This window comes from Poromitra crassiceps, assembly GCF_964638095.1.
Source record: "Poromitra crassiceps genome assembly, chromosome: 15".
Taxonomy (NCBI): Eukaryota; Metazoa; Chordata; class Actinopteri; order Beryciformes; family Melamphaidae; genus Poromitra; species Poromitra crassiceps.
Window position 1 is genome coordinate 23,229,718 of NC_139634.1, and position 72,089 is coordinate 23,301,806.

Consider the following 72,089-nt stretch of genomic DNA (forward strand, 5'->3'; position numbering starts at 1 on the left):
CACTATTCTGCACTGGCGGGAGGAGGGAGGACCAGATTGTGATTACAAACATGGAGGACAGCTGCGAGGGAGGTAATCAGTGGAGGAACAGTGAGGTTTTAGACCTCATAAGTATTAGCAAGAAGTAGCAGCTATTGCTCCACAGAAAGCCATTATTAAAAAAAAATCTAAAGGCTCTCTTTCTCCTCTTCCTCGCTATCATCTGCACCTATATGACGGCACGGTGGCTCAGTGGTTAACACTGTTGCCTCACAGCAAGAAGGTCCCGGGTTCGAACCCCGGTCCGTCCCAGGTCCTTTCTGTGTGGAGTTTGCATGTTCTCCCCGTGTCCGTGTGGGTTTTCTCCGGGTGCTCCGGTTTCCTCCCACCATCAAAGAAAGACATGTATGTTAGGGTTAATACTCCTGGCTGTCAGTGCCCCTGACCAAGGTACTGGCAAAATAACTGGAGTTGGTCCCCGGGCGCTGCACAGTGGCTGCCCACTGCTCCTAGTTCTAGGAAGGTTCCTAGTAGAGGATGGGTCAAATGCAGAGGATGGATTTCCCCAAGGGGATAAATAAAGGATAACTTAACTTAACTATATTCCCTGTCTTCCACTGCACAATAACTTGTAAATTGAACCGTAAACAACAGATGAAACAACATCGTCAGCTACCGCCATGTTTACTGCTGTCTTCTTCTGGGTTTATGTAGAACAGCAGTGTGCTGCACATGCGGGTCACTTCAGGTCCGCGACCTGTTCACACTGGAGTCTGATATGGGCCACTTTTAAAAAGTCTGTGTGAACAGCCACACAAAAAATCAGATGTGAGCAACAAGTCAGATTCAAGCACTAATGTTTGCTGTGTGAACATAGCCGAAATGAAGTCTGTACTAGCTCACGTTAGGAGCACGCTGATAGGCTTAGCTTGTAAACAACTACAGTGGCTCGTAGTGGACAAATATCATGACATTGCGTAACGTTATAGCCCCCAGATGTCCGTCAATTATTGTGCCTGTTGACGAGCGATTTAAACAGAGCGACAGAGTGATTCCATAGGGTTGAATCAAGCGACAGAGAGAAAAATAAATATCTCGGTGTGAACACAGCTTTAGGAGCAAGAAATAAATGAGCACAGAATGATTAAAAAATAAGGAGGCTCTAGTTAGTCTCAAGAGATCAGAATGAGCAACAGATTTTTTTGCTATGGTTAGATGGATAACAGTGAAACTATGATCAATATAGTATTTTTTCTATGTTCTCCAATTGTGTTAACTATTAACTACTACTAACTTAACTACTTTATTCAGAATTGACATCACAACATACGTTTACTTGCATTTCACTTATGGTTATCCGCTTGTGTAAAGTAAAGTAAAGGTAAAGTCCCACTGATTGTCACACACCTGAGTGTGCGAAATTTGTTCTCCGCATTTGACCCATCCCCTGGGGGAGCGGTGAGCGGCAGCAGCACCGCGCTCGGGAATCATATGGTGATCTAACCCCCCAATTCCAACGCTTTGATGCTGAGTGCCAAGCAGGCAGGCAAATGGGTCCCATTTTTATAGTCTTTGGTATGACTCGGCCGGGGATCGAACTCACAACCTCCCAGTCTCAGGGCGGACACTCAAACCACAAGGCCACTGAGCTGGTGTAAGCACACAAATTGAAATATATCATGAAACGACAATGGTTTAAGCAAGTGTACTCAAACTTTTGACTGAGTAATGGCTAACTTAAGTTCTGGCCAAGGGACAACAGTTGGAAATTAGCCATCTGGCTAACACTGTCACATTGACAGTGATGTTATGTGCACTGTAGTGCGAAAGCATGTGAACTAAGCACAAGGCCAAAACACATGCTGTGTGGCACTAAAAATCATTTTCCAAGGTTGGCAGGTCTGCTGTAGCAAGAGTGAGCAAAATCTCAGAACACTGGCAATTGTACAGGAAAGAGGAAATGTCACAATTAAAAAAAAAAAAGATAGTGGAATATCCTCAACTGTTATGTACACAAGGCTGAATTAATTCAGTGATAAGCTCAGTGTCTTCTTGCCCCTAACTGTAACTTCTGTTCCAGCTACTAATGTTGGAGAAGACTTGCTGCACTCACTCTCCCGGGATGAAATCAACAATCTTTTTCCCGGTCCTGAAAACTTCCTGAGGCTGTATGGCACCTTGTGATGTGAGACAAAAGGGTCAGTGCAGGGAGCACGTCAGTGCAACACCAGCCCCCTGCAGGAAGCACCAGCACCCCAGTGCAACACCAAGATCACAGTGATAACATGTATGTGGTATTGCATTTAATATACTGTATGCATCTGTGAGTCTTTGGATGAAAACGTTAGGCCACGCAACAGCTTTAGTGTCTGTCCAGGGATCTTAGTATTCCATTCATTTGTAAGTGTTTGGAAACCTAATATTTCCCAATACTTTTTTCTTCTGATGTAACCTGCAGCCAGCACCCAAGTGCCATGCCGATCTGAAACCAGCAATGCCAGTCACCTGCAATGAGCACCGCAGAGCAACGCCAGGATAGCAGTGATGAAACATGTATGTATTTTTTAATACTCTGTATGCAATATTGCAACAATACATTAGCCCACAGTCCACATACCTTTTGTTTTTGGGTCATGGTTTCACTACGCATTTTATGCATAAGGAGAAAAAAATGCTTCCATTTCTAAAATGGAAGCATGGAAAATGGAAATGCTTATTAGCAAAAAATCTATTTCTGGTCTATAATATGAAAGTATAAAAAAACACTTGCAAATGTAAAAGTGCTTCTTAGTAGGGCTGAACGATTTGGGTAAAAAATCTAATTGCGATTTTTCTGACCGATATTGCGATTTCGATTTAATTTCGATTTTTTTTTTAATCAAGTTTCAGTGCAATATTAACTGTAATAAATGTAAAACACAATGGAGCATTTGCCTACCACATTCAAACATCACAATCAACAAACTGCTCTATATTATAATGCAAGGATGAGAACTTGGATAAGAATTCCTTCCAGCAACATTTATTTGCTTTTAAACAACAGCTGCAATTCTCTCTGTGTCTCAGTCTTTAACAATACAAACAAAACAAAAAGCACCAGCATCGCTGCAGCTCTTGAAGTAACTGCCCAAGGATCGCTTGGCCTTTTTTGCAGCCGATGGCCTGGCTCCTTCCTGTGCTGCACTTTGAGGCACAGCAGCAGCATCTGGGGGTGATGGCAGCCCTCTTCTCCTGCAAAACACAGACACAACTGTTAAGTTTCACATTAATGCAATTCACAGCACACACATTCATTCACACATCAAATACGGGGCACAGGGCAGGCTATATACACACGCAGTGTTTCAGTGAAGCCCTATTTTGCAAGGAAAGCCAGGGGAGAGAGGGGGAGGATAAGGAGAGAGGAGTGGGAGAGGAGAGAATTAATGCAAGTTACCTTTAGTGCCACCTGCACTTGTTCCATCTCTCTCTTCACCCGGGCCTTGATTTGTGGGACATTCTCTGCACTTATGTAGCTTGTTCGCAACTTTTCTGAAAAACAAAATAATTAACCAAATTATTCTATAAGTACTACATGGCTGTATTGCATTTTTAAGATTGGAACTAATTATAGATGATGTAGGAGGGAGAGAAAGTAGGGAGGAGAGATGGGGAGGGAGAGAGCAGAACGCTGGGAGAGAGGACATTAGCTACTACAGAATCATTCCATTTCCCAGACTGACAATATATTGGCTATATAATATATTGGGGGAGGTGAAGAGGGGCATTTAGACATTACTGTAGGCTTACCCAGGGCCGATCCTGGCCATTTGGGTGCCCTAAGCGTAATTGTTCTGTGGTGCCCCCCCCCCCCCCCCCGTAAAACTTTCAATAACTGTCAAACGAAAGACTGCAAAATCATTAATTATGAACGATACTAGTGTATCTCACATTTCATTACATGTGGGAAACAAACAATTGTTAGAATTACTGTACATGTCAGCAAACAAGTGATTGTTAAACTGTACATGCAAGCAGGGGCGGACTGGGATCATAATTCAGGCCGGGCATTAGATACCAAGCAGGCCAGGCCGATACAGGCCGACGTGCGTGCCGGCGTCCGAAGGGCGGCGGCGAAAAATTTGGGCTGTTTGAAGCCCAATTTGGGCCGTTTGAAGCCAGATTTGGGCTGTTTGAAGCCAGATTTGGACCGTCTGAAGCCCGATTTGGGCCAGTTGAAGCCAGATTTGGGCCAGTTGAAGCCAGATTTGGGCCGGTTGAAGCCAGATTTGGGCCGCTTGAAGCCCAATTTGGGCCGTTTGAAGCCCAATTTGGGCCGAGTCCAATTTTACAATGAGATGCACCCTGAATAAAGTAATAAAACCACTAGTAAACCAGTAGGCGGCGCCTGGCCTGCTGTTCAGTGAGTGGCCTGACTGAGGGCACCAAAAAAAAAAAAAAAAAAAATTTTTTTTTGGTGCCCTCAGTCACGTGATGCCCTACGCAGTCTGCGTACTCTGCGTAATGGGTTGGAGCGGGCCTGGGCTTACCAAGCTAACGTTACAATACAAGTAGCCTACTGCATTCAGGCAGAGTCAGACTGATAATGTTAAGTGAGAGGGGAAGAGGACATGTAACGTGAGCTAGCCAGTTAGGGCTAGCAAGCTAACTTTACTAGCTAAATGAGCTATCTCCTTAGGGAGAGAGCTAGCGTTAGTAAAGTTAACTTGCTACGTTGCTAGCCCTAGCTGCTAGGCTAAATAACGTACCGATGGCGAGGTGTAGTCTGTGGTGAAGCACTGGAGTCTGGTCCATCTGTTGATTTCCATAGCTTTTATGACGTTTGAAGCGTTGTCGGCACCGCGCTTGCTTAACACTGTCTAACTAACCGATGCTCTAAATCCAAAGTAGTTCCAGCCTTTCTTCGGTGCTAAATCATCCGGCGGCCGCTTCTTGTTCTTGTTCGGCTGAAGCTATTACACTTCCGAGTCTTGTTAGATAGCTGCCCTTCCATTGTAGAGAATCCAGTCAGTGGCGCACTATTAAAAATCCAGTCAGAGTGAATAATGTGTCAACTTTTGTAAAGTTCGCTAATCGGCTCGCTAGCTATATTCTGCAGACTGCTGCAGCCATGGGGCTGCAGCTAGGTTTCTCCTCCTCCATCCAGGCACGTTTGATGCTGGTGCTGCTGCGTAAACATACGTCCGTCTACTACGGCGTGCTGCTGCTGCGTAACGACGTCACGTAACGTGTACCTACATGCAGTCATGTCACATGTTAAATCGAAGCCTTTGCGATTAATCTAATTGCGTTGTTTCAAATCTCGGTTTCGATTTAAATTCGATTAATCGTTCAGCCCTACTTCTTAGCCATGACTACTTGTAGGATAACCTAGGTAATAACATTACGAGACATTGTACATTTTATTTTCGAAGCAAATAGATAGCCGGAGCTACTTTCCTGATAAAACAGGAAATGTCCGGGAAAGTAGTCTCTTATGGGGTTGTGTTTCTGTGGCTTTCTCTTTAAAGCTGGAGTGAGTACATTTACAATTGCTGGAGTGAGTACATTTACAATTTGTTTATATAAACAAATGTCCATTACGTTCAAGGCATTGCCAAACAAGTTCCCACAATGCTGTATTTCTCAATATACCAGAGTTTTCAATCCGACACAGTCGTGCCCGACAGGTAGAAAACTCACGTATACTGAGAAATGCACAGAGAGAGTTATGTGGTGCAGATAGGCTTAATCAGCATTGTGTGAAGTCGTTTTGCAATAGCTGAATATGTGCATAACATAAACATTCGTTTATGTTATGCACTCCAGCTTTAAGCAGCGAGGCCCAGTTCCATGTCTTTACGGTGAGACTTGTGCAGTATATTGGATACTGCATGCCTACATTATGTTTTGTACTTTGTCATTTTCACAATGACATAAGGAGAAGTGTTCACACTGTGATTTTTGTTTTAAGAGTCGCTTTATTGAAACTTGGTTTCAGTATCTGGTCAGCAAAAAAATTATACAAAATCTTTTTCTCCGATTTGATGTATAATGATTGTTTTAACTGTGATGGTTTTTCTAATTGGTAGTTTTCTAATCTTTTACATTGACTTTTGTCATCTAGGTTTCAGAAGACCCAAACGGTTTCCTGCGCCAACAACCTCTATCATCTCCAGTTGTGGTCATCAGTGAGGAAAACTGCATGATCGCCATGGGAGCATGCCAGTGGCGACCTTCGAAAGAGATCGGTTGAAAGAGGGACTTGTCTACCCGATGGCATATTATTATGTCCTACACCTCACTTACTCCAAGTGTGACTCAACAGTGCTCTCAGTACTGCAAGCTGAGATCCACCATGATGCCATCCGTGATGGACATTCAACCCCTTCCTACAAAAAGCCTATGGGCGAATGGAAGGCCTTCATGAGTGAGGTGAGTGTGAGAGAGTGAGGGACAGGCAAATGGAAGGCCTTCATGAGTGTTCTTTTTTTGGAGGAAAAATATATATTGGTCTGCCATCACTGTAGAAATGTCTTAAAACCTTGTCAATTGTTGTCTGAGCTTCAGTTCTGTGTTGTAACAGTCATGTTCTGCCATTTCACATTCAAGACCTTTTAAATGTGTTATTTTTTCGATGTGAATATATATGTTCTCAATCATGATGTTCATTTACGCTGAGTTAAAAATAATTTGCGTGCTTTTAAAAGAAATAATTTTATGTTACAAGCATGTGACATTGTGTCCATGTGGGGGTGTGCGAAGAGTGCTCCAAGTGGTGCTCTGCTTTAACTCCCTGTCGTGGGCGTCCCCCCCCCCCTCCTCTCTTTCACTCATTCAGAGCTTCAACACAACAAACATGGCTGCTGTGAGCCCATACGGTCTTGTCTTGGACATGGACAGAGCGAAATATGGGATTATTTTGCTTACGTTACATTGCTGACAGTGACAGGGACTGACACTACATAGCCCGTCAGTAAACAATGTTTAAAAGTGCGGAGGCGAACTGGCGAAGGGAGCTGACCAAACGCCGACAAACATCCCGACTTAAAAGAGCAACAGGTTAGCGAATGTGATCGATAACCTAATTACATTCCCTCAAATAAGTTTTTTATTTTGTGACGAGCAAACATTTTTCACCGTCAGTTTGACGAGGAAATGTGCTCAGTACGAGCGACCCTCTGCCAAGTAACATTATTGAGTCATGACGCTGTTTATTTAATAGGGTGATCTGGTTGTAAAAATAAAACATTTACATCAGAAAGACATTGAAAGCAGTGATTGATAAATGAAATCCAATGTTTTTCTACAAATTGCATCATTGGGAGGTTGATTCTGGCACTCAATATTAAGGGTGGGCAATATATCGATTTTATATCAATATTGTGATATGAGACTATACATGGCAAGGCTGTCCAAACCCTTTTGAATGGGGGCCAGATTTGATAATGTGAAAATACCTGGGGGCCAGCTACTTTCTGTTGTATCTGAATTCTGTTGAATTGATACAGTACATAGAAGTTATGGCAAACTTAGTCTCGACGCCAGACCCATGAGAGTTCTTACGCTGATACACTAGGTTACTGCATGCTGCAGAGCTCTCTCTGGGTCTGGGACACTTTCCCTCAGAGGGCTGGTTATGGGAGGGAACCGTTCACTTGGCCAGTCATATGCCAGTGATGGCTTCAGTCCTCTCCAATCAGTAACGACTTTGCGATCAGACAACACGGGAGGCGCAGCCCATTTGCTCTCTCATCGGTGCTACGACCTGTCACTCATTCAATTTCAACCCGCCTTCAAAACCAGCAGTGGCTGTTAACTGGCACAGACTCACTTATGTAGTATACGGAGCGCAGCGATTCAACGTAATATTTGAGTCTGGGGAGAGACTATGGCAAACTAAGACAGATGGAATTGAATGCTTATGGGAGAGGAGAGTGACTGCTGTGAGGAAGATGTTGAAGATGATGATGGCTAAGACACATCCTTGTTTTACTCCTACTTTGACGTAGAAGGGTCAGACTGTTGTCCACTTATTTGAACGTGGGCTTGCATGCCGTCATGAAATAGCTTTAGAATGGAGAGGAATTTGGGTGGGACTCCAAATCGACTGAGTAGGTCCCAGAGTAGCTTTTGATTTACTGTGTCGAATGCCTTCGAGAGATCAATGAAAGCCATATACAGGTCCTGCTTATGTTCTCTGCACTTCTCCTGGATCCAGGCAGTGGTGGCCGATACAAATTGGCACTGACCTCAAACTATCCAATCAGACAAAAGTTGACATTTTCTCGGAAACGGAAGGTCAGATCAAGATGCCTATAAAGGACTATAATATATTTTCTCACCCCAAATCCATCCATGAGTCTCTACGAGTTACAGTTGCAGAGATACGTCCGCCCTGCATGCAGGACTACAGGAGAGACATAGAGGACAGCGAAGTTGGGGGTTTAAGTCACTGATCAAACACTCGATTTCAGTGATTGCTGTCAGAATATAGAGCCATTTAACACTTATTTTAACACAAAAACATTGCTGAATGTACCTTTAATGTGATAATCTAATTTCTTACGTTCTGAAAATAAATCCTGTTTTCTAAAATTCTGTATTCAATGTTGATTTTTTTCTTTTTGTGATACGAAAGTTTTGACATCAACCAGATTTAAATTTCTACCCATGTCTAGCCAACATTGGAGGCTGATGCCTAGCCAACGTTGGAGGCTGATGTCTAGCCAACGTTGGGTTTTGATGTCAACCCCAACCAAAATTCTGTGTCTATATAACGTTGGAGGCTGATGCCTGGCCAACGTTGGAGGTTGATGTCTACTCAACATGGGGTTTTGACGTCAACCCCAACCAAAATTCTATGTCTATCCAATGTTTGAGGCTGTCTATCCAACGTTGGAGGCTGATGTCTAGCCAACGTTGGAGGCTGATGTCAGCCCAAAGTTGGGTTTTGACATCAACCCAATTTTCATTCTCAACCAAACTTCTACATCTATCCAACGTTGGAGGCTGATGTTTATACAACGTTGGGGGCTGATGTCTGCCCAACGTTGGGATTTGATGTCAACCCGATTTTAATTTCCAACCAAAATTCAACATCTATCCAATGTTGGATGCTGATGTCTAACCAACGTCAGAGGCTGATGTCTATCCAACGTTGGAGGCTGATGTCTTGCAAACGTTAGGTTTTGACGTCAACCAGATTTTCATTCTCAACCAAAATTCTACATCTATCCAACGTTGGAGGCTGATGTCTATACAACGTTGGGGGCTGATGTCAGCCCAACGTTGGGATTTGATGTCAACCCGATTTTCATTTCCAACCAAAATTCTACATATATCCAACGTTGGATGCTGATGTCTAACCAACGTCAGAGGCTGATGTCTATCCAACGTTGGAGGCTGATGTCTTGCCAACGTTGGGTTTTGACGTCAACCAGATTTTCATTCTCAACCAAAATTCTACATCTATCCAACGTTGGAGGCTGACGTCTATACAACGTTGGGGGCTGATGTCTGCCCAACGTTGGGATTTGATGTCAACCCGATTTTCATTTCCAACCAAAATTCTACATATATCCAACGTTGGATGCTGATGTCTAACCAACGTCAGAGGCTGATGTCTATCCAACGTTGGAGGCTGATGTCTTGCCAACGTTGGGTTTTGACGTCAACCAGATTTTCATTCTAAACCAAAATCCTACATCTATCCAACGTTGGAGACTGACGTCTATACAACGTTGGGGGCTGATGTCTGCCCAACGTTGGGATTTGATGTCAACCCGATTTTCATTCCCAACCAAAATTCCACATCTATCCAATGTTGGATGCTGATGTCTAACCAACGTCAGAGGCTGATGTCTATCTAACGTTGGACGCTGATGTCTTGCCAACGTTGTGTTTTGACGTCAACCCGATTTTCATTCTCAACCAAAATCCAACGTCAGTTCAACGTTGGAGTCCAACGTCGATATGACGTTAAACTGACGTCCCGTGCCAGCTGGGAAAGCACCTCTCTCTCACCTCCAATGAAGGAATTTCAGAAGTTTTCAAAGCATTGTTTCCTGAGGAACTGGAAGTGATGTTGGTATAGATGGGCCATTGTATTTAAGCAAACAGTATTCTACCATATAGTGACCTGTATGCAGAATATATATGTAGGGAGGCAATTTATTCATCATTGTAATGCCACCACAGCACAGTAAAGAGGACATTAATGTGATGTGTGTAGTTCTTCATAGATATAACCTCTTCATTTTTCTCTTAAAGTGCACCAGATTGACACATTTTACTTTAAAATGTACTACATTTTCTTCCGCCCCCCTAGAGGGTCCAAGGTCCACCCACCAAATCCTGTGGGAAACTGCTGTGTGCATGTGTGAGTGAGTGAGCGAGCATGTTACTGTTATACTTTATTTTTTAAAGTTTAAATAAACCTTGCCTTTGGGTTAGTCACTCAATGTATTCTCTTGAGCTTTATTTCCTCCCGGCCTATCAGAATTCTGTTGTATTGATACAGTGCATAGAAGTTATGGCAAACTAAGACTGTTTAGTTTTGCAATTTCAAACTCAATGTAAGTGTTAGTTAAAGGTGTGTCGCTGATGTAACCGGTTACAGCTCAAATACAACAAAATATGAATTACAATACCCAAAATAATAAACTTAAAAAAACACAGAAGTGCCCTTTAAACCAATTTTTTAAATTCTTATTACCTTTCAAAGCTGTTATTAAACGGCTAATAAATAATTATTAACAGCTATTATATGAGGGATCAGCCGAGCAGCATTTTGGTAAACAAACAACGGCAACGGCAATGGAACCTTATGGAACCCTATGGAACCCAAGTGGCGCGAGGCGTGAGTGTCTGACTCTAGCTAGTCTGGCTGGTCAGCCTCCTCTCCCTTCCGTCCGAGGAGTCTGGCGCCGCAGGTCTCCATAACTGGGATAAACCCTCCCCTGCTCTACTCTGCTCTCCCATTTGAGCGACTGTTTCGGTGGCAGCCGGATGTCCGCTCCCGGCTTACTACAAGCTCTGTCATTGGCTCCGACCATGTCAATCAGAGCGGCTTCTGCTCCCTCCTCCCTGTGTGTCGCTGTAAATAGTGCCCTGCCGCCGCAGTGAAAACAACAACGCTAACTAGCTAGCAAGCTAACAGCAGAAACCTACACGCTAGCTCGTTGCTACACGCTGAAAACGGCAAGTTGGATTGTTTGAAACTATTTTCCAAGGGCATTGCCGCTAAGCGTCGCCCATCGCAATCCCACTATGGAGACCTGCAGTGCCAGACTCCTCGGACGGAAGGGAGAGGAGGCTGGCCAGCACAGTTTGTATGAATTAATCACCAACAACACTGTAATTAACTACTGTACATGTGTGGGCCCACAACATAAATATACAACAGCTGGCAATACAAAAAAGAAAACAAAATAAACCCCCTTGTTGCAGGCCTGAGCGCTTAGTGTGTTTGGTACCTGAACACCCTAGGTTTCTTCACTCTCCAGAGCAGTGCATTACTCACGCAAAAGAAAAGTCAAGGAAGCGGTCTCCCTTTCCTGTCTGAGCGATGGTCCACCTCTCAAGGAGTAAACACAGTCCTGGTTGCCGTGGCGATGTAGAGAGAAACGGCTGGTCTCTGGTAGATTTGGTGCAACCGAGTACCCGCGCGGTGCGCTATCTGGTCCACGCCACTGGGTCCATGCTGACGACTTCATAAAGCATTAAGCCTCGCTAGCCTAGCATGCTAAATAGCCCTAGCTGAGCAGCAAAAGTATTGAGATGGGCTCCCAAAACTCTGATAGTCTGGCCGCAAACCTTTAACTGGAATACAGGCTCTTCATAGATCTGTGAGAGTACATATAGCTTTCTTATTTATTGCACTTAGGTTAGTTCACTAGCTGGTCGCTAGGCTAAGAGAAGATGGCAGGTTACACAGATCAGATGATCAGGTGATCAGAAAGAACGCACACACCTCCCTCGGCTCTCAATGCTCTTGTCTTCGACCCGCCCCTTCACCAATCACAACACCAGAAGGTGATGGCCATCTACATCAGCCAATCAGAAGCAGATAAAAACGTAGACAGATACAGTAGGCTGTGAGATCAGGTGAGAAAAGACTAGTAGACTAGTTAGGATGTTGCGATGTTATGCCTGTTTTCTATGTTTTTATGTTTTGCTGCAACCCAAAGTGCCCTTCTGGGACAATAAACTTGAACTTGAACTTGAAGACTAGTACGTTATAAATAAACTATGATCTGTTTTCACTTTCTTAAAGTGACATGACCAGTTAGTTTTAGCTTGACACAGACTAATGTTGCAGCAACTGTAATGTACACATTTTTAATTGGGGATAATTTAACTCTGGGGAGTGGGATTTTTAATTCTATAATGATTTTAATTCTGGCGATATTTAATTCTGTTTATACTAGTGCTTTTAATTCTGGGAATAGACCAATTATACGCCTACGTCACAATGACAACAAAGCAAGCTGCGCGCGCAACGTGTAGGCAGAAAGTCGTCAGCCCAGCATAGACAGACAGCGAAAACTCTGTCAAAGCCCCGCTGTCAGGACTGCTCTATGCCCATCTGCAACACACAGTTATATTTTAGTTTTAAAATGCAGTTCTCGGCTTACTACCACAGCTTATCGCCTGGTGATAAGCAATGTTATGCATCGAAATTAACGTTGTTTAATGGGACATGTCTTACAGACCCATACGCACTGGCGCTGTCAATTGGCCAAGCCTAGTGGCCGGCAATACATATCGTGCATTCCTTTATAACTGGGGATAGCGTAGATAATTATTCTGTAACTTGCAAAGATATATTGTTATGTTGATAATGCACACAATTCAATGACATTATGTAACGTTACTTGGTCGTTAACTAACCAAGCGATGTGGCTGAGCAGCCTACAGCTACAGGCAGCTTACCTGATTATGAAGAGCACTACAAAGTCGGGCATTTTTAATGATGTCCTCATTCCAATCAGTTCAACTTAATAATGACATTATTTAACGTTACTTGGTCGTTAACTAACCTAGCGATGTGGCTGAGCAGCCTACAGTTTCAGTTCAGGCAGCTTACCTGATTATGAAGAGCACTGCAAAGTCGGGCATTTTTAACGATTTCCTCTTTCGGCTTGCAACCAAAGACACCTACGGTTAGCCTCGCACACACGCAATAGAACACAACACAACACTGAACAGTCTGTTACACTATCAACAAAGCAAGGAGTAAAGTTTTACCGAATCCCGTCAACTCATACTGCTTTTAATGCTAACCGTAGGTGTCTTTGGTTGCAAGCCGAAAGAGGAAATCGTTAAAAATGCCCGACTTTGCAGTGCTCTTCATAATCAGGTAAGCTGCCTGAACTGAAACTGTAGGCTGCTCAGCCACATCGCTAGGTTAGTTAACGACCAAGTAACGTTAAATAATGTCATTATTAAGTTGAACTGATTGGAACGAGGACATCATTAAAAATGCCCGACTTTGTAGTGCTCTTCATAATCAGGTAAGCTGCCTGTAGCTGTAGGCTGCTCAGCCACATCGCTCGGTTAGTTAACGACCAAGTAACGTTACATAATGTCATTGAGTTGTGTGCATTATCAACATAACAATATATCTTTGCAAGTTACAGAATAATTATCTACGCTATCCCCAGTTATAAAGGAATGCACGATATGTATTGCCGGCCACTAGGCTTGGCCAATTGACAGCGCCAGTGCGTATGGGTCTGTATTATTTTATTCTCAAATACACTACTGCTGCATGCGCTGGGACGCGTCATCAGTGATGTTATCTGGGGTCGTTAGGTGTTTCGGGTCTGTCAACATCATACACCCTCGCCCAGTAGACCCAGCCGAGGCCAATTAAGACCCCGACTCGCGCCCCAGAAGCCGCTCACGGATCAGCCTTACTACTCTATCTGCAACGTTGCCCGCGGGAGGGGTAAACGAGAACGCCCAATCCGCTGCAATAGAGCTAGTGCTACGCCGCAGTATTGGCCCTTCGTGCATGGAGGATCTAGGCTCTGTGGGTTACTCCCGGCCGTGCTCCTCCTTCGTCTCACCAGACCCTCCCGTGGCAAAGGCAATCCAGAGGCTGAGAGAATACCTCAAGGACGCCTCAAGAGGGCCTGTGCGCTGCACGTCATTTACCTGCGTCGAGCACCTCGCTCTAGCCTGGAGGACCTCAGGCCGCGCCGATCTTGCGCAGATTTTCAGGAGGCTAATCCGTAGCGTTTGTGGATTTCTCCCTCACGAGAGAGCCAAGATGGGGTGCTAATCCCATCCCGTACCGGGTTGCCGTCTCTCCGGCCGTCAACTGTCTCTCCAGCTCGTCACCAAACTATACTTGGTTGTCACCTAGTCTTTCCTTAGTGTCACTGGCCAGAGGCAAGCCAGAATTCTATATTCTCAAATACACTACTGCCGCATGCATGGGACATGCGTAAGACATGTCCCATTAAACAACGTTAATTTCGATGCATAACATTGCTTATCACCAGGCGATAAGCTGTGGTAGTAAGCCGAGAACTGCATTTTAAAACTAAAATATAACTGTGTGTTGCAGATGGGCATAGAGCAGTCCTGACAGCGGGGCTTTGACAGAGTTTTCGTTGTCTGTCTATGCTGGGCTGACGACTTTCTGCCTACACGTTGCGCGCGCAGCTCAATGTTGACAAGCTGTATAAGGGGTCTATATAACAGGCGTTACAAATACTGGTGGGCTTTATGGAAAGAGCATGACTCGAACTGTTTGCCTTGTAGGTGGTAGCTACAGTGAGGGGGTCAAATCAGATGAGAATAGGCAGTCCAATTCCCCCTTCAAGGCAGCACCCGTGCGTGCGTGCGTGCGTGTGTGTGTGTGTGTGTGTGTGTGTGTGTGTGAATGTGTGTAGCTGACCTGTCCCACCCATGGATGTAGCCTATTAAAAGAAGAAAATACACCCATATATGGCTCTTAGTGGCTTCTGAAGAAAAAATGACCCCATAAAAAATTATTTGATAATTAAAAGAGTACTTTGAGTGACACCCGGAAAAGATTCCCCTGGGTTTAACAGCTGGGGGGTCCCCATGCAAGTGGATGGGAATTTTCCTTTCTGGGCTGCATTGCAATACAGAGCTTCGCCACCATGTTCAAATGGCTTCACAGCCCAGCGCTATTCCTGGGGGCTTGGCTAGAGCAGAGGATTTCCTGTTTGTGCTTGTGTGGTCTAGAGCAGAGGATGATTTCCTGTTTGTGTTTGTGTGGTCTAGAGCAGAGGACTGATATCTGTTTAGCTGGAACTTATTTTAGTTGGCTAAAATACGTTTTGCTGCTGGCACCGTTCACAGCAGTACTGTACACTGCTCTACTTCCCTGGTGCTGCTCTCCGTTTCTCCAAACTGCGGGAGCACTGAGCGGTCTCGACTGTAGCCTAGGTAACACAGACTGTAGGTAACACACTATCGATAAGTAGTTCACATAACCCCACGTCAAATCATCCAAACGGTCCATTTACAAGGATGCAACACACATTATCAGTGATGCTAGGGAGTGACAAGCAATATGCGGTTTGATTTATGGACTTCTGCTGCATATCAGAGGCACAGAGATAGGAATAGGCCAATAGTAAGCTCTGATCAACAGGCTGGCCCTGTTCGCACGTCTCCCCTAATCTTACACATCTCCCCATGTGAGCAACTAATCCTTTTATGTGTGCTGTGGCGAGACTGAGATGCGGGGCACACGCCTTGATGTGAGCAACTTTGTATCGGCGTGTGTGCAGATTGCTTTTCCCGCCTGATCTGATAAAACCAACAGTAAAGCTCACTGAAGTGTGCGCCGCATCCTGCAGTTTGGATTCAACTCTCGTCCTTTTGTCGCAGGCTGCCCCGCTCTCCACAGTACACACCGCCCGCTAAAGCAGAAATGCCCTGGGGAAAAAAGAGAACACATCTAAAAGCATGAAAATGTGAAACTAGCTCCACCAATTTGAAACCAGCCTAGTGTGTGAGCACAATCCATTGTGGGAATGTGTGGAAATGAATACCTACTTATGACAATTTCTTGTAAAAAAGAAGAAGAAAAAAGTATGTGTGACTTCATTTTAGTTTATATGTCTTACAGTTAAAGCCCCCCCCTCCAGTCAGTTGGAGGCCTGTATTAGCCTAACTGTTGGTGTTCTTTGAAAACGTATACGAGCGCACGCCGTATCAATGCACGTCACCATTTGCACCAAAGAACTTACATTGATAAGAACCGAAGGCTAATAGCTTGTTCCACTGCAACATAATGTGGTGGTCAGAGTCATATCAGATTGGTCATTCAGTGGTGTTTTACGCCCAGGTAACTAACGTAGCTACACAGGGTGGCCAACTCACACGTTTCTGGCAGGTGACACACACTTTCACCTTCAATCTCAGACGCTCACTCTGCCAAAACAATTGTCACACAAATTAACACTGACATGGGGTCGCCCGTCGCCACATGTCCTCTCTCTCTCTTTCTTTCTGTCTCTCTCCCTCCCTCCCTCTCGCATGCGCATGTATAAAGGACTCCAAGCGTGTGCACTGTGCAGTGAAAATCCCCCCACAATTTTAATAGCAGAAATCTTTTCAGGATACCCAGATCTCACTGCTCATCAAACTCCACTGCAAGCATCAGAGTCCAGTGCAATTCCTTTGAAGTGGAAAGTTATGAATGAAGTTGTAGCCTATCATGTGCAGGAAAGCGCACTCCATTCAATTATTGTTGCAACACTGTGCGACAAGTGCACGCCCGCACAAGGCAATAGGTATTTCCATTCACCATTTAGCTATAAACTGCGCGAGATGTTAACTTCGTAAATGCAAATGGACATTTAAATAGGCCTATGCTACACATCCAAATATTGTTTATATTATATTATATTTGCCGTTTCTGTTGTCCCCCTGACAACCATCATATCTGCACGTATGTCTCTCGGCTGAAACGCTGGTCCGCTTCATCTTCCAGACTTTGTTGTGATTCAACAACACGATATTGGCCCTCGTATGAAACTCGGTTTCTTCCAAATATACTACTGATATTTTAAATCTTTCTAACCCTGTTGCCGTAGTGACAGGACACAAGTGTAAACTCAAGCGTAGTGAGAGGACACGAGTGTAAACTTGCAACGTCAAATGTCATCGTCTGATGCCACAGCTGTGGAGGGTAGGGGGGGGGGGGGGGTTTCTGAATGGCAGGCGATCTACCACCATGTGCTTTGCGACCGGTCGACCGCGATCGACATATTGGCCAGCCCTGGCCTAAGGCATCCATCGACTTCAAATGTGGGTGGGGGCTGGTGGTGGTGGGGGGGTGGGGGAGGAATGGGAAATCATGATGTGTGAATGGGGGAATCGGGGAGGGAGGGGAACGGGCACTGCTCTAGTTTTTACACCAATGATGAGTTAAATATGCCTCAGGCGTGGTAGAGAGGCACCACTCTTATGATGGGTTGTCTACATATGGCGCAGGTGGGTTGTGGGAGGGCCTGGTAGCATCTAAAGCAGCAACATACATGCCCGCAGTCCAGCAGAACACAGTCACGTGGCTGGCTGAGGCATATCACACAGGCACTCTCTATGGGAACCTCAGCCCCAACTTGAGAAGCTCTTGGGGCTCCGGCATCATGTCTCTCAAACTCCCTCCTCAGCCGGTCCTTCTCCCAGCGGTGCATCAGATTGCGGTAGTAGCGTCTTCCAACCCAAAGGAGGAGTGTGGCTGATGCCAGAGCAAAACAAGAGGCCAACACCTTCCACACAATCGCTTGGCTCTCCTGCTCCATTATGAGGGTCTCAAAGTTCGATGTGCACAAGAAATACTCTGAACCGTCAGTAGGGGGACGCAGCTTCAGGGCCCGGTCCGTGTCCAGGATCAACTCACCTACACCTGTGAGGTTAGCACCCACCTTGAGCATTTCTTCAGTCTCCAGATACCATTGAGGCTTCTCCCCAATGAGGTAGTACTTTATGATGTCGGTGAATCCGTAAGTGGCCTGGTGGAACCTCTCTATTATCTCCATTTTCAGCCCAGAGGCCTCCAATGGAGACAAGACCCTGACTGTGGCCTTATCTGATCCCACCAGATAGAAGGGCACTTCATTCACGTTCTGGTGCAAGACTTGCTGGCTCTCCCTCCAAATGCGAGTGAAACTGCTCCATACCAGCTTTTGTTCTCTCCGCATGAATCTTTTCACCACGCCGACACTTCCATCCTGGAACTGACTCCTCAGAGGTTTCCCTACTGGCTGCACTGCACCTTCAATGACAACATACTGCATATACTTCCCTGGAGTAACATTCAAAATGTCTATGAGATTTCCATCTAAGGACAAGTGTGGAGCATCATTGAGTTTCTCCACAGTCTTCCGTTTCTTCCTGTGGACATAGTAGAAGATGCCAGAGAGGGCAAAGCTGACCCCAAGACACAGTGCCTCACCATGCCTCACAAGAAATTCATCCATTGCCTCTGGGTCTCCTATCACTTTCTTCAGAGCAGAGCTGTCCTAAATAGAGTCCAAGTTGTGTCATCACTATGCCATCAGTGAGTGATAAATCACTGGTGATGTCACAATGGCATCACTCACTGATGACATCATTCTTCTGTGGTGTTTTATCGCAGTTGGCATCCTTTGTTGCATTGCCGCCTCCTGGATTCATCCATTCACTGATTCTGTCAATCCTCCTGATCTCGAGTTCTCCGCCGCCTTCCTCTCGGTTGAGCGCGCTAAGCGCCTCCTTATGTTGCATTACCGCCTCCTTCTGGATTTATCCATCCACTGTTTCCACTGAGTGACATCACTCACTGATGACATCACAGTTACTCGAGTTACATCACTGATGACATCATCACCGATGTGGGTGTAAGGTCCTTACACATCAAGAGCGATGCGAATATACGGCACAAAATTGCGATGCAAGTTTTGGCCCACCTGTCAATCACAGCCACAGATGTGTACCGTGGCTCGAAAAAATAAACGCCGCAATAATGCTCAGCGAAACTTTGCCGTTGGTATGCATGGTTGCATTGACTGATATAGGTTCGGAAAATATTATTGACGTGCGAATTAATCGCACGGAAAAAACGCTCCCGATGTGTAAGGACCTTTAGGTTTTAAGTTTTTTTACGTACATTTTTGTACACTTATTGTACAACCTATATCAATGTTTTTTATCACAAAGGTAAGATACAGCTTAAATTACTAAACTTCAGTGAATCAATGAACACATTATATTGCATACCATAGTTAAGAATTATGGAATGAGATGCATGAACTAGAGTTTTCATAATCAACTTTATTTTTTTATTGTTTTTCTATCTATCTGCCACCCAGTCAGCCAGCATATTTCATATGTATGGAGCTAGAGAGAGTCTCTTCACTCAGATCCCAGAAGGCTCCAACGGTGGTCATGTAACTCTGGTTATACGACACATAACCTAAACTTATGGTGCAGCCTTGCTGTTGTGAACAGCACCGCGTCCCGGGAGAAGCAATCCTCGACTAACTCAGGTGCTGACTTTAGATATTTATAACGAGGAAAGACTAGCGAGCTTGTAAATGACCTTTAGTATGGTCCAGCATTTCATATTGTTTTTCATGTTTATTCATTTTACGTCTATGTGCCGACAGGCCGCAGTGCCGACAGGCCGCAATGCCGATAGCCCACAAGCAGAACCAGCTGAGCGAGGTGGCGTGCAGCGTGTCGGTGGACCGGCTGGAGCTAAGCTCTCCCAGCCCCCACGCCTAAACCTAACCTCCCCCCAAGCCTAAACCTAACCTCCCCCAGACCCTAACCCTAAACCTAACCTCTCCCACCCCCCACGCCTAAACCTCCCCCAGACCCTAACCCTAAACCTAACCTCTCCCACCCCCCACGCCTAAACCTAAGGTCGGCATTGCGGGTGGTCGGCATAGCGGGTGGACGCCCATTTTATACACCTAAGTATCTTCATAAGGTTAAGTTATTATATTGGTCTGTTGATTTTGATATCAAGGTAAACATGTATTTTGTGCAGTAATTTCATAGGGCCATGAGAAACTAACGTGAGAAACTGCGCCAACTTGTGGCACGAATTGGCAAGTATATAGTTGCATTTAATGCATTTAATTCACATTGTGGTCAAAGGCTGCGACGTTTATTTTGAAAGAGTCAACGGGAAACGGATAAAGTCTGTACGTGCGGTAAAAAGCAGTAGAAGAAGTCACGTCGTCAAGTGTGTCCGCATGCTAAAAGAAAGAAGGAATAAGGTAAAAAAAAAGAAAGCTATTTTGTTTTAGCACCTGGCTGGTAAGTGCACAAGGTTTGTCATGATTTCATTTCGTGTAGTGTTTAAGCTGCAGCCATGTCATGGAGCCGTTCTTTAGTGACTGCTACGTCAACACTGTATACAAGCCAATGTGGTCGGGGAATTGGTTGGTGGATTTTGCAATGCTAGATGCAGCATTTGTGGGTTTTGGACTGACTGTAATATTATTGTTCAAGGTTAAATATTCACATGCACCGTAAAATACTGTATAAATATTTCATTTCATAGAACTCAAATGTACTTATTAAGTCAAATATAGTAGCACTCTATCAGAGGTTGTCATAAGCTAAAAAGGGGTTAAAAGGTTAAAATGTGATATTTCATGTTTGGAATATAAATAGTGAATTATTTCAGTTAAAGTTAAAAAGATGGTAATGTTTTTATTTTCCTTTCTTTCCGTAGCTCTTACGGTGTGTTACACTGTGTGTGTTACGGTTCAAGGAGTTCAAGCTTAAAAATAAACACTTCAGTAACCATCAGTTGGAGAGTCAGACCATCATTCAGCCGGGGACGCTACAGAGCTGCTAAACCGAGGTAGGAGCACACCATTGGAAGAAAGCACAGGTGTGTGTGTTAGATGAGAGTATTGTGAATGTATGGCTCAGTGCAGCTGTGGGAGGAGGCGGAGCTCTCGCTGTGTGCTTGTGGGTGTGGCTAGTCTGGGCACCTTCCACCCCGCTTTTTGTCATCGGGCGTAAACCACGGAACCAGAATGAACACCGGAAGGCAGTGCGCCAAAAAACATCTGTGTTGCTGTTAGCTTGATGTCTCTTCCCTCGATTAATTGTCTGATGCAAAGCTTCTGTATTGGCTTAAAAGATGTGAGATTGTGAAGCCGCAATGTTTCTAAAAGAACTTCGGTACGTCCATCTTTTGTTTTGTTGTTTGCCGTTCTGATACTTGGGTCAAATTGTCAAGTTAACGTGAAAGTTGACGAGCTAGAAACGCTGCCATCCGGTCTAGGGCGGGCTCTAGGCTGGAACCAGTAGGGTGACAAAATCAATTGTGGGCGGGAGCCAGGCTCTTTCTCGCCGAGAAGAGCCTGGTGACGCGAGGTTAGGGTGTGGCTGGCTGCACTGAAGCACACAAGCAAATTAGGATTTTCCTTCACGGCGACGACTATACGGATAATGACACATTTTACTCGGACGATGCTCATGCTCGTTATTATCTGTAGCAGATATTCGTTTTAACCAAGTATTCGGATCATACCTAGACTCTTGCCTATCCGCCTCCCATACTCTTGCAGCAGACTGATGCTGCAAGAGTATGGGACTTTCTGGGAATCACAGCCAGCATCTGCTCAATCATGTTATAATGGGCCATCTCTTCACATATCGGGGGGGTGGGGGGGGGGGACTCAACTCATCCACCACCGACCACATTGACTGTCTCTTGTAGTTTTGACCAGCCACGAAGAAGGATTTGCCGCTCATGTGTTCTCCATGTAAACACCTCAATTGAAATGGCTTCTACTTCCACGGCTTCTATCTTCTCTTGGTCCCCCCAAAACCTGATGCTGTGCGTGTGCCAGTGCTGAAGGTGGGCTCTCTAGCAGGAGGGGGTCTACTGTCAGAGTGATGGGTGTTGTTAATATAGCTGTGAGGTTGAGTCATCTGGTGACCAAAGAGATATCCAAGCACTCCTCCTGTCCCCATGCCCGTCCAGAAGCCGCCTCCTGTTCCCCCAGCTGCACAGCCCCCTCAGTATTGCTGTCCATAGCTGCTGTCGCTGCGGAAGCCGTAGCCTAGGTTGGCACCAGGATAGCCTTGGTTGGCACCAGGATGGTCTGTAAAGTCAGGTTTGAATCCGGGGGGCGGAATTCCTGCAGTGTGGCCACGGTGATCGTCTCCGGGGTAGCCAGCCCGGTGGCCCTCCTCCTGGCACCACTGGGTTGCAGTGGACCCGCTGAGGAACAGCTTGTAGACACCGTAGCCTAATGACAGCAGCAGCACAGCCACCAGCAGCAGGCTGCCTGAGTCCACACTGGCAGAGGCTGAGCTCTGATGAGTTTGTTGGTTACTGTGCTGATGATGCTTGTTGCCAGAGAAATTTCTGAAGAAGCTAGAGGGAAAATCTGCGGACCCTCCTAACCCCTTAGATCCATAGTGTGAACTCCCAGCCCCTTGCGTCCTTCTCCGCCCCTCTTCAGTCAGTTCCAGTGTGTACTCCACCCCACAGGAGCCCTTCAGTACGTAGGCATCATCGGGGTGGCTGTAGCCCTCGCAGCTCACCTCAATGTGGCCGAAGCGGTATGCATTGTCCATGTCTGTCTTACATTCCCACTGTGCATCCGTTCCATCTGAATTCCTCCTTTGTAAACCACTTATCTCTGCTGTGTGTAGCTGCTATGCCACACAGTTCTAGACCAGAGGTTCTCAAATGTTTTTCAGCCAAGGACCCCTTACAAGATAGAAAATATACCGGGGACCCCCTCATTCTGATTTGTGATTTTGGGCTAAGCTTAATTGTTTCCACGGTAACGTGCTTGACTTTTAATTTGATAGGTTTGTTATTAGAATGTAATCCATGAACCATTTTAGATTTAAAGCATAAACTATTTTTGTTGAACTATGAAGATTTTGCACACACACATTTTGTTTTTGTTTTATTACATTACGTCATTTAGCAGACGCTTTTGTTTTGTCCAAAGCGACTTACAATATCACAATTTGTCAACAGTAGGCCTACAGAAAACCGCTATGCAACAAAATCAATTACAGCCAAGATATTTTGATAGACTAGCACCATGTAGGAAGTAGGGGTGGGGGAAAAAATCGATACACCACAGTATCGCGTTATTTTGCCTGACGATATTGTATCGATATTTGGACGCCAAGTATCGATATTGCAAAAAAAAAAAAATTTTTTTTTTTTTGCAGGCCATGCCAGGCCACCGGGCTACTATAAACTTTAGTTCCAAGGCCAGCAGTAAACAAACGGTAGCATATTTTCATTTTGTTTTAACAGTAACAGTTTTGTCATAACAGTAATTTACAAATTCCCCAGTTACTGAATGGGCTGCACAAGATGTTTTGTGTAAGTGAAGTGAAGTTGCAAAAACTACATAAGTACAGTAGTCCACACACACATCCAGTTAAGGTGGACTGTAAGTAGACTGTAACAAACAGTTCAGTTTGTCAGGTGCATGCAACTATGACATGACTTTATGAAAGTTGTTGGGTCTGTCTACTTGACAATGTTGCTGCAATAAAATGGTTGAAGTCGGATGTACAGACTGAAAAATTGTTCTTATATAAACCAGATGTTGACAAAGTTTTCCTTTGGGGACATCATTTGCAGTTGAAAAAGTAAGAAATCGCAATATATCGAAATATCGCAATATTCAATATATCGCAATATCGATCTATCGCAATATCGAAAATATCGCAATACTATCGTATCGTGACTCAAGTATCGTTTCAGTATCGTATCGTGGGCATCTGGTGAGTCCCACCCCTAGTAGGAAGTAGTTTGAGACCCCCATTTGAGAACCACTGTTACCCGGCTTGAAACATCACTTATTATATCTTGGCATGTACTGTATGACATCACAATTGCACTTATGACATCACTAATGGCATCATCGATTACCTCACACTAGCAGTGACATCATCGATGACCTCATAGTTGCAGTGACATCATCGATGTCCTCACAGTTGGGTGACATCACCGATGACGGTGGTCCAGTCCATGACATCCGGTTCGAATCTGACCCGTGGGTGTTCGAATGTATGGTCTCCCAGCTCGGCCTGTTGGCAATGTAACTACTATAGTGATGTCATCACCGATGATGTCATAATGATGTCATAAAGTGGAGGTGTAAATTCTACGTTCACCCCATTGAGCAGTGAGGGAGGTTGGCACACTGGCACGAGGGCCGAGAGGACCGGGAACACAGAGGAGAGCGAGGCGGCCGGAGGGGGCACATTGAGGAGGGGTCAAACTGCCGAGTCTGTGTATTATTCTGTGAGGAAGCAATGTGCCGCAAGGCATCCAGTCTGCCAGAAAGCCATTAGAAGAAGAAGAAGAGCAATTGTTATGTCACCAGTGATCGCTTGAGCAATTGTGATGTCATCGTGAGATGTCATCAGCGATTTACTTCAGCTGGAAGTAAAAAAACGATGCACCAAAGTATTTTTCCATTGCATTTTCCTTTTTTTTTCAGGGCAGGTCTAGGGGGGGTTGAAATTGAATGAGTGACAGGTCGTAGCACCAATGAGAGAGTTGTTCGAAAAAGTCGTTACTCATTCGTGAAGGGTGAATCCACCACTAGCCAATCACTGGCCAAGTGAATGGGTCACTTCTAAGACCAGTTTGCTGAGAGGAGTGTCCCAGACCCAGAGAGAGAGATCTGCAGCATGCAGTAACATAGTGTATCAGTGTATCAGTGTAAGAACCCTCATGGGTCTGGAGTTGAGACTACTACAACAGTGATCTTAAAGGCAGTAAGGATACCGGACATGTATTGTAAATATCTGGCAAGCATTTTTCTTGTTCCACAACACAGTATTGTCTGCTAGGAGTGCTAACCAGCTGGTTAGTAAGCTTTTATTTCTCCTCACAAAAAGCGCTCCAGACAGCGCTTTTTCCATGCCAAAAATACAGAAACAATATGTCGACACACTTTGTCCCTAAGGTTACTTGACAAACCATAAATCTACTGTACATACATGCAAACAAAAAATAGTCCTGTTTACTTCACGGCATCTATTGGTTGCCATGGTGATTCCAAATCTGCCGGTAGGAGTGGGTGTCACATAGTTTGTCAATTCATTTCTACCCTCCCCTCCACACCTCCACAGCTGCGAGTGTCACTTGATTTGGAGTGGTAGTGGGTAGGGGCTGCTTTCAGATTGTGCCTCTAGAGAAACGAGTGTGGGAGGGAGAGAGAAGAAACATGCACGTGGAAGGAGAGTGGGAAGCTTCCACTCTGCCCACTTTTCACTCTGAAACTGTGTGTGTGTGTGTGTGTGTGTGTGTGTGTGTGTGTGTGTGTGTGTGTGTGTGTGTGTGTGTGTGTGTGTGTGTGTGTGTGTGTGTGTGTGTGAGATTGGGGGGGGGGGTGCATTTGCTGTGTGTGTGACTATGAAACATGCAATTTTAATCTTTCCAATAAACCAGCTCCCCAATGTGGCAGCAGATCGCTTACAAGGCCGTAAAAGTTTGATGTGGCTCCTGTCAGGTTGGATTTAGTGTCTGGCTAAAGCAGCGGGCGCGGCAGGCGGATCGTACTGTACATTCCAGTGTGGAGTGTCGGATCTCCATCTTGATTCATTTCTCGTTGTCTCATGGCTGCTAGGCCAGGCGGAGCAGTGTGGCCTATTTCTGTTCCTGCAGCTCACTGTGATGCTGTGTCAGGCCCCAGGATGATTACATCATTTCATTGTTACAAGTGATGATGTAGAAATTATTGATACGATACTTACATGAAATGTATATTAACAACTAACAACTTAATATCTAATTTCAGTATTCAGTATTGTTCAATTTACTCAAACTTATCTCAGACTTAAAGAAGAATTTCGTTTTTTTTAACCTGGAGCGCTCTCCTCACATTAATTATTATCTGACGACTCACCCAGTGTTCTCCGCAGCGTTTTTGTCCGTCTTAGGCGTTGTTTTGAGATCAATAGTGTGCAAGCCAGTTCTAGAATGGAGCTCCGTGGGGGCCACGTAGCAGCGTGCTTTTCATCCATGTAAATAGACAGTTGTATTCCCGTTTTCGACCTAGATCGTCATAATCCGATCCCTAAGGAACCATCAGACTGCTAATTCTTCCCCGGGCTCTTTTCAGCGGTAGTTACAGGCATCCCATTTCCGCCTGTCGGGTCAGTGAGACCAAATCTCGTCAAGTCAGTCCACAGGCCAGCGGCAGGAAAGTCTCGCGGGACTTGACGAGAGTTGGTCTCACTGACCCGACAGGAGGAAATGGGATCCGGGAAGAATATAGGGGGAATGGGGAATGGAGAATGGAGGGGCTCTCCAATTAATGTGAGGAGAGCGCTCCAGGTAAAAAAAAAAACGAAATTCTCCTTTAAGTTTTTCTTGGACCTGTCTGAGATTATTTTGTTTGAGGTATTCACATTTAAAACAAAGCAACATGATGTCAATGCTGTGTGTGTGTGTGTGTGTGTGTGTGTGTGTGTGTGTGTGTGTGTGTGTGTGTGTGTGTGTGTGTGTGTGTGTGTGTGTGTGTGTGTGTGTGTGTGTGTGTGTGTGCGCGCGTGTGTGAGCAGAATTGTGTTTGCCACAGCTATGGCATTTTACGCCCTGATTTTTTTTAATTGGATAATTAGGCCCGACTAAAGGGCACAAGGGCACAAAACAGAAGAGGGCGCTGTTCTTCCAGTGCAAAAGGAGCTAAAGCTTTCAGAGGTTCTGGTAATTGCACATGGAAGGAGTGAAAGGAAGATAAATCACTTCCAACATGTTGATCCACTTCATTCAGTAAAGACAAAAACACCAGAAAGGGGGAGGGAAACAACAGGGTTTCATGGGAAATGTAGTTTTCATTTTTGAGGACTGGCACTAATTGATGTCAAATAGAAGCTAACATCTCATTAATTTGACAACAGTCTCTTTTGTTTACAGTAATTACACCAAGGTCTCACAATTAAATTGAGAATGATAGGCATGATGTGAAAAATGTTACAAGTTTAACACCTTTAACTATAGAGAATGTTGTGTCAAAGGGACTCAATGCCAAGCTGTGACTCATAGTGTGAATCACACAACAATCACTGTGTGTGAGAGAGAGAGAGAGAGAGAGAGGTATGGGAAAACATTAACAATGTTTTTGAGAGTCTTACCATTGTTGTGTTCATATAGTATGTGCGTCAATGTATACGTGTTTAACTTTGTTGTGGTTTTATGTTTCAGAGTCAACGCTCGCTGTACCTTGAAGTGAGTATGTGGGCGTTAAGTGTTGTATCTGATGTAACCTCTCTCTGCTCTGTTCCAGTTAGAACAGCTGCAGGTTAGTGCTGCACAATTAATCGAATCGCAATCGCAATCGCGATGTCAGCACGTGCGATTACATAACCGCAAAAGTGTGCGATTATTTTATTTTTTTCACGTCTTTTTGAGTGTGTGTGTGTGTGTGTGTGAGAGCCTCCTCTAAACTAACGTTACACGCGAAGCAGCGAACACACGTTTCTCTGCCATCACACTGGGCATCAATACTAGCGGGAGACTTCTCCTATGCACTCCCGCAAATAAGTAATGTTATGTGCAGCAAGGTTACATATTATCTACCGAGAGGGCGAGAGAGAACATCCATGATCGCTAACAGCAAGCTATGCTAATAACTAGCTAGCCGTTCGTTCAGAAACGCATGTAAACAGCCGTGTGATCAGAGAACGTCAGTAAAATAAGGAGAGAGCTGCAGGTGCTTATGCAGAACTAGTGCGCGATTAAGTACACAGTGGGGATGACCCGCTGTGATGAAGAATATAACGAGATTAACAAGGTTGATAGCAAAACACTGTCGCAGCTGCCAGCACTGGCAGCATCACCTCCAGGCTAGCTAACTAACCTGTCACATGACGCCTTCATGGTCCCTCGTTAAAAGTCTGCAGATGCACGTTCTCACCTCTCTCTCTCAAGAAGCGTCACGTGAGTGTGGCGTTTAAGGCCATCTAAATAAACGGGGTGTATCATTCATTAGTATTGCTGGACAGACATGTAACTAACTTTGCAACTTTGCTGAGCCATCTTCTATGTGCTGTAACACAGTGCAGTTTCTATTTGACTGGTGTTTCTTTTTTACATGTTTGGGACAGGCAAATGTCTCAAAATGTTTTATTTTTTTGTAAAGATAATTTAATTTCAATTTTTTTTATTTTTTTATTTTTAATATATTTTAAATTGTAACATATTTCATGTATTTTAGTCTGTGATATGTGAAACCGTGGTATTTTTGTCCAAGGTTATCATACCGTCAAAAACTCATGCCGGCACATCCCTAGATACCTCTTGTTTATTATATCGCAATCACAATCGCAATCGCAATATTGTCCACCCTAATCGCTAATCGTACCTTTTCCCCAAATCGTGCAGCACTACTGCAGGTACAGTTAGTCCTTTGTTGTTTCCTCTCTTTGTTTCTGTCTCTATACTAGAGCTGCAACTATGAATCGATTAGTCCATCGACAGAAAATGTATCACCAACTATTTTTATTTTTATTAATAGTCTAGACTAATTTTTAAGATAAAAACTTAAATCATCTTGTTCCAGCTTCTTCAATGTGAATAGGCTATTTTCTGGTTTCTTTACTCCTCAACGACAGTAAACCGAATGTCTTTGGGTTGTGCACAAAACATTTGAGAATGTTATCTTGGGCTTTGGGAAACACTGGACACATCCATATTGGAAAACATCTGACACGGTCACTGGATCACACAGCGGCAGGGGAGCTGTCCGAGGTGCTGAACGTGGCAGAGCTCCAGCACGCTATATTGGTATAGTCCAATAACTGACAGGACATAAGCTAGCTTTCAAACTGTTCCCTAGCAACACAATTCTGTGGAAACCGTCTATAATATAGAAGGTTGTTATAGACTCTATATCAACTGTGGTCCTTAATTGCACCTGTTTTAAATGATGTACTTGTGTAGATTAACTGTTTGGTGTGATGATCTTTTGAATGGTTTCTTTGTTTGTTTATTTAGTCATTTGACTTTCTCTTTCATGTTGTTTGTGATTTTCTTAACTTGTAGTCTCGACACCTGGAAAAGAGCGTCTCATCCCTCAGTGTGTTTGCCCAGAACTAAATAAAGGTTGGTTGATTGATTTCATTCCCTCATTTCTTTCTTTCTTTCTTTCTTTCTTTCTTTCTTTCTTTCTTTCTTTCTTTCTTTCTTTCTTTCTTTCTTTCTTTCTTTCTTTCTTTCTTTCTTTCTTCTGTATGCCTCAGTATGTCACTGGTCAGCATGAAGCTAAATAAGGCCTGATGTTGAGTGAATGTCTTCATCAGAGCTGATGATGAAGCTGTAAGCTGCAGTGTCACAGGTTGGGGATAAATCCTCAAAGCATCTCATCATCTCTCCACTGACTAATTGGCAGCATGCTGTCATCGTGGAAACCTCACAAATACAAGGGGTTTGTGGAGTGTTGTGTCAATGTTATAACCCTCATTATCAGATGAGGGGTATATTTGTTACGGGTTGAGTTTCTGATGTATTTTTAGCTTTTTAATATAATTAGTCTGGCTCATTCATTTTAATCTCGCTGTCTAGGGGTTTGAATCTGTATCTATATTCAAGCTGTATGCTAATCCAGCCCTTTGAATGAATGAATGAATGAGATAAAGTTAGCATTTGAATGGCCACATTACATTACATTACGTCATTTGGCAGACGCTTTTATCCAAAGCGACTTATGCCTACCCCACACTACACGATAATTTGCAAGATTATGGCCAAGATTCCCCCCTCCCGATTTTCTCGGGGGTGCTCCCGATTTGAAGCGCGTCGGGCAGATAATCTTCCCAAATGATCCTGTAGTGTGTGGGGTTCAAAGATTCACAATCGGGAAGACTGCCTCTTCCCGATTGTGAATCGGGCATATCTAACATGTTAGATATTTACAACCCGACAGGCGATTGCATCTTGAGCAGAGAGCCAGTAGTAGCTGCGTTTCCATTACAGTTTTTCGCAAAATAATCTGGTCCGCGTCTGCTCGCAGCCCCGCACAGAAACAAAGAACGAGGAAATTGTCATCGAGGTGAAATACCCGTGCGTCTTTGAACGGGACGGAAAACTAAATGCTATACTGCAAAGCATGTAGCCTACAACAAGCGCTTAGGTCTCAGCTTCCCGCATCGGCGAGTGTCCGCACGGAAAAGTGAGTCAAATCAGCAGTCGCGCCCCTCCACAAGACACCTGTGCAGACGGTTTTCGCCTGGCCGTGCACAGTAGGCCTACACCCCGAATGGACGCGGCTGTCCGCGCAAATATTAGTTAAACAAATCATTTCAGTGCAAATGCATTATAAAAACAAAAAATAAAATTTGTTTAGAAAACGAAATGACACTACTACACCCGGTGCGCACACTGAATAGGCATTTTAAAAGTTAACGTCGAGCCCTGCTTCCAAGGTGAATCTTCGGCATAATCTTCTAGTGTGTGGGGTTGCGTTTGAACAGACGCGATTGTGTGTGTGTCCCAAGATTGAAATGTTAAAAAATCGGCTCTCTCTGTCCTGTAGTGTGTGGGCTCTCAAGATTTTTATAATCTTCAAGGATTTGAAAATCCTGTAGTGTGGGGTAGGCATTACAATAACACATTTTTGTCAGCAATAGAGCAATCAACTATGGAGCACAGTCTATGACAGCTACAAATTCTGAAGGAACAGTGGTACGAGTTTAGTGTTTAGTTTAGGATTTTTTTTTCTTTTTTTTTATAGAAAGAGACAGAAAGAAGTTAGATCAAGAAGGGCCCAGATGGAGCCTGAAAAGGTGAGTCTGTAGTCTTTTCCGAAAGATCGGCAGTGATTCAGCAGTCCTGACCGAAGGTGGAAGCTCGTTCCACCATTGGGGTGCCAGGGACGAGAAGAGTCGAGATCGGGATGAGCGACTTTTGAGCCCCCGTAGCGAAGGAGGGGCGAGGCGACCTGCACTGGTGGAGGAGCAAAGGGAGCGCTGAGAGGTTTGGAACCTGACCATAGATTGCAGGTACAGGGGAGCTGACTGGTGTACTGCCCTGTAGGCCAGTACCAGTGTCTTGAATTTGATGCGAGCTGAGATGGAAGCCAGTGGAGGTCCCGGAAGAGGGTAGTGACATGAGAGAATTTGGGTTGGTTGAATACCAGACGGGCTGCAGCGTTCTGAATGAGCTGAAGCGCTCGGATGTCGGTGGCAGGTAGGCCGGCCAGGAGCACGTTGCAGTAGTCCAGGCGGGAGATGATAAGTGACTGGACCAGGAGTTGAGTCGCTTCTCTTGTGAGAAAGGGACGGATTTCGCGGATGTTGTAGAGGGAGAACCTACAGGAGCGTGCTGTAGCAGCTATGTTGGCTGAGCAAGACAGCTGGTTGTCGAGGAATACCCCAAGGTTCTTAGCTGTTTGGGAGGGAAGTACAGTGGTGTTGTCGATGGAGATGGAGAGATCTGCGAGAGGGCACCAGCATAGGTTAACACACAGGACACGCCTCAATGGAGACTAAGGCCGAGCCCACATTCTCCGTCAGCATAATGAGCCCTACTCGACCCGAGCCCTAATTGTGTATTTAAAACCCAGGACCCGGGTAGCAGACCTCTAACGTGTCAGCCTCCCAGTCTGTGACCCGGGTAGCAGACCTCTAACGTGTCAGCCTCCCAGTCTGTGACAAAGCAGTTTCAGGAGCGTGTGCGAGGGCTGTGGCTCCCTTGCTGGTGCTGGTTCTTTACATAGTCTAGTTCTGTGGCAGTCTGGCAGATTGAGTGTGCTGGGTTTGAGTTCTTTACATAGTCTAGTTCTGTGGTAACATCACAGCATGCAGCTCTGTGTTGATGGGAACAGATTGTGTCTTGGAGCTAGGGAGCAACTGACTGTGTCTAAAAGCTTTCCGCCTCCGTCAAAACAGCTAATTAACAAGACGGCACAAATATTGGCTGTAGAAAAGAAGAAACAGAGGAAGCATATACCGGGAAGGAGGAAAAAGCTTGTAGGATGATGAAATAATAAATAATATTTGAATATGAACACAAAAATAATTTAAAAAAGCATTAAAACAATAAAAGCAATGAAATTAGAATGTAAACAATTGTGAGGTCAACTAACATTATGCAGCTGACAATTCCAAGTAGATTGAATGGGAGTGATGGGAAAGAGTATGGACTATGTATGGATTTATAGCAGTTGTTACTTACACCTGTTACTAGCAGTCATGATTGCCTACTTAAATATACACTACTACATTGTGAAATATTTGCTATATATGAATATATAGGTGCATAATTTACACACTAAAGCTATTGCTATGTATGAGTGAAATAGTAGAAACCGTATGAAAAATGTGCATTAGTATAATCGGACAAAGAAAGAGGGATAGAAGAGTGAGAGAGATTAGAGTGAGATGAGAGGGATGGAGTAAAGGAAGCAAGGAGAGGAGGAGGGAAGCAGAAACACAGGGATTTACCTTTTTCACAGAAGCCATTTTGTGTCTAAAGGCAGGGTAAACACAGGTGCAACCAAAACATTAATAAGGGTTTCCAACTTCCAATCCATTTAGGTGTTCCAGTGCTGGGGCCCTCATTAATGTTAGTGAATGCCAGGTAGACATAAAAGTGAGAGGTGTTGGATGATTGATGGGTGAAGGACAGTCACGGGAAGAGGGAAGAGAAGAGGAGAAAGGAAAGAAGAGAGCAGCATGTGTTTGGCTGGAGGCAGCACCATATGTTGTGAGATGAATGGAGTAAAGGTATTAAACAAATAGCCCTTTTCTATACACATCTGCTGGCCTGGCCCAGCTGGGATTCACATTACAACAGGGCTACCCACTTGAAGATGTCGGAAAGCAGTGGGCTGTATTAACATCATGGCTGTGACTAGTGGTAAGAAAAAGTCTGTAAAAACGGTGGATAAACATTTATTTCCTTTGAGTTCTTCACAATAAATGCCTTAGTTTGTCAATGGAAAGCCTTTACTGAAACTGTGGGTCAATTTCTCAAAACTACACACAAAACAAATAACCTACTTTGTCAAAACTCCACAAATCTCTTGCAAAATGATACACAGCACTCAAAACTAGGGCTGTGAATCTTCACTGGCCTCACGATTCGATTCGATTACCATTCAGAGGGCTACGATTCGATTCGATTACGATTATCGATGCATCTCGATGCATCTTCAATCGATGCATCACTTTTTTCCCCAATACATGATTTATTTTTTCTCACTTTCTTTTTTCTCACTGTGTGGCTACTTTTAAAATAAAAGTGCATTTCGAATTGCATTGTATTATGATCCAAATAAACAACTGCATGTACTTCCATTATATTTTATTCGATTATTAATTTTTTTTTCTTTCTTTTTTTATAATCGATTTTTGACATTTGTGAATCGATGCTGAATCGTGCACGTCCGCATCGCGATGCATCTTATAATCGATTAATTTTGACACCCCTACTCAAAACCATGTCATATTTTCTCAAAATGGATTCTTTCCACCAAAACAATACACACAGCTATTATATATTTCTGTCTTGCAGAGCATTAATTACACACTATTGTGTAACTGTAGTTTTTTCTAGGTTAACAATGGAATTGTGCATAGAGTTGAGCAGTTTGGAGTCATGATGTTGATACATGAGCTTCAAGTTTTCAGAGTTGTGCATAGTTCCATTCTTTGTGTGTTTACGTTTGGGGAAAAACTAATATGAAGCAGCAACAGCATGTTTTTTTCATTAACATAACATGGCTCCGATATACGACAAAGCATCCAAGAAACAATAAAATAAAGCAGATGTCTGAAAGTACAAACCGAGAGAAACTAAACAGATGCGGGGGTGGGGGGATGGGTGGGTGGGGCTTTACTCCACTTTACTCCCCTGGCCCACATTCGTTTTAAGTCACGGCTGGTGTGATCCCAAGATAGTCTCTAGTTTTTGTTGACATTTTAACAATATTGACTCCATACTTTATATCGGTAAACAGGTGAAATCAGTCTAAACACACACACACACACACACACACACACACCGGAGAACTCAATATGCCACATTATGAAGACACCTGTCTGGTGTTCCTTTGGCAAACTTTGAAATCATCAGCAGCCTATTAGTCATAATGTTTTGGTTGCACAGGACAGATGGAAGATCTGTTGTTTCCGTTCTGATTGCATTCACGGGGAAAACTAAGTTTTGGTTTCTAAAGGTGACAAAGTCACTAACAGAGCAGTGAAAACGCCTCTGGCTGTGATGACAGTCTCCCGTCTTTGACGAGTGTAGCAACATTGAAGCATTACTAGCCGCTTGACAAGTGCAGCAACATTGAGGCATCACTAGCTGCTTGACGAGTGTAGCAACACTGAGGCATCACTAGCTGCTTGACGAGTGAAGCAACATTGAGGCATCACTAGCTGCTTGACGAGTGAAGCAACATTGAGGCATCACTAGCTGCTTGACGAGTGTAGCAACATTGAGGCATCACTAGCTGCTTGACGAGTGTAGCAACCAGGTAGCAACACTGAGGCATCACTAGCCGCTTGACGAGTGCAGCAACATTGAGGCATCACTAGCTGCTTGACGAGTGCAGCCAGCAACATTGAGGCATCACTAGCTGCTTGACAAGTGCAGCAACATTGAGGCATCACTAGCTGCTTGACGAGTGCAGCAACATTGAGGCATCACTAGCTGCTTGACGAGTGCAGCAACATTGAAGCATCACTAGCCGCTTGACAAGTGCAGCAACATTGAGGCATCACTAGCTGCTTGACGAGTGTAGCAACATTGAGGCATCACTAGCTGCTTGACGAGTGCAGCAACATTGAGGCATCACTAGCCGCTTGACGAGTGCAGCAACATTGAGGCATCACTAGCTGCTTGACGAGTGCAGCAACATTGAGGCATCACTAGCTGCTTGACGAGTGTAGCAACATTGAGGCATCACTAGCCGCTTGACGAGTGTAGCAACATTGAGGCATCACTAGCCGCTTGACGAGTGTAGCAACATTGAGGCATCACTAGCTGCTTGACGAGTGCAGCAACATTGAGGCATCACTAGCTGCTTGATGAGTGCAGCAACATTGAGGCATCACTAGCCGCTTGACGAGTGCAGCAACATTGAGGCATCACTAGCTGCTTGACGAGTGTAGCAACACTGAGGCATCACTAGCTGCTTGAGGAGTGTAGCAACATTGAGGCATCACTAGCTGCTTGACGAGTGCAGCAACATTGAGGCATCACTAGCTGCTTGACGAGTGTAGCAACATTGAGGCATCACTAGCTGCTTGACGAGTGTAGCAACATTGAGGCATCACTAGCTGCTTGACGAGTGTAGCAACCAGGTAGCAACACTGAGGCATCACTAGCCGCTTGACGAGTGCAGCAACATTGAGGCATCACTAGCTGCTTGACGAGTGCAGCCAGCAACATTGAGGCATCACTAGCTGCTTGACAAGTGCAGCAACATTGAGGCATCACTAGCTGCTTGACGAGTGCAGCAACATTGAGGCATCACTAGCTGCTTGACGAGTGCAGCAACATTGAAGCATCACTAGCCGCTTGACAAGTGCAGCAACATTGAGGCATCACTAGCTGCTTGACGAGTGTAGCAACATTGAGGCATCACTAGCTGCTTGACGAGTGCAGCAACATTGAGGCATCACTAGCCGCTTGACGAGTGCAGCAACATTGAGGCATCACTAGCTGCTTGACGAGTGCAGCAACATTGAGGCATCACTAGCTGCTTGACGAGTGTAGCAACATTGAGGCATCACTAGCCGCTTGACGAGTGTAGCAACATTGCGGCATCACTAGCCGCTTGACGAGTGTAGCAACATTGAGGCATCACTAGCTGCTTGACGAGTGCAGCAACATTGAGGCATCACTAGCTGCTTGATGAGTGCAGCAACATTGAGGCATCACTAGCCGCTTGACGAGTGCAGCAACATTGAGGCATCACTAGCTGCTTGACGAGTGTAGCAACACTGAGGCATCACTAGCTGCTTGAGGAGTGTAGCAACATTGAGGCATCACTAGCTGCTTGACGAGTGCAGCAACATTGAGGCATCACTAGCTGCTTGACGAGTGTAGCAACATTGAGGCATCACTAGCTGCTTGATGAGTGCAGCAACATTGAGGCATCACTAGCTGCTTGATGAGTGCAGCAACATTGAGGCATCACTAGCTGCTTGACGAGTGCAGCAACATTGAGGCATCACTAGCCGCTTGACGAGTGCAGCAACATTGAGGCATCACTAGCCGCTTGACGAGTGCAGCAACACTGAGGCATCACTAGCTGCTTGACGAGTGCAGCAACATTGAGGCATCACTAGCTGCTTGATGAGTGCAGCAACAATGAGGCATCACTAGCCGCTTGACGAGTGCAGCAACATTGAGGCATCACTAGCTGCTTGACGAGTGTAGCAACACTGAGGCATCACTAGCTGCTTGAGGAGTGTAGCAACATTGAGGCATCACTAGCTGCTTGACGAGTGCAGCAACATTGAGGCATCACTAGCTGCTTGACGAGTGTAGCAACATTGAGGCATCACTAGCCGCTTGACGAGTGCAGCAACATTGAGGCATCACTAGTAGGGATGGGCATCGAATTTCGAATTTTCGAATAATCGTTGTTATTATCAAGGTCGACTTTTATTATTGAAATTCGAAATTCGAAAAAAAAAAAAAAATTTTTTTTTTTTTTTTTTTTTAGTGAAATGTTGCATTGTCTCCCCTGATTCTAAGTATAGTCAAATCGCTTGGTTTGAGCAAGTAAAACAATTTTTATAAGCATTTTAAGCAAGGTTTATGGAAAAATTAATGGCAGATGAAATCCCATGAAGAGGGAGAGGGGGTGACTTTGGCACCCCTTTGGCACTCAGACCTGAGCCTACTAAATATTTAATGAACCACTCATGATTGTCAAAACTGTTTTTTATTTTCGAAAATGTCAATGTCATGTAACATGTTCTTTACTTCAGTGGTGCAATGCTTGTTTGAGCTAAAAATCCACAGCAGAAGCTTTTTATATTAATTAATAAAGCCGTAGACTTAGAATCAGGGGAGACAATGCAACATTTCACTCACAAAAAAAAAAAAAAAAAAAAAAAAAAAAAAATTTTTTTTTTTTTACATTTTTTTATTTATTTTCGAAATTCGAATTAAATTCGAATTTGGCCAGCGAATTTCGAATAGTGTTTTTGCTAGAAATGCCCATCCCTAATCACTAGCTGCTTGACGAGTGCAGCAACACTGAGGCATCACTAGCTGCTTGAGGAGTGTAGCAACATTGAGGCATCACTAGCTGCTTGAGGAGTGTAGCAACATTGAGGCATCACTAGCTGCTTGAGGAGTGTAGCAACATTGAGGCATCACTAGCTGCTTGACGAGTGCAGCAACATTGAGGCATCACTAGCTGCTTGACGAGTGCAGCAACACTGAGGCATCACTAGCTGCTTGAGGAGTGTAGCAACATTGAGGCATCACTAGCTGCTTGAGGAGTGCAGCAACATTGAGGCATCACTAGCTGCTTGACGAGTGCAGCAACACTGAGGCATCACCAGTCACTTTCATTTCTCAACTTACACTTGGATGGATGAATGGATGGATGTTTTCATGATTCACTTGAATAGACATTCAAGTGAACACAAATGAACATAGGATGATAGACAGTGACAAAGAGAAAAATCCAACGGGTCACTAGGTCTATCTGTCAGTGTCTGCTGCGCCAAAATGAAGGGTAAGGAGAGAATGAAATGGAAAAAAACTTAAATCCATTTGATATTATCACAACGTGGGACTGCAGAACATTCCATTCTGATGTCAGATAAAAACATTTTCATTTCCAACTCACCCAGGGTCAATTCACATTCAACTGACTTTCAATTGACTCATTTGACCATGTTACAAGACACTACATTTCGCACAATGAAAGCACATCAATTTAAAAGAGCCTTTCTAAATCCAAGGTTTTGTCATTTTGAACAGAAAATCAACGTCCTGATTGACCTGAAAGTGAAGTAGAAACCTTGTAACACACACATGCACACATACACTAGTGTTGTCACGATACCAAGATTTTACCCTGCGATACTATACCAGCCAAAGTATCACGATACCATGGAGAAATCTGTATATCATTTGTTTTATGAATGTGCAATGTATTTACCTCCACAAATTATAATGTATGATGACCTCAGGCAAAAATACAATGGTTTCACAGTATCCCAGGCACCTCTAAAATGTGTTATTGTAAACTATCTGCATATATATATATATATACATATATATATTAGGGCTGTCAATCGATTAAAATATTTAATCGCGATTAATCGCATGATTGTCCATAGTTAATCACGATTAATCGCATTTCTTTTAATCGGTTCTAAGTCTACCTTAAACCGAGGTAGGCTACCTTAAACCTGAGAGCTTTGTGCAAAGATGCACTGTTGTATTAATATGGGTAGTAGCTATTATCATTAGTATGGGTAAGTATTTGGCCATTGGTAATATTGTTATTATTGCTACTAGTTAATGGGAATACACATCTCTCAGGCTGCACTGTGAAGTTAATTGGTGCTATCCTCTACATCTCTCGAGCCACAGACAGGAGAAGCTGCGTGCATGCTCTCTCCCCCCTCTTTCTCGCTTTCTCTCTCGGTCTCTCTCCCGTTCTCTGTCGGTCTCCCTCTCTCTTTCTCACTGCCTGTCCGTCTCGCTCACTCGCTTGCTCTGCCTCTCTCTCTCCCTCTCTGTCCCCCCCCCCCCCCCCCCCCCCCCCCCCCGTTCTCCGTCTTTCTCTCACTCTCTCTGCCACAGTGAAAGACGAGACAGACGGGGAGAGCTGATGCGCTCCCTCTCTCTCTCTCTCTCACCCAAAATGCAGGACATCTTTCTCAATTTGAAGCTGAACTTGCCAATATACCCATTTTCTTCCTCCTTTTGTGCTCACGGAGCTTTGTTTCTGCTTGCTATCAACGTTACTGCTTCCTGATTTCCCAAACTACGGGTTGGACCAAGGCTCAAACATCAAAGAAAGTGCATGTGTTAATCGCGCGTTAAAGAAAATAGTGGCGTTAAAAGGAATTTGAGTTAACGCGTTACACAAATTTAAGTAAAATACACGAAAGCCAGATTGCCAACATTTTCTCCCCCTTACTCATCAGAAGCTATTTGCGTGCATAACACATTTGTTGAGACAACCTGTGATGAGTAACAACAGGGTAAAAAAAAAACAATCCACAAGCTATTAATCCAGGGATCCAAACTCGTTTTTTTCCAGGTAGCACTAGTGCTACCTACTGTTTCATTAGGTAGCACAAAAATAAATTAGGTAGCACCATATTTTTTTACCGTGTGACAATTAACACATAACCTTTTCATGCCATGATGCCGATGATACATTTATATTCCAAATACCGTAGTATTGCCGTGATCTGATGTAAAAATTGACTATGACTCAAACTTGACATTTATCAAATGTTTTAATCGATTGATTAAACACTGCATGAGCAGTTGACACAAGGTCTTCTTATATGAATAATAAAATCAAACCATAAAATAACATACATCATGTAATGACATGAGGAACTAGTGCTGGAGATGGCGGAGGAGATGAGGAGGTAGAGAGAAACAGACAAGTCGATTCTGAGTGTTTCCACAGCACAGACAGCATCCTCAACTTATCCAACAGTGCAACAGCCAACTTAAAGTGACACTCCACCTGACCACAGCAGCATTAACACATTCAGTTCAAATAAGCTCCAGTCAATAAAACTGCACAACTTACAATAAACATAAACAGCAGCATACATTTACTCACTGTGTTTTGGATCACATTCAACATGTGTTCTATGGCAGCATGTCAGCACCAAAACAGACAATCTAGAGCTTACAGCTAACTGTGAGCCTGTAGATTGCCTGTGATGCTGCCATTTCTATGAGATCCAAAGACTGGAATCAGTCCTGGCCTGCATGGACACTGGCCAACTCTTAAAGTTAGGCCTCCTGGGGGCCTTTCCCTTGGAGAACCACATCTTAACATCCTGCCTGGCATCATAGTCCTCCAGTGCTGGACCCTCAACACTAATACCTAGAGATGCTCCGATCAGCTTTTTTGAGGCCGATCACCGATCACCGATCACTGGAAGCAGTATCTGCCGATCCCGATATGGCCGATCACCGATCACCGCGTCAAATCCATCAATTCAAGCCTTCTATTTATTGTGTCGCATTATTCATATATTTAATTATTCTTAACAACATCGACATTGTATATTAAGTATTAAAATTAGGAGATGAGAAAGTATCATGAGTTGGCAACCGTTTTATTATTATTTATTACAGAGTAGACTGTATACTGTAACTTTCCTGTGGAAAAATAAATAGTCTTATAAAACAAAAAATATAATACTATGTACACAACATGTGCACCAACACAGCTTGGAACATGTCTGTGAAAGCTGCAGCGATAGCCTCCGCGGTGTGTGACCCAGAAAACTCTTGTGAGTGAAGTACAACTTTGTTCAGGTCGAACTTTTCATCAATAAACTGCGCAGTTAGGCTCAGCATGGACATAGGACAGACACTCGAACTCCAAATGTCAGTCGTGAAGCTGATTGACGTGGTGTTGTCTTTCATAAGGCTCTCGATGTGCTTGTAAACAATTTGGTATAATTCCGGCAGGCAAACGTCAGTTAAATATTTACGTCCTGGCAGCGTGTAACGTGGATCCAAGCAGGATATGAGGCGTTTGAACCCGAGGTCTTCCACAACAGACAGCGGCTGCTGATCAAGACATATGAATTCCATTAGCTTTGCATTTATTTCTTTTCGTTTCTTGCTGTCGTTGCTGACTGTTATTTCCATCAGTCTTTGTGTTGCTGACTTCGCCTCTGGTGAAATAAAGTCGTGGCGGTGGTTTCAATTGTTTTCAGAGTGAAAAAAGTCCGCTGCTCAGCAAGCTCCTGTAGTTAGTTGAGCTGCAGCGCTCCGCTAGGCCGCAGGGTGTTTGGTGAAGCCGCGGTCTTGCCTGGTGAGAGGCCGCGGGGTACAGGGCAGGCTTCACTCTGTTGCGCCTCTTCCCTCCGTGCGCAGCGCAGCGCATGCCTGAGTTTGACTAACTACAAAGTGATATCCATTCTCCTGGCGGATTGTCACATTCGCCCATGCGGTATCTCCTTTGAGCACACAATGCAAACGGCAACAAGTTGTAAAATTGCCAGACAGGCGACGCCATGTTAGCTGCTCTGCTGTTTGTTCTCGCCCAAGCTGCTTTCGCTATAGAGAGAGTGCAACTTCCAAACACTTTTTCGCCACTACCCGGTGTGTGTATTGTGAGTGAGTGACGTAACCGCTGTCTTGCAGCACAGAGGCACGCGCAGGCAGACGGGGAGCAGAGGGGACAGAAAGATGCGATCTGAAGCAGGCGATTGGTTGGGGGGGAAAAAAATATTATCCTCTCTCATTCTCCCAAGTCGCACGAGTGCGACCTGATTGCAAATTAACTCGCACATTTTGAAATTAGGTGGCACATGCGACCTAATAGGTCGCACTTTGGAGCCCTGTATTAATGCTACCTTATCTGTAAAGGGGGAGACTCATGAGCACCCACTGAACCATTTATCTGTAAAGGGGAGACTCATGAGCACCCACTGAACCATTTATCTGTAAAGGGGAGACTCATGAGCACCCATTGAACCCATTTTCATTCAGATAAACGTTTGAAATAGTAGCGTAGCGTAGCGGCAAAATGTAGCGTACTTTTGGAGCATTATTTAGCGTGACCCTCCCACGGGCTATGTGCTGCTGGTAAAACTCCTTGCTGTCAGGTGAAAAGAAGTGGCTGGCACCTGCACATGTACTGGAGGAAGCATGTGCTAGTCTACAACTCTGCGGCAGAGGGGGTGGAGCAACGACCGGGACAGCAGGGGGAAATGGCCAAGTACAACTGGGGAGAAAATGGGAGGAAAACCGAGGGAAAAAAACACTTCCAGCGAGTTCCCTGCCAGCCACAATGTAATAAGACATCTGTTGTTAGCTAAGTGTGTGTGTGTGTGTGTGTGTGTGTGTGTGTGTGTGTGTGTGTGTGTGTGTGTGTGTGTGTTTGTATCTAGGCTTCCATGCTTGCCTGCCTGCTTGTTCCCTCCTAGATCAAAGCACCTTTGACAGTGTGTAAGTGTTGCCCTTGCTCTCTGTCACTGACCCGTGTAATGGCCGGGCTGCTGCCTGCCTCGGCTGCTGCGTTAGCTGGCAGTGTGTGTGTGTGTGTGGGGGGGGGGGTCACCGGTGCCGTGGGCTTGACCATGCATACAGCATGTCAATTAGACACTCCAGTTGTTCGAAGGGAAGGCAGACGACGGAGGGAAAGTGAGAGGAAGAGAGAGAGAAAGTCGGAGGAAGACCGGGAGAGAGAGGGAAAGTCAGAGGAAGACAGGGAGGGAACGTCAGAGGAAGACAGGGAGGGAAAGTCAGAGGAAGACAGAGAGGGAACGTCAGAGGAAGACAGAGACTCTTCCTCTGACTGTCCCCCTCTCTGTCTTCCTCTGCCTTCCCTCACTCTTCCTCTGACTGTTCCTCTCTCTGTCTTCCTCTGCCTTCCCTCACTCTTCCTCTGACTGTCCCTCTCTCTGTCTTCCTCTGCCTTCCCTCACTCTTCCTCTGACTGTTCCTCTCTCTGTCTTCCTCTGCCTTCCCTCACTCTTCTTCTGACTTTCCCTCTCTCTTCAAGCCAGACAGAGAAACAGCGACAGAGTGAGGAAGACTGATTGACAGAGAAAATAGCAAGGAACCTTAAGGTGAAATGAGAGAATATGAGAAAGCAGGAAATCCTCAATTTAAGCTAATATCTAGGTATAATGTGAAACATTCAGCACTTGCCAATGAGCCATGCAATCATATCACATATCCCATAATAATAACAGTAAAATTATCTTTTCCCATCATTGAAATACTGATTCACATAACCCTAAAGCTAAATTGAGCAAAAAGATTCTGCCTCTTGCCTTTTACTTAATATGATATCAAACACTATTGTAGTTATTCTAAATATATTGCCTCTTACCACTATTTCATTGCTATTAACATGAAAGTGCACAGACATACAGACGTGCAGTGACCAGGAGACATACCTTTAATCCGGCTTCCCACCCTCAGCCACTAGGGCTGTGAATCTTCACTGGCCTCACGATTCGATTCGATTACGATTCAGAGGGCTACGATTCGATTCGAGTACGATTATCGATGCGATGCATCTCGATGCATCTCAAATCAATGCATCACTTTTTTCCGCAATACATGATTTTTTTTTCTCACTTTATTTTTTCTCATTGTGTGGCTACTTTTAAAATAAAAGTGCATTTGGAATTGCATTGTATTATGATCCATAATTAAAATAAACAACTGCATGTACTTCCATTATATTTCATTTGATTATTCATTTTTTTTTTTTTTAATAATCGATTTTTGACATTTGTGAATGGATGCAGAATCGTGCACGTCCGCATCGCGATGCATCTTATAATCGATTATTTTTGACACCCCTATCAGCCACGGCCAATTGTGCCTGTATGGATGCCTGACCCAGCTGGAGGGAACACGGGGGATCAAACCTGCGCCCCTCGAGTTGGTAGACACAGGGGCGGCTTTAGCTCAGGAAGTAGAGCGGGTCGGCCAATGACGCAAGGGTTGGCGGTTCGATCCCCGCTCCCTCCCAGCTGCTGTCGTTGTGTCCTTGGGCAAGACACTTAACCCTCCTTGCTCCCGATGGTGTGTAGGCACCCTGCGTGGCAGCCTGCCGCCATTGGTGTATGAATGGGTGAATGTAGACTATCTACTGATTGTAAAGCGCTTTGGATAAAAGCGCTATATAAATGCAGACCATTTACCATTTACCATTTACACAGAATCTACCCTGCACTACCCAGGCGCCTGTTGTGTCATCATCGCTGTGGTGTTCTCCACTGCACTTCACACTCAATCAAACACTAGTTGGGTTTCCATCCGAAGATATCGCACATTTTAATTGCATTTTCAGAAATTCGGCAAAAGAAAATGTGAAATAATGCGCTTTCCCATCCGCTGCTATTATGCGTATTATAGAGCTGTCAATCACCTCGTGTTTGAGGCTGTCTACCTCTGCTGCTAGACCCAATATGCGCAGGCAGGCAGCGTCCAAGCTCCATTAAAACACATCTACGTTATTAATTTAAAGTTTCTTGATTATCTACAAAGGTACATAGACCATAAAATGCTATTTCTGGATTATCAGGCGCTACTCTTCAACTGCAAGCATAATGTTGTAATCCACGGAGCAATTCCAGAAGTGAGAGGCATTAATCCCAGTCTTCTGTTAAAACACACCACGTATTTAGCTACCATTATTTACCTTACAAGTGTAGCCCTATTTAGTGTAGGCTACGCTGACATGTCAACGTGGGTTTTGAATGGAGAGACGACGGAAGATTCGCTTCATCTGTTTCCACTGCATTTATTGCATTACCATTTATCGATACAGCCAACTGTTCCAGCTCCCCCAAGCGTGAAAACGTTTTAGCGATATTTTGAGCTTTTTTCACGCATTTTGCAGCGTTTCCACTCTGTCTTTTATGCGCAAATTGAAATTTTGCATAAAGATAGGTGGATGGAAACCTGACTGTGTACTGTGACGTGACGTGACTGTGAGTGATAGAAAGTAGCCAGACATTTGTTTCTATGAAAATGTCAGATTATTCTACTTTAAATAACAGAGCGACCCATCCTCCATGCAGCTCAAGAGAAAGGCAGAGATGTGAAAGAAACAAAATGACAAAATACTGAAACATAGCATGTCTTTCCTACAAAGAAATCACTAGCTGTTAAACCACAAATTCTGTCTCTTTTTTTCTTTCTTTCTTTCTTTCTTTCTTTCTTTCTTTCTTTCTTTCTTTCTTTCTTTCTTTCTTTCTTTCTTGCTTGCAACTAAAACAACTTGGTTAAAGGAACACTCCAGTGTGGAGGGGTAAGGTCAGGTGTGGGCCACTGCTGTCATTCATGCACATCACTGGTCCACACCTGAACTCAAATCAACTCTCAAAAACTGTCAAACTAAATGAATGCCTGCAAAACTGTCGACAGTTTTCTGATAGATAGATGGATGGATGGATGGATGGATGGATGGATGGATAGATAGATAGATAGATAGATGGATGGATGGATGGATGGATGGATGGATGGATGGATGGATGGATGGATAGATAGATAGATAGATAGATAGATAGATAGATAGATAGATAGATAGATAGATGGATGGATGGATGGATGGATGGATGGATGGATGGATGGATGGATAGATACTAGATATATTGATTTATTAAGGTGTCATGCACATTGTGGTACCCAGCCCACATGGGCCTACAAGAGACACAGAGAATACAGCAGTAAAAACAATATGTAAAACAATACAGTAAAAAAAGTCACAACAGTACATTCAAAACAACATAAGACGCAAAGCAACGCCCAATACCCTCAGAAACAGATCGGTACATCATTCTCCAAACAAAATGTTTTGTTTTTGCTCCCATGCCTGGCTGGCAGATCATGTTTGAAAGATACCTTTTTTGAAACACAACTCGACTACTGATTTTGTAATGATACAAAGCTGGTTGAAAATAGTGTTCTTTTAAGTTGGGGGACTACAAACATGAATAGGAATTTGGAAGGCTCTGGCATATGGAGAGGATCTGGCGCGTGAGTGTGTGTGCGCGCACGTGTGTTTTTTTTTGTTTTTTTTGGGGGGGGGGGGGTATTTCACACTCACAGTAAATAAAGGGATAGGGGAGTGGAGCTTAGCTTACTTGACATAATTGTTGCCTATAAATCTGCTTCCGACGTCGACGCTTGAAGTGCCTGATGTGCTTGGCGGGGACAGAGAGAGGGCTGAGGCTGTCGCAAGCCATCCGGATAGAGAGGGAGAGAAGTGGGAAGAGGGCGAGAGAGGGGGTACACAGGGAGGCATCAATGGTGATGGAGAGATCCTGCTTACCTCCTCAAAATGGTTGCTGTGAAATGGGTCCATTACCTCCACATCTGGCTCATTTAGGGTTATGGAACTCAAGACTCGACCATGCTTATTGTTGATGTGCTGAAACAATACAATGCTGCTAATTACCCATGTCTCTGTGGTTGACCACTAATCACCGGAGAGGATGAGAATACGCACGCACACACACACACACACACACACACACACACACACACACACACACACACACACACACACACACACACACACACACACACACACACAGTGCTGTGACCAAACCCAGGCCTACGTGTTGTGTTTTGAGGGAAATGTTGAATTTAGAAGTTAGAGAGGAAACCGTAAGTGGCTAATACAGAAGCAGAGGGTGATATACAGTATAAAGTGATTCTATTATATACTAGCATTCCAGCGTTGCCCAGGTTAAATTGGCACAAAGCAATATAACTGTGCCTTTTGCTTGGCCGTCAAATGACGGTGGTTTCCAGGACTTTACCTCCTGCCCATGACATAACCCACCGCCATGCTCCGTTCCTCCTCGCCCCACTCCATTGCACAGCCGACTAACGTGAGGTGGAGCTTCATATAGTCTCTAGTTTTCTGGCTGGGCACGGGCCTTTGTGCCAACAAAACTGTTTTAAACATGGGAAATTCACACCGGCATGCGCCGGGGACAGCAGTGTTGGAGAGGAGACACATTGAAATAAATAGTTCATTGAGGAGAACACGTTGTCTTTCGTATTTTCTGCCATAGGCATTCATTTAGTTAAAAAAAAAATATATATATATATATATATATATATATATATATATATATATATATATATATATATATATTTGAAAATGTTCTAAGTATTAATATGATCGATAATCGATAATTGATCGTTAATTTTCACCAATTATCGATTTTGGAAAATTTTCAAAATGAACATCCCCAGGTTCGAGAGTACATTCCAGAAGCAGAACAAACTTCCACCAGACAACACGAAGGCCAAAGGGATTACCGTGAAGCTGTCCGTGTTGCCCTGGCTGTTTGCGTTTACTCTCTCTCTTCCTCTCTCTCGCCCTCCTGATGTCAGCATCAAATCATAGCAGTATTGTAACGTTAAAGCCAGTAGCCTCACATACATAGCGACACACTCGTGGTTGTACTCATTTGCACAAAACATTTCAGTAAAAATAAAGACACACAACATATCTTGGCAAGTAAATGTAGACTATATTTATTACTTTTCACGAATCAATTCAAATTGTTTTGGAAATATCTAATGACCCAATTGTTATTGTGGGATATTATGAACCAGGTACACAACTAATGTTATGAAAGAATAGATTACAAAACACTAAGTAATAATGTATCTTAGTAGGAGCCAGCTACAGGCAGAGGGCCCTTATTTAAAGCAGCAATGCCTAAATAGTGCTGATTTGATTTATAAGTATTTGCCTTGTATATTTTTCTTCATTTTGTTTTTTGCAAGTTGTATTTTTCTTTCATTTTTTCTTCAATTGGCCAAATTCTTGTCTGTACTGTATAGTCAAGAAAAAATAGTGATGATATCGGAATAATATCGGTATCGGCAGATATCCAAATGCAGGTATCGGAATCGGATCTGAAGTGAAAAAAGTGGATCGGTGCATCCCTATTTATTATATAGATCATTATATACGGTATACATTATAAAAAAATACAGAGCAGTGAGAAAATGATAGATAGATAGATAGATAGATAGATGATAGATAGATAGATAATATATAGATAGATAGATGATAGATAGATGATAGATAGATAGATGGATAGATAGATAGATAGATAGATAGGTAGATGATAGATATATGATAGATAGATAGATAGATAGATAGATGATAGATATATGATAGATAGATAGATAGATAGATAGATGATAGATAGATAGATAGATAATAGATAGATAGATAGATAGATGATAGATAGATAGATGGATAGATAGATAGATAGATAGATAGATAGGTAGATATAGATAGATAGATAGATAGATAGATATATGATAGATATATGATAGATAGATAGGTAGATATAGATAGATAGATAGATAGATAGATGATAGATAGATGATAGATAGATAGATAGATAGATATATGATAGATAGATAGATAGATAGATAGATGATAGATATATGATAGATAGATAGATAGATAGATATATGATAGATAGATAGATAGATAGATAGATGATAGATATATGATAGATAGATAGATAGATGATAGATAGATGATAGATAGATATATGATAGATATATGATAGATAGATAGATAGGTAGATATAGATAGATAGTGGTGACATACAAAAAAGAGAAAGATAGATGATTCACTCAGACAAAGCAGATGAAGACAAGAAAGTAATGAAGGGATCTGAGTGATGCCACCCTCAGCCGTCTGTGGGCGTTTGGCCTCGGGGACGCCTGGCATGTCTCCCTGCCCAGGGGACAGTGCAGCGAGCTGGGCAGGAGATGAAAACATCCCCGGCTCAGGCCCCCGGAGTACCAGGGAGTGTGGGCGGGATAATAAAGCTGTCTGATCCAGGCTGTAGGGTGAAGAGGAAGGGGGGAGGACTTTAGAGACAGAGAGAGAGAGAGAGAGAGAGAGAGAGAGGTGCTGCTTTGACAGACAGCATTCACTTCACAGAGAGACTGAGAGAGAGAGAGAGAGAGACAGACGCCATTTCTGAAAATACAGTGAATTCCTGAACATTCCCAGACACTACCCGGTCTGCCTGCATGTTTAGCAACAATTATCCGCTATGAGCACGCTCCTGCGAGCGCGAAACGTTACCTCCCCGACCCCAGCCTCTAGTACAAGGTCATGACAATGCAGTCTCTCTCAACTTACCGGCTTTCTGGCAAACGAACCTGGCAAATGCGGCTGTGGCAGAACCACAGCCGCGTTTGCCAGGGGGTTTTCACACCCGGGGATGAAGTCGTCCGCAAAGATGGTGGCTGCCAAGTTGGTCTGGCCTGGACTAAAGAAGGACGTAAGGGCTGGGCTAGTGTGGCCTGCCAGCACGCTAAGGTCCATCATCACACCAAGCCCCCCTTGGCCCCATTCTTAGTTCCTGAAAGACGTTTCGACCATGTCAACGTGGACTTGGTGGGACCCCTTCCACCCTCTCACGGCTTCACCCACCTCCTCACTGAGGTGGATCACCCGGTGGCCGGAGGCGGTTATGTTTTCATCCGGCGTGACGCACATCGGCCGCCCCTGCAGCCCCCTTATGATGGCCCCTTCCGTGTTCTGGAGGCGGGGGCCAAGTACTTTGTGGTGGACATCGGGGGGAAATCAGAGCGGGTTTTGGTGGACCTCCTCCAGCCGGCCCATTTGGACTTGGGCAAGCTGGTGTTGAGTGTTGAGATGAGTGTTGCACCCTCATCGTGGATGGCCTCCCAAACTGCCCTTTGTTCCCCCATTCAGCCCCGCCTCCCGCTGGGCATCCTGACCCCTCCCGGCCCCGGTGCTCCACGGTTCAGGACTCTGGGACAGTTTTGGTGAAGCGGAGCCGTTATGGTAAGATTATGCACCCTCCATGTCGTTGACTGTTGCGGGGGTTAAGGTGAATTCTGGGGGGGGGGTCTCGCAGCAGTTGACAGCGCACAGGGTTCTGGGTTGCGGGTGATATTCTGGGCCAGATGATATGATATGATCTGGACGGTATTGTGCTCTCTCGATTGGTCCCAGTCCGTCCGTGCTTGCTGGAAGTCAGGAGCCTCATTAGCGGGTGGAAGAACCATATGCAGACACAACAGCACCTTCTCCTCATGCTGGTCACCATCAATCTAAATGCTTTCTTGAAACAATCCAAGTTATGATTTACTACCACTGGCTACCCCGCCCTCGGCCCGTGGTGGTCGTGGCCCCGAGGAGCAGTGGGGCCCCTGCTGCGGGGGGCATCCCTTATTTTTCTACATGAAAGGTGGCAATCCTACCACCACCTACTGTATAACTAAAGCTAACGTTATATTTAACAAATACAATGTCAACAAGAAAAAAGTGTCCACTCACAATGCTCCCATTCACTCCAATAACCATACTCCAGCGCCACCAATATTGAAAAGTTGTTTGGAACACCAGAGCCGACTTGGAAGTCCTGGATGTTAGATTTTCCCAACAGCACGGACACACCACAGCAGTTATGGTTAAAAACAAAAAAATCTCAGCTCCACATCACTGACAAAATCTAGTCAACCCATTGCATGGGCCAATAACTATCTGTCCAAATTCAGTTGAATCCATTGGTAACTTTTTGAGATACCTCGCTAATAAGCAGACAAACAGACGGATGATGGGTAACATAACCTCCTTCCAACTTCATTGGCAGAGGTAATGAAGTGAAGTGCCAATGCAGAATACATCACTGATTCAATAGAATAGACTGCTTGGCTGGTTGACCACATTCATATTCAGAGAATGGATGTGAATATGAATTCAGAGAACATGAATATTCAAGATCTAGTGCTTAGTTTAGAATTACATAATAGGGTTTTGACTGACTGGTTGCTCAAAAAGTGACTGAAAATTCAATCCTTTTCCTTGCAATTAGCAAACAGTTCTAAAGTCATGTTGTATTGTTGTATTGGCATTTGCAAATTGCTGCTGCACAACTTGCCTTGACTGCACCTTCTACCGATAAGTGGTGCTATTTTATTTATTCTATTTTAGTTCTATTCTATTCTGTTTTTCACTGTTTGCCTTATTTACATACTTTATTTACTTGTTTACCTGTTTATGTATACCCACTTGCACTATGTTCTGTAATGTAGCCCCCTAGCATAATAATTTGTGTGTAGTGACAATACAGTACATATCTTGAATCTCGCATCTGTAAGAGTCAGGCGCTACACAGCCACTCCCAGACAGCGGGTAATAGGCCTTTTTCACAGCAGCCATTTGTGTCTAAAAGGTAACACAGCTGCACCAAAACATTAATTATGGTTTCCAACTTCCAGTCCATTTAGGGCCCCTGTGCTGGGGCCCTAATTAGCGACTTGGTTGCACCTGTGTTGGACTTTAATACTGTGTGTTTCAGTCTGTGTTTGCTGATCCATGGACCTGCTTCACCTTGAAGCCATGTCACTGACTCTCTGTGTTCTACTGCCTCTCTTGTGTAGGGAGTGATTCCTCTGCTGCTATTTTTAAGGCAGCTGTCTCTATTGTGTTGAGAGTTTTTTGTGTTTACCTGTATGTCCAGTCCCTATTAGTATGTACCTGTACCTGTATGTCCACTCCAGTCCCTATTAGGATGTTTACCTGGGGGACTGCCCACTGTTCCGACCTACCCTTAGTTCGACCACTCAATGTTCCGACATCCCATTTTATTATGAAAATCGACCGGATTCTCGTGCAGTTGCTGTGTCTGACTTCCGGGCTGAACGATCTGCTCTGTGCAGCTTGACGCAGCTTCCAGGCGTCATCCGTGAAAAATAGAACTGCCGCATATCTTTAGCGGAGCCGGGCGCCGAGCCACTTCTGAGACGCTTCTGATACGCACCGTTGCGTGCCTGGTGGGATCACGCGCATTCATTAAAATGCCCGCGAGCAGCTCCGACAACCGCGTCGGAGCCGGAACGCGTACGTGACGTTCCAGGTGGGATCCAGCCGTTAGGGTTGCGGCCTGGCAGAGAATGGGATGTCGGTTCAATGATGCATTTTGTCTGACTATTAATAGGATAATAGGATGTCGGAACATTGAGTGGTGAAACTAACCGTTACCGTTTACCTGTATGTACAGTCCAGTCCCTATTAGGATACTTCCTAAAGGACCATAATGGAAATAAGCTCTTGGGCTTTGTTGTGTTTTATCCTTTTGACAATTGTACAGGTGAGGCTGTGCAACACACTCCGCTCTGTGCTGTCTAAGAAAGTTACACTCCGCTCTGTGCTGTCTAAGAAAGTTACACTCCGCTCTGTGCTGTCTAATAAGGTTACACTCCGCTCTGTGCTGTCTAAGAAAGTTACACTATGGCCCATAGTGTAACCTCACTTTGCTCGCCCCGGCCGTGTCTGCCTCACTGTGCTCTCACTGGCTTTGTCACTGAATAACCTGAACACGAGAGCTCTTCGTTTTGAGTCTAGTCAATTACAGATAAAAAAAATCCTCAAAAGCACCTAGCCGTCCCTTTCAAAGCCAACAATTACACACAGCTAGGCAGAGTGAGATAGCTGTCTGTGTAATCAATAGGTCTGTCAAACAATCATTCAACTGTGTGTGTGTAAATGCGTGAGGGCCTGTGTGTTTATGGATGATAGTGCGTATAGTGTGTATGTGCATAGGGCCTGTGTGTTTATGGATGAGAGTGCGTATAGTGTGTATGTGCATGCATGACTTAGCTGTTTGCTAATCTCTTCCCATGGATTGCAGAGAAGTTATCTTCCCTGACAGAGGGAGGTGTTCTAAATTCTAATCTCAGCGGTTTGTCGATAACACTGCTGGCGTTTTCACTGCCCAGAGCTCCCTCGATTGGGTAAGCTCAACACGGGCCGAGATATTTCTCAGACACACTCTCTCTCTCGGCACTTCTTTATTTTCTGTGCCTCGATCCTTACTCACGATAAGGAGAGAAGGAGACAAAGAGCTTGTGTCTTTCTTTGGAAAGCATGGAACTCTCTGTGCCATCCAGCGTCTGCAGCTAAGTCAACTTCAAAATACTCGACGAAGCTCCACTTTCTACTGCACGTGTCACAGTGATGCTCAAGTGCTCCCCCTCCGCGAGGAATTGTCAACTTTTCCCCCATCTCAGTTCTCATAAGACAACTAGTTGATTGAGAGACATTGCTTTTATATTACCATATTCATCTGTTTTACAGCGTTTGAGTGTTGTAAAACCGCCGCCGTAAGACTGATGCAGTGTAAAAATAGGATAGATGTAGCATAGATGATTGCAAAGACTAAGGGCCTATGTCCATCGGCTGCGGTACGGCTCCGTGCAGCTGCCTAGACAGACTGTAATCGGTCAGCCGCATGCAGGATCTACGTATTCTTTCCGTACCGCATGTATTGCCCATCTATTAACATGGGCGGGAGTCTGTTTCAGCATCGGTACCAGATCCGCATGCAGCCATACCGCCATATCTGGTGGACATTGGAGTAAGTGTATATTTTTTGCAGTGTTTTTTGTCTGGTTTGCTAGTACGTAAAGGAATACAATTTGCTTGGCACAGTCATTTGTCATTTTAAAGCATTATGCCATTTCTGCAATACTGTCCTAATGGGCTCCCCAAGTTCCCAACGTACTGATGCCCATTCTTTAATGAGACGTTCGATGTAATTAATTTTCAGTGCATCCATGAGCTGACAAATTTCAGCATTTTCCATTGATTTACCCAGCAACAGAGTCACTAAGGTAGTGAAAGGTAGAGGTAGAGGTAGAGGTATAAAACTGTACCTTGAAGGGCTCAACTTCAGATCATTTTGATTTAGATCATTTTACCTTAGCCTTAGCATCAGTGTGCTGCAAAAGCCATTGCTTTGGGTGTTTTGGGGGTTGGTTTTTGGAATGACCATGGACCCTATAAGACTATGTCAGCTGAGGTGTGGTCATGTCTATATACATGGCTCTGTAAATGAAGTGCAATGTGGCTTCCTGTTCCTGATGCAGGCATAGCCTACGATTACCGCCTTCAAAATAAAAGTTGAGTATGTTTGTCAGCTTTCAGAAAGGGTAAAGACTGGGGAATATGGGACAACATAAGCAAACGTGTTCATTGGGATCATTATAATAAACCTGCAAAGAAACTATACTGTGACATAGATATTTAAAAGGTTTATGAAAAACAACTTAACTTGGCTATTTTATTTTGAAGGTAGTGAGGTTTTCATAATTATATATATTTCATATGTTACACTCCAATTGTGTTCTCCACTTGTTTTCCTGGTTCGTAGTTTCTAATATATGCAGTCTGCATCTTCTAAAAAAGGAACAGGCAAAGGCCACCCCTTCATAAAATGATCAGAAATACAAACTTAGGGCAAAATGAGATGCAACATTGGCTCATTTTCATGCAGAGGGAAGACAAAAGAAACAATGCCAAATGTCCCCAACATTATTAAGCCACTCACAGATTGAACAGGGCTATTCAACTATATTGTTCAGGGTTGCCAGGGCCAGACAGTTCCCTGAGCTATTATTCTCATATCATTCTATTCTCTATTCAGGGAAAAAAAATACACATCAAATTCCACAAATGAAAAATGGAAATAGAAGACATTTTCTCTTTTGCTGGTGAGAAGGACTTGATTTTCCCTTTAGCATTTGTAAAACAGAAAATTAAGTAGTAAATGGAAAAGTCCATTTTGCCAACTGTAGCCTCTGTGTATCAGCGAGAGAGAAGAGACAGAGAGAGAGGAAGGGAGACAGAGCCAATTCACAAGCAGCGCTCTAAAATGCATGAAACGTGAGGCGCGCTGAGCGGACTATGAATACATCAAGTGCATGTAGAGTTGCGCTCAACGGGTGCATGGCGCTGCCAAGCAACCAAAGACAACAACATCACACATTTGTTAGTTATCTGAAATAATTGATTACGTTACAGTAAAACTGACGTATAGTACGGTAGTTTAACTTACATGTGGCGCAGAATGAATACCTCCATCTCTTAGGGCGTTTCCACTGACACCTTTGGCTGTGCCAAGCCATACCGCGCTGATTTCAGTTTCCATTGCATGTGTTTATGTGCCAATCCATGCCATACCGCGCTGGTTTCAGTTTCCATTGCATGTGTTTATGTGCCAATCCATGCCATACCGCGCTGATTTCAGTTTCCATTGCATGTGTTTATGTGCCAATCCATGCCATACCGCGCTGATTTCAGTTTCCATTGCATGTGTTTATGTGCCAATCCATGCCATACCGCGCTGATTTCAGTTTCCATTGCATGTGTTTATGTGCCAATCCATGCCATACCGCGCTGGTTTCAGTTTCCATTGCATGTGTTTATGTGCCAATCCATGCCATACCGCGCTGGTTTCAGTTTCCATTGCATGTGTTTATGTGCCAATCCATGCCATACCGCGCTGGTTTCAGTTTCCATTGCATGTGTTTATGTGCCAATCCATGCCATACCGCGCTGGTTTCAGTTTCCATTGCATGTGTTTATGTGCCAATCCATGCCATACCGCGCTGATTTCAGTTTCCATTGCATGTGTTTATGTACCAATCCATGCCATACCGTGCTGATTTCAGTTTCCATTGCATGTGTTTATGTGCCAAGCCATACCATACCGCGCTGACTTCAGTTTCCATTGCATGTGTGTATGTGCCAAGCCATACCATACCGCGCTGACTTCAGTTTCCATTGCATGTGTTTATGTGCCAAGTCATACCATACCGCGCTGATTTCAGTTTCCATTGCATGTGTTTATGTGCCAAGCCATGCCATACTGTGCTGATTTCAGTTTCCATTGCATGGGTTTATGTGCCAAGCCATGCCATACCGCGCTGATTTCAGTTTCCATTGCATGTATTTATGTGCCAAGCCATACCATACCGCGCTGATTTCAGTTTCCATTGCATGTGTTTATGTGCCAAGCCATACCATACCGCGCTGATTTCAGTTTCCATTGCATGTGTTTATGTGCCAAGCCATGCCATACTGTGCTGATTTCAGTTTCCATTGCATGGGTTTATGTGCCAAGCCATGCCATACCGCGCTGATTTCAGTTTCCATTGCATGTGTTTATGTGCCAATCCATGCCATACCGCGCTGATTTCAGTTTCCATTGCATGTGTTTATGTGCCAATCCATGCCATACCGCGCTGGTTTCAGTTTCCATTGCATGTGTTTATGTGCCAATCCATGCCATACCGCGCTGGTTTCAGTTTCCATTGCATGTGTTTATGTGCCAATCCATGCCATACCGCGCTGGTTTCAGTTTCCATTGCATGTGTTTATGTGCCAATCCATGCCATACCGCGCTGGTTTCAGTTTCCATTGCATGTGTTTATGTGCCAATCCATGCCATACCGCGCTGATTTCAGTTTCCATTGCATGTGTTTATGTACCAATCCATGCCATACCGTGCTGATTTCAGTTTCCATTGCATGTGTTTATGTGCCAAGCCATACCATACCGCGCTGACTTCAGTTTCCATTGCATGTGTGTATGTGCCAAGCCATACCATACCGCGCTGACTTCAGTTTCCATTGCATGTGTTTATGTGCCAAGTCATACCATACCGCGCTGATTTCAGTTTCCATTGCATGTGTTTATGTGCCAAGCCATGCCATACTGTGCTGATTTCAGTTTCCATTGCATGGGTTTATGTGCCAAGCCATGCCATACCGCGCTGATTTCAGTTTCCATTGCATGTATTTATGTGCCAAGCCATACCATACCGCGCTGATTTCAGTTTCCATTGCATGTGTTTATGTGCCAAGTCATACCATACCGCGCTGATTTCAGTTTCCATTGCATGTGTTTATGTGCCAAGCCATGCCATACTGTGCTGATTTCAGTTTCCATTGCATGGGTTTATGTGCCAAGCCATGCCATACCGCGCTGATTTCAGTTTCCATTGCATGTATTTATGTGCCAAGCCATACCATACCGCGCTGATTTCAGTTTCCATTGCATGTGTTTATGTGCCAAGCCATACCATACCGCGCTGATTTCAGTTTCCATTGCATATGTTTATGTGCCAAGCTGTGCAGAAAGACCTTTTAAAAGCCTCTCTGTGTTTTATATTTCAATATTAACATAATTATTATTATATAATATTATAATAATGTTAATATGTTTCAATAGTACTTTTGTAGCTTCTAACTGAATCTCTGTGGTTTGAGGTTTAGTTTCTCTCCTGTGTTTCGCTTTGTACTTTGATATCTGCTTCATTTTATGTTTCCTCATCGCTCTGAGCTGTGTTACGTTACTGCCGAGCTGATTGAACCATTTCCTACTGCTATCGTGCTACAATCTTTCCACTGCCAAACTAATGGAAGGCATTTATTTAATTTTTTCATCTTATTTGGAAGGACTTCAAAGGAAATACAATGTTTATCCACCGTTTCAGCCGTGACTCTTGACACAGCCATATCGATGCTGCCGCTGCTTTGTGATTTGAGACAAGCGCATCATTAAAGACACACCTTCAGACCTGTTCTAGAATCACAAATCCCAGCCATGCTGGGCGGCCGTACCAAACCGCGCGAGGCCAGCTTTTTGTATGGAAAAAGGCCATCTCTCGCTTTCAGGCTGTGACATGCATTCAGCACAGTGACAGAGCAGAGAGAGAGAAAGAGAGAAAGACAGCCAGCAAGCAAGCCGATACACATGCTAAAATGCTTGACTTTTTTTTTTTTTTTTTACAGAACTGATCGGTGGCCCAGTGTGTGACTTGATTGGCGGGCCGCCGTTGGCCCACAGACCGCCAATTGAGTTGGAATGTACTATTTTTATAATGGTATATTATTTTAAGGGGTGGAAAGGGTGCTGAAAAAATCTACTCATGTAGAAGTACTGATACTTTGATGAAAGTTTACTTATAAGTAGAAGTAAAAATATTGGATTATAAATCTACTTGAGTAGAAGTAAAAAGTAGCTAATTTAAAATGTACTCAGAAAGTTACTTAGTTACTTTTATTTTGGGGAGGTATCAACTTCAACTAAATCCAGTGGGGTTCCAGTAAAAAGTAGCTAATTTAAAATGTACTCTGAGTAAAAGTTACTTAGTTACTTTTCTTTTGGGGAGGTATCAACTTCAACTAAATCCGATGCTGTTTCAGTTGGATTTAAGTCCAGACAAGTGTTTTCTAACTCATCCGTCTCCATCTCCTTTGTGATTTAGCACCAACATATTCTCGTTGCTGGCTGACTGACCGTCTGTCTGTCTGTATGTCTGTCTGTCTGTCTGTCTGTCTGTCTGTCTGTCTGTCTGTCTATCTATCTATCTATCTATCTATCTATCTATCTGTCTGTCTGTCTGTCTGTCTGTCTATCTATCTATCTATCTATCTATCTATCTATTTATCTATCATTTTCTCACTGCTCTGTATTTTTTTATAATGTATATATAATGATCTATATAATAAATAGGGATGCACCGATCCACTTTTTTCACTTCTGTCTGTCTGTCTGTCTGTGTGTCTGTCTGTCTGTCTGTCTGTCTGTCTATCTGACTTCACCTTCTGGTGAAGTGTTGAATCCCAAAGCATTTGGTGTGTCTGATGCCATAGACTGCTTGCTCTACTTGCTTGTCATCCAGAGAGGTCTCATGATCACAGCACTTCCCACACACAGTGTAGCTCCCCTCCCTTCGTTGAAAGCAGGGACTGTAGGTTATAGTGATATGCAAATTAGGATATGAGGTAATCTGGCGACTTCTAGCAACTTTTTTTTTTTTTATATAATATTTATTTTTGAGCAGGGAGCATTGGCATTACAGTACAGTAACCAGTGTAATTTTCTTTCTTTTTTTTTCACATTGAAACATCGCAACCAACACATCCACCCTCCTTTGCCTCCCCACAACCCAATCCCATTCCAACAGAAAAAATAAATAAAATTAGATAATAAAATAAAATAAGAATAATAATATACATACGTACACATATTCATATGTACATGCATATATACACATACATACAGTAGGGGGTAATATAACAGTGAAAACAGTAATAACTCAAGTTGTCAAAGTTTATACTTGCAAGCATCTGGGTCAAGTTGGCCTATTTCGGTCTCATGAGGCCAAAAAAACACTGCGCGGCTGTGAGTGTGGTGGGCAGGCAGCAAGGTATTCGTCCATCCCTGGGAGGGCCCAGGCCCTTGTTCTATGGAGCCACGTCGTCTGGGGGAAGACCATCTACGTATTCGATCAGCGGTCTCCAATGTGAATAAAATTTGTCAGAGGGTGAATTTAATTTTTTCCAATTTAAGCAAAAATAAAATGTCTTCAAGCCAAGCTTTAAATGAAGGTGGCTGAGAGGTTTTCCAAAGAAAAAGAATCCTCCTACGAGCAATTAACGAGGCAAAAGCGATAACATTGGATTGGGTGACCGACATATCTAGCTCATCCGGTGGTCTACCAAAGATTGCAATATGAGGGGATGGACAGATTCTCACCATTCTCAGCATCCAATAGCTACTTTCCTTGGAAACAAGTTGGCAACACTGACTGTAAGCTAGGCCCATATTGGACGTTTATGTGCAGTTCCTAGAAAACTTGGGGAAACTTTGGATTTATTTTACTTTGTAACTGAAGCCATTTAAAATGTAATAAAGTACATTACTTCAAACAAAATGTACTTAAAGGGGCCATATTATGCATTTCTTAATTTTGTATCATATATATGTTGTTACAATCTTGGATGGTCATATTAAACATGGGCTAAGCTTCAAATAAATATGTGAAAGTGTTTTAATGTTACCCCCATGAACCACCCCTCGCGCCTATGAACTCTCGTAGACGAGATGACATGGATTTATGGCGATTTTGTGCGAGAACCATAATTTTTGTGACGTCAGTAAGGACTTGTTACCCTGGCAACAAAGCGTTGCCGCCGGCCGGCGCGCAGCGCGCGCACGCTAGCTCCCACCCTTCCCCTCTCTTCCCTGTTCTAACCCGCGTCACCACTCACCAGGCTCTCTCTAGCCTGGCTGTCTGGGACGTAGTCTCATGGAATAACGGATTCCAGACCGCAAAAACAAGGAGACGACATGGAAGTGAGCCAGGATGTAGGACTGAAGTGGTAAGTTCTGAAAATATGTGTCTCATTCCAGCATCGGTCCAATGTGCTGCTAGGAAGCGCTAACGTTACTTACCGGCTGGGTAACGTTAGCACTAGCAATGTTAGCCTAGCAGCACAGCTGCCTTATAGACATATGAACAACCGATGAATGACGAAAGGCACATATTTTCAGAACTTGTAACGTTAGTCCAACTTGCTGACTTCTCCAAGTCCTCATTTTGGTTTGGTCCGTGTAGCCTTTGCTAGGAGAGGCACACTATAGTCACAAGCATTTGGGAAGTTAGCTAACTAGCTACATTAGCTAGTGTGAAGCTCCCCGGGCAGGGTGTAACGTTATGGCAGGCCGTGGTAATAGAATCCCTGCTTGGCCAGCCACCGAAGGAAATCTCCGGGTGCAGCCCGGGCCTAGCGGAGCTGTAGATAGCTAGGGGGATGTTGATAAATCAATTGATAGCTTGCTTTATGTCCAAGTCACGTTTTTCACCGATGGTCAAATTCGTTTTGACAATCCGTTGCTCGTTGATATAATTTTTTTACAACTACCAAATTTAGTAGCCATAGCAGAGATCGCCTGTCTGTTTCTGTTATGCATGACTATCTATCTATCTATCTTATCTATCTTATCTAGATAGATAGATAGATAGATAGATAGTGAGACAGACAGACAGACAGACAGACAGTCTCGCTTCTACAGCGCTATAGCTCTCTGGGCAGAAGTTTGCAAACGCAAAAACTCCTCGCGCTGCCCACCTGGAGTATTTTCCGGAGGGTGGGGGTTCAGGGACAGGACCTAAAAACAGAGCGTTTCAGACAGAGGGTGAACTGAAGGGGGCAGTGAGAGCCAGTACAAGATAAACAATGAGTTTTTTAAACTATGACTGATGCAATAAGTTACTCTAGTGGAGGCCAACAATAAAATAATAATACATTATATTAGCAAAATATGGGCCCTTTAAGTAAAAGTAAAATTACTGATTTTGAAAATTACTCAAAAAAGTACAAGTACACAAAAAAACGACTCAATTAGGCTACAGTAATGAGAGTAAATGTAATAATTAGTTTCTTTCCACCTCCACCATATTGTAGCTTTAAATGGTGCCTTTTTGGAGATATGAGGTTTCTGCAGCCTAGTAACAGCAGTCACACATTAATGGTGTGCATAGTAGCAGATGCTCAGACGAGTGGAATCATTAACAGGTAAAAGGTGCGAAGTGGGTGGCACAAGGTGCCATCTCTACCTGGAGATATGTTGGCAAGACAGCTATTTTTTCGCTAAAATGATTCATTAACACGGTGTGTGTGTGTGTGTGTGTGTGTGTGTGTGTGTGTGTGTGTGTGCACATGCGTGTGTGTGTGTGTGTGTGTGTGGTAGCTAAATGATTCATTAGCACCATGACAATCTGCACAATTGGTATCACTGTCGGAGAGCAGGGGATTTGACACACTGGGTTGTAATATCAGAGCGTACACACACACACACACACACACACACACACACACACACACACACACACACACACAAGACACGGAGATACACAAATACAGGCATGCACACAGACACAAAGGTACACAAACAGGAGGTACACACATACAGTACACACTGACCAATGGTTCAGCGATTTCACACATGTATGCCTATAGATGTATCCTACACACACAGAAACACATCCACACACCGCAGTGACGCACACATGTGCACACACAAAGACACACACAGAAACACACACAGAGAAACACAGAAACACACACAGAGAATCACAGAAACACACACAGAGAAACACACACACACACACACACACACACACACAGAGAAACGTTGGGGTTGTCCTACAACCCAGGTTTTACGAGTGAGAACGAGGATTCTCACATATGCTGAAGCCTGCCCTAGCAGCACTGAACCTGGATGCCTCTCTTTTTTCTTAAAAAAATACCTTTAGAACCATCCAGCCAAGGTAACATCACTCCATTACGCATCCAGCCCGCTCAGAGCGAAGCAAGGGCAGCAAGGTTGAAATTGTGAGAATCCTCGTTCTCACTCGTAAAACCTGGGTTGTAGGACAACCCTAATGTTTTACTTCGTTTTGAACTTCGGATTCATATGCTGATGTACAACCATCCTTGCTGCTTAGGGAGGTGGATTTTCAGTTAATTTTACTTTCGACTAACCGACACCATTAGTCGGTTAACCATCGGGTAATTTTTTTTTAAGACGTGAAATATTAATTACCACTCCAGGGTTTCAGTCAGATGGCATTAAGTGTGCGAATCCGCTACTGCAGTGCTTCCAAACACTACCAAATCCGCTTGAATTTGACATTCTTCTTCTTATGCATTAGGCCTATGGCTTATGTCATTGACTAATATCTGTAAAGTGTTATTCTTGCGTGGAGAACAGCACAGCAGTCTCTGTATAGGAGGAGCGAGGGGCGCACGCGAGGGGGTGGCTGGCGTCGCTCTGCTTTCACATACGCACACATGAGACAGAGCCAGAGAGAGGAGCTCCGGACTCCGGAGAAAGCCTAAGTGAGAAATGCCGTTTGCCACTGCCTGCCTGCAGAATTCATTTGTATTGGATCGCGTTCACGTCGCCATGTATCCCAAGCATATGTCGGTCGCCGTAGTCTGCACGGGACGTTGTCAGAGGAGAAGTCTGCATGGAGCGTCATCAGAGGAGAAATGTTTTGTTTTCCACTGCCTGGCACTCAAAGAGCAGCATCGCACAATCGTATCACAATCACATCGTACTTTGTCATCTTTCTGGACGAAATAGTCCCACAACGGGCTGTTTTAAACATGCTTCGACATGTTCCTTTCTGTTTCTCCTCCTGTCCCATTCACTCGTCTGCTCAAAGCAGAGAGGAGCAGAGGGGGGCGGGGGTGTGTGGAGTACATGCTGCATGGAGCTCTGTGTAACCTGACTCCGTGCGCTGCCGCGGCTGCGTTTGATCAGGCATCAGACAAGTAGGTGTGAGTGAAAATCCACATCAACCATATATTTATTGCCAAATCAAGCTTTATTAACCTTTGTGCCATGTTAATATACTTAATATAATGTTGCTGCTACCCACAAAGTAGGGAAAAAATTGCATATAGGATTGGCAACACTGTCATATGCAAATTAACATGCAAATTGTCTGTTTAACCGACACGCTTAACCGACCAATGACGACCAATGACGTTGGTTAAACGGTTAACGGTTAACCGTCGACATCCCTATTGCTGCTAAGCAAGCACCCAGTGCGACCCTGAGACCTACAGTACGGATGGCAACACAGGGCAACATGGCAAGAGCCAATGGCAGCCCGGGGCAGCATACAACGAGTGGCCGTAAGGCACTAACGCCTGGTAGCTGACAAGACAGCATGCGCGAAGGGCGTGCTGGCCACATCAAGGCTATAGTACCTTACAAAGGTGTGGTGAGTAGACCATGAGGCCGCAGCACACATGTCCTCCACCGACACACCGCACAACAACGCCCATGATGTCGCGACACCTTGCATGGAGTGAGCCTTAATACCCTCCGGGGGAACCTTTCCCGTGCCAGAGTAGGCCAAGGCAAGATTGCCGATTTGAGACAAAGAAGATACAGGTGAGGGACATTATAGCCGCATGGATTAGGGCTGGGTCGGTTTGAAAATTTTAAAACCGGTTCGATATTGCTGTCTAAACCGGATCGAACCGGTATACCGATTTTCTTTTTTATTAATTTTTTTTTTTTTTTTTTTTTTCCAAGCAGGGCTCCCGAGTGTGGCCCATAACTGTCTGTAGTGCAACTTCAGTCCACCTGATAGCGATAATACACCTCTAAGCTGGTATTGTCAACCAGCAATGATACTGAATAAAAAGAAGCAGGACACCTGTGTAACAAACACACCCTGTATTTATTTCTCATAACTATTCAGCTCAACTTTTCTTCTGAACATCAAAATAATAAATGAAATAAGACTTCTGCCTATAGTGCAACTTGAGAAAAAGGCTAATAAAAACACAAGCAGTGCAATCAGAATGGATTGGTTTACAGCTGAGCTGCCTTATAAACTTCAAAACTCACAAATTCACACAATATAGGGCCTAGGCATGGGTCGGTTTGAACATTTTGAAACCGGTTCGATATTCCCCAAAAAAACGTATCAAAGCGGCTGCAGTTGGTGGCGATAATGCACCTCTAAGCTGGTATGCTGCCAACCAGCACGAACACTGAATACAAATAAGCAGAACCTTTTAACTGTAACAACACACTGTTTTTATTTCTCATAACTATTCAGCTTAACTTTTCTTCAAACATCAACATAATAAACAAAATAAGACTTTTGCCTACTAGTGCAACTTGAGAAGAGGCTAATACGAACAATAGTGCAATCAGAATGGACTGGCAAAAAAAAAAAAAAAAAAAATGTTTTTTTTTTTTTTTTTTTAGGTTTTTTCGGTTTGCACGTGATCAAACCGGTTTGGGCTCGTATACCGAACCGAACCGGTAAAACCGGAAATCGACCCATGCCTAGCATGGATGAAACTATGGTGTGTATTGACATGGTCGGCTCAACTACAGTGAATGCGAGAGGTGTGCAATTATGAGTGATGCCCTTATTAGGCAGAATGTTTGTCTCAATCAATCGGGGGAATTTAGTGGGCGGGCAGACTGAATAATGAGAACAATGAATCTTGCTGAAGGACAGTCAGAGCTGATATTTTCTTACTAACGAGCTATCGGATTAGTGAGATTTTCGTTGTCGGGTTAATGAGCTGTCGGACTAATCAGATGTCTGTCCAATGCTCATTTTTCATACTCGTGAGGTGTCGGAGTACTGTCATGGCAGCTTGCCACACACCAAGCCAGATCGCCATGGATCTTTTTTGCCTAGCTAGTTTCAGCTAAATTCAGGCTGTTGATGGACATGGCTTGGTAGGCTATTGACCTTATTAACAGGTCAGCCATTTTGATCTCCACTAATTAGTCCACTAACCAAAGATAGACACTGTTTTATTTGGTATTAATGAAAGTATCTTGCTAACCTGCACCGGGCTCACACAATGAATGGATGCTTCACTCTCCAGTGGAAGTTTATACGATTCATATGAGATAACATTAGCGCTACAGTACATCATCATGCAGCATGCATTGCACTCTGATGAAGGTGTCACATGCATTGGGTTTCTTCTAATTAGTGTAATGTATTCGGAAAATAAAACCCATGTTATTTTACCCCATTTTTTGCTAGATGTCTATTCTGAAGTCTTTATGAAGAACACAATACAACACGAAACGCCATTTCAATTAGTGGGGACGGGACACTTTTCTCTGCTGTGGCCCCACTTTGTGATAGACAGGTGTTTGTTTTACATAAAGACCTCAGCTAGTGTGGCGTTAAGTGCTCGTGAAGCTCATTAAGTGTAATCCTCTAATTAAAATCAACATTCACATTCAAGAGCAAGAACAAATATAAAGAACAGTTAACTCATTGAGTGCCAGCCACTTTTGGAGAACGGACGCTCCCAGTGCCAGAGTTTCAGAGCGTTTTCAGTGATTTCTCGAGGCCCACAGAATATTGTGTGATATTACTATGTAAACACCGAACACGCACAAAGAACGATGAGACTCTCTTCTATCATCTGCAAAAAAAAGTTTATTGATACCATTTTCCGTTCTTTAGTTATGAGCCGGAGAAGATAGGTTGTTTTGAGCAAAAAGACACGTTTCAATTTAGAATCTGAGATATTCAGCCTTTTGTGAAAGGAAGCATTTCAAGCACATCATTGACTCTGAAGCTAATATTTTCTGATGTAATGACACCTCAAAAATAATTTCCTTCAATAAAAGAGTGAAAACAAAGGAATTTTGTTTGGCCAAATAATATTTTTTAGCTGCAACCAGCAGCGCTGGCCCCTGCGTGCGCAGACCCTACACCTTCTTGCTGGTCTTGATTTACTGCTGGTGGGCATCAGATAGCCTATTCTAGCTTGTTTGCCTGTCTCTGTGCATCGAGCCTGCTGCTGCCTGGGTCTGTGTTTACTGTCAATGGTTGTATGCTGTAGTGCCCTGCGTGCCCCACCCCCCTCCTCCTCCTCCTCCGTGGGAGTGTCTCTGGGGCTCTGCTGCGAGTGCGTTTGCTCTGCGTTTGCTCTGCACTGAAAAGTGCGCTGCACCCTGCTTTTTCACAGCCTGTCGCCGGCTCCCAGCTGAGAATAATGTAACTTTTCAGAAAGACGCTGGTGTCGGCAACTAAATACCACCAACCTGGTTGTGTGGCAATAAAAGTATCTTGTATCTTGTATCGCAGCGGACACGGAGGGGCTCAATTGTGGCAGCAGATGACTGCTGTTCACAGGCACAGCTAACGTTACGCTTAGTTCACACAGAGAACCTACGCCTTGCCTTGCCTCAACCCACGCCTACGCCGAGCTGGGCGTGAACCTGTTACACGCTTTTGCAATCACACCGCACGCCTTTTGCACGCCGAACCTGGAGCCGAGTCACAAGCGCCTCTCCTCTCTCCCGACTGTATTTTTTCACGTGTTGTCCAGAATTGTCATGGGTAGCCTCTAGGTAAAATAAATCGGATATATTTAATGTTCTATTGATGCTGGATATGTATAACCAGGTCTGACTATAGTCGGACATTTTAGAGAGGTGATCTTGCAAGAATATGTGCTGGCAGCCTGGCACAACAACCTTGTCCATCTTGCTTCTTCGGTCGCTATTCTCTCTCATGAAGATTTGTTTGCCGACGGGGAGAAAGCCCCACGTGATAGCCACCCGTCAATCTCTCTCTCTCTCTGCTCACACTGTTGTAGTAACTCCATTTTATTTTGAAATTCAGTTGACTTTGCCATTTCCGACGGATATTGTGCGTTTTTCTTTCATGGCTTGACAGAAGAAGTCTGCCTGCACGCGCCTTGTCGGCTTCAAAATAGAACTCACGCCTATTCGATAAAATCGGCAAGGCACAGGCAAGGCGTGGGTACACGCAGGGTTCACGCTCAGGCGGCCGGTGTACACAGCCTCGTTGACTAAAACGGACGCCTATTAAAAAGCGTGGGTAAAGGCAAGGCATAGGCAAGGCTTGGGTCGTCGGTGTGAACCCAGCCTTATGCTTCATGCATATCGATGCGATTTCCGTTTCCCCATTACTTCTTCTCTCTTTTTTCCTCGCCTTCCTCTAATCTGGAGAGCACTGTCGCCACCTAATGGGTCCCTAAAATAGCTTTTACACATTCAACAGCCACCATACTTTCACAGGAGATGGATCTGGCTTTGATCCACGTCCCACCGTCAAAAAACGCAATTGACGAACATACTCGTCCTTGGCACTCTACGTTACTAAACCAATTGACGAACATACTCGTCCTTGGCACTCAATGAGTTAACTGACTGATTATTCTGCTTCCTTCTTCTGTTATTTTGTCAATGGACCACAACTGAATACAACCTAGTGAAACATATTCTGTACAAACCTCCAAGATATACAAAGACAGGGATAATTACACAATAGCTTTTTCTTCTTTTTAACGTAGCCTACTTATATGAGGGATTGGTGACTTTTAATATTATTATTAATGCATAATATAGATGTTCAAAGAGATCTGGGGTGAGAGACCTTCTTTCGTTAGTGAGTGGAGGAGGCGTGCACGGTGCATTGAGTTGTATTGTTAAGGGCCTGTATTTACACTTGACTGTCCTTGAAGCTGCCTCGTGTTCTGAATGACGATGGCTTAGTCCCATCTATACAACAAGGGAAGAACTGACGGGCGGAATGGAATTGTAAGGAGGGACATGATGTTTGCAGCTGCTGTTCGTCGTGTGTTTCTCTGTATGTCACTGATCGATCAATCTGGGAAGAGTCAATTTCTTTTGAAAAATAGACTCTGGGACAGCCCTACCACCGTCACTTCCTTTTCCATGTCCGTGCTCCACTGTTTACAGTCTAAATAGCAACTTGCACAGCGACTTTCCAGTAAATTTCCACTGATGTTGTAAGACGAGTTGACGTCTTCTATGCAGTGTGTTTATGCGTTAACGTTATTAGCAAATAGCCGAAATGGATGTGGAAAAGCCTTCCTTTTCCGTGGCTGGTAATAAATGGCTCACCCCCAACATTTCATCAATGGTCAATTGGCCCAAGACCTGTCTATCCACCAAATGTCATGGAAATACGTTCATACAGTAAGTGTTTGAGATATCCTGCTGAGTGACTAACAGACAGACAGACAGACAGGCAGGCAGGCAGGCAGACAGACAGACAGACAGACAGACAGACAGACAGACACAGACAGACAGACAGGGCCTTATGCTCATTGTTGGAATGGGTAAGCTAAGCTGCACTACTTTTTTCATTTTCTCTTTCTCTGCATCCCTCTCTCTTATTTATATCAAACATCTACAATGTTTCCTCTATCTTCCTGTCAACACACAAACACTCTCTATTAGAACAATGCGATGATAAGAGGCAAATAGCTTACAATAACACCATGCTCCAGACACCACAACAGATTCATGATTGCTTCCTCAGTGTTTATCCCCATGACCAAACTATTAATTTTGCCCAGTGAGAAAAAGAAGTTGTTCTACCTCAGTGTCTCATTGCAGACATTTGAATTGAAGCCCAAAGTGTAAGAAATCGATTCGTGCATAACGTTTCCAAGATTACAGTTTCATTCACTTTGTTGTTAAGTTCATTGGCAAGCAAACCTTTCTTTTTTCTCTGGGGTTAGTTGATCGAAGATGGGTAGTACACCAAAGTCAGGAGGAAGATATGGAGCGAGAGACTAGGCCTGGGCGATATGGCAATTTTTTTTATCACGATATGTTTTCTTATATCGATCGATGTCGATATATATCACGATATAAATTTATTAATAATACTAATTGCACATAAAAAGCACGTGAAGAATTTTAGGGGCACAATTAAAATTCAATGCAGAGCGATATAGAATGTATTCGATACGACTCTATTAATCTCTGACCGGTTACAATTAAGTTGAATTCAATTCAAAGTATTCTCATGAGAGAGGCTCAATGCAGCTCATTGGCTATTGTTGTCATTAAATGATAACCCTTTATTTAGTCATCTGTTTGTCCATATTATTCACTTATGGCTTTTTAATGTAACTTGATCCATTTGCATTTTCAGCTTATTATAATTGTTCTATGCTTGTTACTTGTTTTCCCTTATACCACTGGTCTTTGGTGTGCTTATTCTGTTGTGTGTATTACATTATGTTGTTTTAGTGCAATGAACGTCTTGGTCCAAGGCTAGGTGTTGATTATGCAGCTATAGTTAGCTGCTGTTGGTTTGATAAAGGAAGCAAAGACTGTTTAAACCATAGATGTGTAATGTTATTCGGATAGCTGCTATAGATGGTCTATCTAACAGATAGCATAACGTTAGCAAGATTGTCAAGTATGAAGATATTAACGTTAGCGCGTAAGCTAACGTTAGCGTTAGCTAACGCGATGTAGATGCTAATTTGATACCATTCATGACAGCCAGCTACCGCTACCCATAACCAGAACTACTGTCTGCTGCAGCTTTATCTCCCGTGTACAAATCCACGGCCTGACATATTTTAATTCCCTCTGTATATGTTACTGTTGTTTTGCCGGGCCAGGCTCTAACTGAGAGAAGAGAAGAGCCAGCCGACTGCGAGGCTCTGAGCAGAGAAATGGATTCTTCCGCAAACGCGTGCATCACATGGTTTATCATAAATTTATCATCGTTATCGTGGCCGTTTTTTTCGTGAAAATTTTCGACATCGTTTTATCGCCCAGCCCTACGAGAGACTAAGGTTAGTTTATCAGAGATGGGTAGTACGCCAAATTCAAGAGGAAGATACGGGAGCGAGAGACTAAGGTTAGTTTATTGGAGATGGGTAGTACGCCAAATTCAAGAGGAAGATACGGGAGCGAGAGACTAAGGTTAGTTTATCAGAGATGGGTAATACGCCAAAGTCAGGAGGAAGATACGGGAGCGAGAGACTAAGGTTAGTTTATCAGAGATGGGTAATACGCCAAAGTCAGGAGGAAGATACGGAGCGAGAAACTAAGGTTAGTTTATTGGAGATGGGTAGTACGCCAAAGTCAGGAGGAAGATACGGAACGAGAGACTAAGGTTAGTGTATTGGAGATACGTAGTACGCCAAAGTCAAGAGGATGATACGGAGCGAGAGACTAAGAGAGTAGATGAGTTTATCGGAGATGGGTAGTACGCCAAGTTCAGGAGGAAGATACGGAGCGAGAGACTAAGAGAGATGTCATGCAACATAGGCTGAGAGATGCACTAAAAGCCGCTGGCGCTGACGTCCCAAGTAACATCACCGTTTGCCTCTTAACGCACTGTATCACAAAGCAGCATTTGTTACTATCTCTGGCAAAAGTGAGAATACAAGATTGTAAGAATAGAGATTTTTGTTCATCTGACAAAGGCTCTTTCGCCTGTTTTTGAAACCCCCCAGAAAATCAATATGATGCAAGGCCAAAGACTGTAACAATGACTATGTGGTATCTGTCACAGTGCATTGTATAACAGCAGAGCAATTGCTCAGGGATGCTTGCTTCAAGGAATTCTGCCCACAGCTGTTGATGGAGACTTAAAGTAACACATTTGGCCATGCGACTGTATGCTTCTACTGCTTCTGTAGCATTTTAGAAAACCTAGTTGATAAGTATAATCAACTTAACTTCATATGAATTATAGTGTTGTATATAAACTGACAGTTTAGCCTACCATTAGTGGAGAAGAAAAGTTAGCATTCGCTAACTTCATTTAGCTAACGGACATCGATAAAACAGAAACCAATTGGTCAAAACTTTTGGGCTATACTTAAAAAGACACCAGAAACTGGTAAAAGAGCAACACCTAGTGGTGGCAACTTCATTCAGCTGCAACATCAGTTTTCCACACTGCTTTGGTCCTTGCTGCAAAACTCACCTCAGCGACTTTCCGTAAGTCAGTTTATACAGAATAGAGCTGTCACCAGAGAGCAGCTATAGCGACTAGCGAGTGGACCCCGCAAAATGGAACGAGGCGACGGAGAAAGCAGACAGGAGGAGCCGGGAAGGGAAGAACCAGGGCCGAAAAAGCGACCGAAACTGTCTAAAGTGTGGGATCATTTCACGCTGAAAAAGGACACGAACTCAGTGGTGTGCAAGTACTGTAAGACGATCCTTGCATATCACAACAGTACCTCGTCAATGCTTCAGCACCTGAACCGTAAACATCCAGTCTACGCATCCACCAGCGCATCTACGTCGAGCGGAGCAAGGTAACGTAACGTTAACTATACACAACGCTAATGTAAATGTATGCTAATGATTGCTACTTAATATTAAGACTAGTAGTAGTTGTGCTGCTGGCTTGCCACGTTGCCAATATGACTATTAGTAACTGCATTCACGCTGCATTTTTTTGATGTGGCTTGCCGTTTTCTGTGAGAAATACAAAGCTCAACCTAACGTTAACCTAACGTTAGCGGCTAATTTAACAGCGTTGTGTGTGTGTGTGTGTGTGGAGAATGTACATTTACACACCCTAGACCGGTCGACTCTTCTCATGATGATTGCAAACAACTATTTAATTGGTGCATTTTAGGCTCCAATTATTACACCACCTGACCTGTTATCTTGCTATTCTGATATTTGTGTCAATAATAGGCAACAGGTCTAGGGTGTGTAAATGCGCATTCTCCAGTTTTGTTATGAACTTACCTAATAAATATCAATATTAATTATTATTTCACCTCTTTTTCAGCGGATCACAGCGTACAATGGACAGCTTTGTAAGGACGGGTCCATCATGTTCAAGTGAACAAGCAGCTGAGTTCAGCAATAGCATTTTGAATATGATTGTGACAGACATGCGCCCTCTGTCCATGGTGGAAGATAAAGGATTCAGAAAGATGATTTCGAGTTTCAACCCGAACTACACACTTCCCTCAAGGACCTTCTTCACGAATAAGATGGAGAAAAAGTATGAGGAGGTCAAAGGCAAGTTGATCGAGAGGCTTAAGACGCCAAACATGATGGCACTCACTACTGACATTTGGACAAGTGTAGCGACAGAGGCCTATATGGGGGTGACGTGTCACTTTCTGAGAGAGGATTGGGAAATGGAGTCCCACTGCCTTACAACCATGCCCCTTGAAGAGAGACACACGGGTGCACATATTGCAGAGTGGATTGAAGAGGTTATTGCCAAATTCGAAATTCCACCAGAGAAGATCAAAGCTGTTGTCCATGACAAGATGTGTAGAGACATTTATTTTTATTTATTTTATTTTTTAGGCACTGCTTAGCAAGGCAAGGCCCAGATTACGTCACCTCGCTCAAATGTACAAGTCTTTAACAGTGTCAAATTTTGATCTTGTTCAGGTACACTGTAGTGGTGAAGGGCTAAAGGAAGTAGGCAGTGAAGGAGAGAGGAAGTGAAGTGGTGAAGGGTTAAAGGAA

At 43.9% G+C, this 72,089-nt stretch overlaps 2 pseudogenes across 2 annotated transcripts; both read right to left on the reverse strand.

Moving 5' to 3' along the window:
• Positions 1-17,390: 17,390 nt before the first annotated feature.
• On the reverse strand, positions 17,391-18,434 carry LOC310790693 (mitochondrial ubiquitin ligase activator of nfkb 1-A pseudogene; annotated as a pseudogene). Its single transcript has one exon. The product of its transcript is annotated as a mitochondrial ubiquitin ligase activator of nfkb 1-A pseudogene (transcript).
• A 3,331-nt stretch (positions 18,435-21,765) lies between these two features.
• LOC310790128 (store-operated calcium entry-associated regulatory factor-like) lies at positions 21,766-46,463 on the reverse strand (annotated as a pseudogene). Its single transcript has 4 exons — positions 46,458-46,463; positions 45,296-45,310; positions 25,062-25,142; positions 21,766-22,623 (listed from the first exon to the last, which is right to left on the reverse strand). The product of its transcript is annotated as a store-operated calcium entry-associated regulatory factor-like (transcript).
• Positions 46,464-72,089: the final 25,626 nt, after the last annotated feature.